Source organism: Glossina fuscipes, unplaced genomic scaffold (genome assembly GCF_014805625.2).
Source record: "Glossina fuscipes isolate IAEA_lab_2018 unplaced genomic scaffold, Yale_Gfus_2 27, whole genome shotgun sequence".
In the NCBI taxonomy this organism is placed as follows: Eukaryota; Metazoa; Arthropoda; class Insecta; order Diptera; family Glossinidae; genus Glossina; species Glossina fuscipes.
The window spans coordinates 1048545-1120633 of record NW_023998422.1 but is presented as its reverse complement, the minus strand read 5'-3'; the positions used below and the strand labels follow the sequence as shown (position 1 = coordinate 1120633).

Here is a 72089-nt window from a genome sequence, read left to right as displayed (position 1 = left end):
AACTTTGATTACGTATTCGAAATACACTGTGTATTTTTGTATTCGTTGTAATTGACAGAAAATATGCAACAAAAAATTATTAAATAATTATTATTGCATTATTCTGTATTTTGCGCAAACATTTATCGCATATCACAGACTTTTACTGAAGCTTATGAAAAAAAAAAAATAAAACAAATAAAAAAAAAGCCCATCATTTATGGGACATGCGCAGTTAAAATGAAGAGGTCATGGTAGATTCTAGTTTCCGTTCTTATGCATAAGTGGCATTCGTTGCCATTTGTACTGAGAGCGAAAGGTTTACTCTCCATTTCACGCAACAAAAATTTGCAAAACTATTTAGACATCTCAACTTTTAATACCTTGAGATTGCTTGGTATTAGTTGGTATTCAGAAAATTCGAAATCAGAAAAGTAATCTTCGCCCTTTAGGAAAATTCCGTTACCCAATCATATAAAACAAATATCTGAAAATTCAAATGTTATTCGCGAATTGATAGCACACGGCCGCGATGAACTTTTTCATAATAAGTTTTCAGATCATCCTTGGGAATACTCTTTCTCCATCCCATTAATAGAAAGAATAGAAAGAAAATATTTTTGTTGACTGTAGTCTTGTGCTGTATAATCATATTTGTATGGATGAGAATGAATTGTAAAAAAAAACCCTGCACTCTAATCAAAAACAGTATTTAAAAGCCATAGTACGAATCGTATCGTGCACCAATTTGTTGTAAATGAGAAAATAACAGGAAAGTCTTGCGAGTGTGTTATTCGCGAACCAGACACGGTATAACCCTATCTCTCAAAGTCAATTCCTTTGCTGAACGTATTAGTAAAAAGTGTTTGAGCTTATTTTTCGACAACAGTCCTGGAAAATATCTCTTAATGGAATGTCATCATTAATGAAGACATTTTTTACTTCTTCTTCTTCTTCTTCTTCTCAACCACTTAAATGTTAACAAGTAAGAAAATCATATTCCGTCTTGACCGAATCTCTTACACGCATCACCGTTTTCCTAAAAAAGGCAAAAAAAAGTGAAAGAACTAAATGTTCATGATTTACAATACGGCTTTGCTTTGAAACCAGAGGTGTTTTCAGTTTCTGTAGTGCTGTGGGCTTGTCTTTCTACCTATATGACCCATTTTCAAGGCCAACCTGCTTGTAAAAACTTTCAATGTTTCTCCCAAGTTTAACTTTCGCGGCCAGGAGGTTGTTTACAACAGACATTACAAAGACGGACAGACGGCCATGGTTAAATCGATTTAGAATTTGATGCTGATCAAGAATGTATATACTTTGTGGGGTCTCTGATGCCTCCTTCTGGGCTTTCAAACGTTTTGAGAAAATGAATATACCCGTACACCGTCTTCCTTCGGTGATGGGTATAAAAACAATGTCATAGATGAAAAACGTCTGGAGTTTTGGTTTTTAAATTTTATTGCCAGCAATTCACAAGCTGTGGAAAGTCTCTTTCCCCATCCGGGTATGTTCTGGCGCTTACTTAAGCGGTCACCAGCCGTGAAAATAAACTTTCCTGTAGAAAGTAAAATTAGTTTTGAACGCCTACGAAACGTTCAAAAAGTTAGCTATGGAAACACGGAGAGCATTACAATATTCGTTAAGCAAGAAATGCTAAAAAGTAGAAAGAAAGATTCCAGCGACAGTTTTAAGCACAGAAAGGGGGCAATACAGCCGACCCTGTATAATTGTTCCAAGTCCGTTAAGCTCTTTGTAAGGAAATCGCAATCGCAAAAGTTGCAAGGACCTAATTAAATGTTATTATGAGTAAAAGCAAGAGAGTTATCTTATTTAACAACATTTCATGAACGGGTGATATGTGTGAGTTTGTCCTTGTAGGGTTGAAGTCAAGAAGGGAAGGTATCTAAACGTATTCCTTTTTAAGATGCATACAGCGACGTGATATTCAGAAGCTTTGAATAAGTCCGAACCTTGTAGGGAAAAGAACCAAACGCGGTTTGTTGCTTAGGAAAGCGAAACTGCTGCTGAATCTTAACCGTTTGATTCCCAGACGGTATTGAAAAAACAGGGTCTGGATTTTCTCGATATAAAATGTGAACAGTGCGGTCGCGCTGCGATACATTCTTGGCAATTCTCTTAGGATATTCGCTACCAATGCATGGAATGAGAATGAAACTGAGTTGATTAAGCGGGAGGCATTACAGCGTGATTTCTCGGCAGGAAATGTTAGTATACCTGAAATAGGTTTTGGACTCAAAGGACCAGCCTGCAATGCGATGTTATCTCATTAGAGGGAATGGTAGAACTAACACTTTGAAGGAAATATTTCACTATCATTCTCTTCTGATGCAAATGCTTCTTTTCCCCATGACTTATTCGCATACCCGAAACCTATTAAATTTTTTTATTATCTAAATTTGTTTTATTTCTTACAAAGAAATGTTGTTTAGAATTTTTTTTAAGCATGATGAGTAAACAAACAAATCGCTCAATCTATTTAAATGCTTCAGATAAAGCAGCAGCAGATACAGCACTAGCATTGCATTCACCCTTTCTGTTTGTCTGCCTATTGCATATATAATACGCTTTTGCCTCTTGCTTTAATTTACTTTTTTGTGTTTGCATTTAGCGTTTGCCTAAACGTTTGCTAAAAGTTCTTTCTAGTCTGATTTCGATTTTTCCCAAATCAAATGTATGTCTTCTATGCAAGTGTGTGCATGCGTGCCAAAGACAGACAACAAGACAGACAGACAGGGAGAGAGAGAAAGAGAGAGAGTTGAAGCTCACAAAATTTCTCTAACAAAGCGAATTTTTACATGCAAAAGTAAACTGTAGAACAAAAGAAGAGAAAATATAAAAAGTTGAATGACATAAAACATTGACTGACCTTCAACTTTTAGAATAAACACACAGCCACATATACACACAAACATGCACATATGAAATGCACGCTTTATTGAATTGATATAAAGATTGCTAACTATTTTCGTTGCAAAGCAAATGAAACATGTGCCCACCGTAAAAACGAGCACACATACGCTGTTTTCTTTTTCGTTTTCTTTTTTTTTATTTTTATTTATTTTTCTACAATAAATGGATTTGTTGCACTCGAGATTTCCTCGAAAGATAGATTCACGTGTTATTCGTATCATGAAGGTTAGAAAAATTTTCATAAGCAAGCACTTCACACTTTATTAATATGAACGAGTAGGCAAACGGAGGAGGAAAGCTCCGGCCAATTTTGTTTGCAGCATGAAAAAAGCGGGGAATAAATCCTGAACACTCTGAAATTAAGTTGTGATGACTATATTAAAAAAACACCTTGAACTTGACGTTTCTCTCTTATCGAGACCGAGCGCATTAACTTTTTAATAATAAAACATAATTTTTCCATTATTTTTCAGAATATTAAAGGTGAGTAAACTATTTTAGTGTGGTCTGGCAAATAAAATTGCATTAATACTACACAAATTTACCGATGTTTTGCCTAAATATATATATATACCTATTTTAACGATAGGCGGTCATTTTGCAAGATGAAGGCAAGTAGCTGAACTTTGATACAATTATTCCTTGATCAATTAAGAATTCGGATCGTTAAAAATTGATTACGCTCTGACTATATGCACGGGCTCAATATTCGAAGAAACTGAAACAACCCTGGAGTCACGCTTATAACCTTCGATACCCTGGCACCGACTAGGCGAATGAAATTTCTACAAACAATATCCAACCGATAGATCTGATATGTCATCAATAGCTGCAAAGCGTTTCTTAAGAATTAAATTCTATTTATTAATTGCTTGCAAAAATTTTGATCACTTTTTCACTTGAAAAAGGCATTTATTGTGGAAAATTGCTGCAACATATATTAATCAAAATAGTTTCCATCATTTTCTTCGTTGGCAACATTCAGATATACTATGGAAAGAACTTATATTGGTTCGACCCACCGACACATTTTGGCACTTTTTCAACTTTGCGAACGCGCGTGCCAACCAAGCCAAGCTGCACCGATCTGAACAAATGGTAGTCAGGAGGAGCCTTGTCTGGTTAGTAGGCTGGGTGTGGCAGAACTTCCCGTTCGAACTGCAGCGGTGTATCCTAGACAACTCTTACAACAAGTGGCCGAAAAATGGCATTTTCATGTCGCCGTTTTTAAACCGTTGAACCCAAAAGCGACAAATAGGATATGATGAAGCTGCATCGCTATAAGCCTCTGAATGTATTTGGCAAGCTTCGGCAGCAGTTTTTTTCAAGTAAACAACAAGAGTAATGAATTTGGAAGTATTTTAAGCGCTCCGTGATTAGCGTCTGTGTACGCTGAATACTTCAATAATATTAAATGAAAAAGTTATTTTATGTAGAGGAATGTCAAAACCATCGAATTCAACCGTTATGTACACTGATGTTCCACATTTTTTTGTCATTTTTACATATAGAAATCGGTGATCAAAACTTTTGCAAACATCTAACTCAAGCCATTTGATGTGTTCATATACTGAGAAGAACGTAACGATCGTAAATTGGTATTGGCTTACGCAAAATGGTTTTAATCAGTCGGGAATTTTGATTATAATTATTTATAATTTGCAAAATATTTTAAATTATTACCTTTTCTATGATTGAAAGATAAGAGGACGTCCGGACTGACAAATGGAAATTTGAGAAATAAATAGAATGTATGTGAGGCATAATCTCAAAGTGACTAAGTAATTCAGCTGTAAATGTTTTTATAGCGTTATTTAAGTTTACTAGCTGCTTCTGTTTTTCCGTCCGGACAACGCAGGTAGACGAAAGAAGAACTTTTTATTCTCCTGGGTTTTTTTCCGAATGTAGAAATGAAGCTTTATTAAATAGATTGCTCAGAAACATTTATATGAGGTCATAAAAAAGGTCTTTACGGGATGGTGTTAACGCTTATATGTCGGGCAAGATTCGCCTGATTGTCTTAAAAGGGGACATATCAGCTTACACTTTTCGTGAAAATAGTTTTCTCATTTTTTGCTGGTGTAAAAATGGGAAATGGATGAAATATCTGAAAAAATACGCTATCTGATGCTTTTTCATTATAAAAAAGGTAAAACATATCGAAAAATTTGTGAGAATGCTGTGAGTAAACGAAGGACTCAGGAGTGGTTTGCTCGATTCCAATCCGGAAATTTCGGAAGGAAAACAGGCGCGAATGTTGTCAGGAATAGGCGAGGCACTAGACATCAACCACATGGCAGTTTGGAATCGTTTGAAAAGAACAGGCTAAAAAAGGCAGCTCGAAACCGCTAAGACTCTCTTTATGTGACCCAATAGATATGCTCTTTTAAGGTATTAAAAAGAATCGACTGTTTTTTTTATTTATCTCGAGAAATTTGTTCCAGTTTTTTAATCTGTCAAACTTTTCTCGTATTTTTCGGACTATAAGACGCAGAAAAATATATTTTAATGTTACTTTGGTAACAAAATTTTTATTTATTGTTAACATAACTCGTACTAGCAATATTCAATTGATTTTCACTCTCGGCATCATCACTCGTCTCGTTAATGTCACCATTCGTATTAGTTTCATATGAACTATTGTTGTCGTACCTCACGTACCTTAAAGTTAGAGACAATTTATTGAAAAAATGTTTTCATGTTACCTTTGGAGCATGAGGCGCACCTAAAATTTGAGTCCATTTTCCTATGTAAATCTATGAGTCCGGTACGGTAAATTTGTAATTAACTTTCCTTTTCGCTTAGTTTCAATAAGCGACTATAAGTTGCTACACTTTGTACCCCCATATGTAAACATTTGCAGCGAAAAGAATATTTGCAATCGTAGACAAGAGATTTCAACGACTACGCATCGTTCTGAGAGACTTATGTGTTTTCTCATCCAGCTTATGGAATGTTTTGAACAATTTAAACAAAGTTTGCAATCTACTCGTCCAAAATCCATCTACTAGTTCAAAGTGCTGCCCGGTGGGAAAGCGGCGCTTTCATGCAAACTTACTTAAACTAGTATTTGATAATCTGCGTAATCGTATAATTTTGGAAATAAAATGAATAAAATGAGAAAAGAGAGTCATAATCGTAGAAATTTCACTCTCACTTCTCTCACTTGATTTGTTATCATTTTACTTTCTTCTTCGTTGTTGTATCCAATGTGTGTGCAAAAGATACCGCGAATGAGATAATAATAAGAGCTTGTGATTGTTCATCATTGTAAAACGTGAACGAGTGAGTGAGTGAGTGATTGATTGAGTTAGTAAGTGAGTGTGTGAGTGAGTGAGTTAGTTTAATTGTCTGCAAACAGATATGATTTACGCTAATTTCATGTGAATTAATTAACATGCTTGGCATTGGATTTGATGCGATATTTAAAAATAGATAAAAGCAATAATTTTCTCATTGCTTCAAGTTAAATTAGATAATTTTTAACTTAATGCCAGACTGGGCTATTAATGAAAATCAAAGAGAGAGAGAGAGAGAGAGAGAGAAATGTAGCGAAAGAGAATAACAGTGTAATAACCACTATTACCAGCCATAAAGAGTACAATAAAAACTACATAAGCAATTTTATTTTTGTATTCAGTCTTTTGTTTAATTTTCATGGAGTCAACATACATATTTATGTATACGACGAGTGAGACTCTTGTATGCATTGTTGATGTTGACTATTTTCAAAGTTTGGAGACGAACGCACATACAATGCACATACAAATACATATGCACATACAAATGGATAGATAAAAGTACACAAGCAATACGATATGATAATAAGAAAAAAAAAAAAAAACAAAAAAAAAACAAAACACTCCGACCCGAACCTAACCCAATATACTCTTGTAATATAATGCATACATCTACACAAAATTATTGCATATGTATTTAAGTGTGTGTAAAAGACAAAATAAACATAAGTAAATGTGTCTGTAAAGATGTCTGCGCACATTTTATTCTCTTAGTGTTTTTGATTTTACATATTCTTATTTTTTATTTTTACTTTTTTTTTTTAAGTGGGAAGAATTTCGCATATCTCGAATAAATGTCCATCGGAATGGCGAATAGAGCTTATAATTTATTACCTCATATTTGAATTGATTGAAATGCCGGGGATAAGAACAGAAACGATTTAATGCAAGTGTATGTCTAGTCCACATAGATTCATGCTTTTGGGCGAGAGTTGTTTTTTGCTTTTTCTTTTATTTTTCTTTTTTCTTGTTCTAAGATTTATGAAGATGTGATAAGGTGACTTTGAATTTCGCTTCGACTCTGTTTGGGAAAACACTCTCACTTGTTTTCCTTTTTCATAAGCGTATAAGAATAAGCAACAATAATAAAAACATACGCGAATAATACATAAAAGCGAATACAAAAAAAAAAAAAAAAAAAAAAAAAAAAAAACAGTAGAATGCAATGATATAAAGAAAGAAAAGATACATTATTATAAATTATTGTGCATTGTTCTTGTTCGTCTGCAGTGTGTATCGTAGATAGACAGAAAGACAGCAAGAATAGAACGTAATGCAAGCAAAAAAGCAAAAGCAAAATTTCAAGTCGTTACTTTGCATTGTTGTTTGCATGTAATTGCATTTACAATTTTATGCGGATAACCACGGACTCTCTCTGCTGACGATAGTAGTGCGTCTTTATATAAACGCTTGGGTGAAAAAAGGAGTAGTAGAAAAGTAACAAACATGCATATATGCTACGCATGCTTCAAAATGACGCAAATCTGGTAAATGCATTCGGTTTGAAGGTGATGTCAAGAGCACAGAAGACCGAATGCATTTTTGACCGTCAGAGGTCAGATTCTCGAAATTTTCGCGTTCAGTAAATGTTACGCAATTACATTTGCTGAAAAATAACCCACGACCATGAAAAAATAAAACCACAATCTGGAAAGAACCAGATTACATTCTCAGAAATGTCAGTCAGTTTGATGAATATAAGCATTTCGCAGAAAAAAAGGAAAGGATTCTTGCAAACGTCCATTCTATGAGAAATTCTCAGAATCAAATTTGACATCAATTTTCTCTACTTAATTTGATATCTTCTTCTAAGAAGAAGAAGATTCCTAAAAGAGATAAATGGAAGACAAATTTTTCTGTGATCTTCTATCAAAAAGACTTCCGAAGAATCCCAATGGTCAGTTGCTTTTTTTGGGTAACAAAGCAGACGCTCTGAAAACCGACACAACATGCAGCAAGGACGCACGGATTTATTTGGTAGCTTTTACCGCTTTATAACGCAGAAGACCTGAACAACAAAACAAAGCCGCAGTGATTTATTTGGTTACCTTTTCTGGATAGTAAGAAGGCGTTCCGAAAACCGTATAACATGAAACAAAGTCGCAGGGATTTATTTGGTTGCTTTCTGCAGGATAATAAAAAGAAGAAGTTTTGCACACCAATACAAAGCGAAGCAAAGTCACATGGATCTATATTTCGTCTTTTTGCAAATTGACTCGAATTTTATCTGAACGAAATTAACTAAATAAAGAGAATTTTGTCTTAGGAAATCCATATCGAACAAAATTACCGCGAGTATCTATTATCAAAGTAATGTGACTCTTATCCTTAACCGAGGATCGTTTTATGTACTTCTACTAGTCTTCGTCCCGCTATTATGTGTGTGTAAGTGTGTGTAACAATATATGTATGTTATATTTACCACTTTTACGAATGCTAAGCATAAGAAAAAGGTCGACTTAAACTACCGCAAATCTTTATACCGCAAAACTGTCTATTGCAAGAAATACAACGAGAAAACAAAATATGCAATACAAATGGATATAATTTTTTGTCTGTATATGTTGAAGCTAAAAAAAAAATGTATATAAAAGGGAAGACAATAGAAATTAAGAATAGCCGCAAAATGAAGTGGAGAACAGAACAACTCACTCACTTGCAGCTTAGAACAATATTCATGCGTACATGTGTGTGTTAGCTTAAGACAGGGAAAGCCTCTTATTGGCACCCATTTTCTTTTAGGGAATTTTGTGAAAAACAATTAAAAAAAAAAAAAAGTGGCGACTGAAGGGACTCGTCTTATAACGGAAAAAATGTGGTTGGCATTAGAAAGTTCTCGGAATTGAAACTGATAATGTATATGAAAAAAAAACTCCTTTATTTTGTAAATCGTGAGAATAGCTTAATCAGTTTCTTAACCCTAAAGTGTTCTGAACGAAAGCTAACCTTAACCGTTTTGAGTTCCTTTAATCTGTAAGTAAATCAAGTCTTTTTTCTATGCTTCGAATCCAAAGTTAGTGAAAATGCTTTATAAATCAAACAAGGGATCTTTTCTTATATATATATATATATGAAAAACCTAGGCATGGATAATTAATGGCACGCTGACGTGCCTTGATACCTTATACAGAGAACTCTTAGAAACTCTCAAGGCCACGTTTTCTAAGACTTATCTATATACCAGATAACTGACTTTGGGGGGTTTTTGCTATGTGCCTTTATTTTTGCAATTATTGAAAAATTGCAAAAATTTTAATGCACCTTCCAAACTTATATTTTGGAGAAAGTAGGAAACTTTGATTTTAAATTCCATCCGGATTCTACCTGCATCCATTGCATAGTATGCGAAAATAAAGGAAGTAGGAAGAATAAATTGACTTTTCATTTGTATTTCAGTGACCTGGGCTCTTGTGTCAAAGCGAGGTTTGAAATCTCTGCTTAACGATTGTAAGTATGGTTAAGCGTGTGTTTCATTTTCTCAAATATGAAAAGACAAGCGTTGACACATAAAAACCTTACGCGTATATGAAAATGTTTTAAATAAAATGCTCAAATTCTCTAGCTTTCCATTATTTGTCGCCCATCCATTTTGCCTTGCACAATATATATATATATATATATATATATATGAAAGAAAGATGGATAGCTTACTTACCTATTTCTTGACCAGCTTCGTCAAAAATTTCTTTCTTGGCAAGATTGAGAGCTGGTTTTTCGCACAATACACTTTATTGTTGCAAAATTACGTATTTTGTAGTTCATATACTCTGCATAATGGTATGTATCTCAAATGCGTGTATACGTCTCTCTGTCGGTACATTACTAATTACTATGGAAATAGGGAATATTTGCTTCGATACTCTCGTATAAAAAAAAAACAAAAAAAAAAAAAAACTTTTTATTTTTTATTCTTTAATTAAAAATAATTTTTATTTAATTTTATTTTTATATTTATATGTACTGCACATTTCTTGTATTTCTTCACCAATTCTGTTCACAATTTTTGCTCATTTCACTTCATTCACACATTTAAAACCGTTTTGTATGTGTCCGTACGTGTGTGTAGACAAATGCATACATATAGAATCTTTTTCTATATATTTCTTTTTGCAGTCAACTTTGTATGCACATCCACGTTCGCGACTTTGCCATTATTATTATTATTATTGTTGTTGTTGTTGCTGCTGTTGTTGTTATTATTATTGCTGTAAATAGCTGCTATTTTTATGTTACATTAGCGAGGGCTAAACATGGACTTGACTTAATCTGCACACAATGCACCGTATATGTCAGAAGAAATACACTCGCTCCCAGCCCCACTAAAAAAAAAGTTCTGGACTATTCAAATTAAGTTTTGCATGCCGTATATAATATATTTTCCTTTACATTACAAGAAGATATTTTCACTTTTCTTGTTGTTATTGTTGCCGTTTTTCATTTTCACACTTCTTTAATTGCACGCATCGCTGGAATTGCTTTATTCTTACGCTTATGTCCCTCTCGTATAACTTCAATACCTTTGCAATGAAGAACTGTTTTTTTTTTCCTTTTTTTTCTTTTATATAGATAGAAAATATTTGAAAATTAAAAAAGAGAGAGAAAAAAGACAACCCACACGAACGCACAAAAATCTCAAACTAAATTCTAAGAGTTTAGCGGTGCAGTGTTGCCAAATTTATATATTTTCAATTTAAAAAATCCCTTGGATGAGCAAAGGAACATATCGATTTCGATAGATAGTTAGATGTGCTTGCGTTGCCACAGGTCCACGATAATATCAATTTAAGTTAAATATCCGTTACGATCCTTATTATTTGAAGGTTTTGAAGAAATTATAATATGATATGTATTTTAATTTTGGCTGCTTGCTAAAATATGCCCACTAAAATATGCATCAAATACAATTTGCTTCTGCAATCTGTCTAATTTGTATCTTAATGATATTATTCTCTGTATAATTGGAGAATTTATTAATTATTCTTTCTCTTATTAGTTTCGATTTTTTATAATATCTCTTCACAAACCTTCTTGTGCACTTTATCTGATGTACGGTGAGTACTAGCACTAGTTGATGCGACCACGGAGTCGTGTGATATCATTAAAAAATGCTTATTGCGCAATTGGCTTTGACATGTTCCGCCTCTAGTATGAGCGAGTGAATAAATACGTGCTTCTACGTCTACGTCTAGTCCCTTCTGACTAGAGAAACTTAAGGTTACCACTATGACGTGTTGTTAGGTCAAGTCATAAGCAATTTCCGATGCAGCTAGGCAGAATCTATATCCACTATAAGTTACCGAGGCAAACGTGCTACATGATAGATGAGGATTGAGTTACTCTTCTTTCATCTGTATTATATATTGCATGTTACCTTCAACTGTTTTTCTTCATCTCTGAATGGAGGCTCAAGAAGGGCATATTCCGCATGTAACGCTTTAGGAATTTAATTATGGCAATAGCGCTAAGGCGACAGTTGAAAAAATATGCGCCGTATACCGTGAAAGATTGATAACTCAGGCGGGCAGTTAGAAATTGGTTCGTTAAATTCCGTGCTGGAGCTAAGACCTTAAAAGATGGGACGTCTGTCTTTGACGACAACCTTTTAAAGGCAATGCTGACGTAAAATCCACGCCAATCAACAAGAGGTATAGCAAAAAAGTTGCATGCCTCACAATCTCAACTGTTAAATTAATATAGTTTTGCTATTCAATGAAAACAAAATAAATGTTTGATAAGAAAACGGAAGTTGCTTATGAGTCGACCTAATATATTGTAATAATTGCCTTTATGACTACCATTATAATAGGTTGATCTAGGTAGGTTGCTTTTATCTCATTTGTGGTTTTGGGAAGAGGTTTTCTAAGTACACGCCTAAATCAAATCCATAAAATTTATTAGAAATTTTGATTTTGAACGCCTATGAAGTTAAATGGAATGATTTATAACAATCCGATAGTTGCTGATTAAAACCTATGGCTGCTCCCAAGTAACACAGATCCGAAATTCATTTTCCAAATGTCGGTTTCCCTGTCAGCCACTGCCCGAAGTAGTTCTCTGTATTATGTAAAAAAGATTCCCCGTGAGAAACAACCAAAAACATTATAATCGGATGACGTCGACTATTGCATATCCTATACCACTTCGCCGAGTGCAGTTAATCGCTCGTTTTGATAATAATACATCCAAAATTACACATTATTTTCATGAAAGCTTAGATTTTCTCTCCATATAAGAGTTTGTGTTGCGTGATAGCGCTTATGTATGTTGTGGTCCAAGAAGTAGACCTATGTAATCCGAATTCGGTATCATTAATTTTTCGCTGAAACGCTACTATGAATTAATTTGCATCATAAAATATTAAAAATTTAAAAAAAAGCTTTTTTCGAAGAGCTTGCAACTCCTGCGGCATCTTATATGGAGTGGAGCCAAGAAATAGATGTGGTTCATCCAAATTTTTGTCACAAAACAATTAACAATTAGAGTTTTTTGGCATATAACGGTTTACATTTCATGAGTGTGCTTACATGTGATGGCATCTAAAACATGGATTTCTTTGTCGATTTTCTATTATGAGCCAATTTTCATCGTGAAGTAATGGAAAATCGAGTTTTTTACCATATAAAGCTTTAGTTTCCGCCGGTTCAAAATTTTCACTTCAATTTAGAATGCCGGAAAATTTTGAAAATTGAAATTTTTCCCCACATAAAGACTTTTCAGTATAGGCCGTTATGCGGGGAGTGGTCGAAAAAGTGGACCGATCCGAAACATTTTAATAGCGTTCGTCCTTGAGCTAACGTACGTCAAAATATCTCACAAATTGCGGCCATCAGCTTGAACACAAATTTACGTGGACCGCCACCGGACGAATAAACGAAAGGACAGACTTAAATCAGTTTAGTTTGTGATTCCGAATCGATCGGTATAATAAAAGGTGGGCCTAGAAGTGGATCTATCCGAACCATTTCCAATAGCGTTCGTCCCAAAATATCTCAAAATTTGCGGCCATCAGCTTGAACACAAATTTACATGGACCGAGATCAGGCGGACAAAGGGACGGACGGGCTTAAATCAGTTTAGTTTATGATTCTGAATCGATCGGTACAATAAAAGGTGTACGTATCTTAAGCTGTACTGAGCGTTACATGCGTCCGCAATAACTTAATATATCCTGTCCCAAAAGTGGTGGAGGTATAATTATTTTGTAGCATTTTTGTGTAGCCTACTGTTGTCTCAAAAACAGATACATGAAACTGAGAACTTTGGATATTTTGATCAGGTAGCATGAAATTGCAGAAGAAGGATTTTGAAAAGAAACTTTTGTCAGAATCTAACTTAAATGGAAATGGATGAGCCCGTTCGTTTCACCCATATGATCGTCATAATCACATTCATTATCACAGCGATATTGATGAAATTGATTCTAAGAGAAGTACAATTTATATATATATATATATATATACATATATATATATAGATAGATAAATTTTCGCAAAACATTAGCTAAAAAGATGGTGACTAAGTAGACGTCTTCTTAATTGGCATACGAGTCTGTGTCTGTTTATGCGTTTTCTCATCTTTGGAACCATTAAAATTTGACACGTATACATTTAGTTGTTAAAATGACTATGATGAATACCTCCTCATTTTTGGGAGAAATTACAAAGAGGTGGAAGGCGAAAGTTCGAAAGCGAGCTGATTAGGATAATCTACGATTTGTGACAGATCCAGGGCTTATCGCAATAAGCTCTTGTAAAGGTTTTTTTGGACCTCTATACTATTTAAAAAGAAAAGTTTACGTTTGTCTGTATTCAAAATGTGCCTGACGGTGAATGCAAGCTTTAGTTGACCATTGGCGGTTTGGAATTGGTTTTTAGATTCAAATCAGGTGTGAGTTTTTGGATTCCATCTTTCGCATACAAACCCCTCAAAATAAGAAAAGAGCGAATAGGGAGCAACTAATATTGCGCCAACTTAAGTCCAAAAACTTTGTTTCATTACGAGACGAATTTCTACAAACGATAACGAACATCAAAAATATATAATCATCATCAGCTTTGAATCATTATTTTTTCGAGGAATTTCCAATAGCAAATGGGCTATTCATAGATGCCGGCAAGAGCATGCAGTTCCGAAAGACAAGTGAACATATTTTACCAGATATACTCGTCATCCAGATCCTTGATATACGGTTTAAATTAATATTTACTTACTGTTGAGAAATTTAAAAATTTCTTGGACCGCTTTGGACGCCATAAAAGCTTTACAATTGTTAAAGGCAAGCAGATATTCATCTAAATTTTGATAGAATTTATATAAACGTAGATATGTTAATCGAGACTTAAGAGATGTAAACCAGTTTTGGTAGCCGTAGAATCATTTAAATATCTGCCGCGAACCACACATACAGTCATACTGTTTTGTATGGCCTTTAAATGTATTCTAAAGTGGAGCTACACTACAAAACCTTTCTTGAAATTTTAATGGTAGCCGTACGGTCTTTATAAACTTTCAGATTTTTGCAAAGCTTTATTTCTTTGCATATAGGCTTTTCTCATATCGAAATAAATGTAATATAATGTATTATATGATATTTGATTTAAGGAGCTACATTAAATTCTAAATTTTGAAAACCTTTTTTAACTTTACAGAATATAAACAGTTAAAACGTCCGTGACCGTTGGTTTCTTGCGTTTACGCTTACGCGATATAAATAAATTCACCACATTATTAAACACTTTCTCGAAGCGATATTCTGTAGAGCCTAAGGGTAGACATTTCACACTATTTGCTGAAGAATTCAAGCTTGATTGTGTTGTTTCTGCTGCGGACACATTCAGTGAAGCCCAATCGTTCTCTTGATTGTTAATCCCATTTTCTTTTTCTGTCACTTCACCCAGTGTTTGCATTTATCTCCATCTTATTATCAATTTTGAAGTCATTTACATCCGTTTTATTATTAACCGTATGGTCTTTTTCACACTGCGGTGATTGAAAGATTGCCGATTATTGAGTATCAATTTCTTTAAACTTCTCATCTTGTGATATATTAGCAGAATTAATGGTTGGCACCACTTCTGTTGGCGTACTATTCACTTTGTCTCCATTGAATGATTAAGTTGAGGTAAATTAGAACTTGCATTAAGCATTTGTATGCTCTCACAATCTAAATTAGTTTCGTTCTTATTTATTCGGGTTACTTTTAGTGTAGGGCACCTTTTCTGTTGAAATTTTGTTTTAAGACTACTACTGTTGCAGTGTTCGCTGACAGAGCCTTCAGATTTCGATGAATATTCCTCTTCGTCATCACTGTCTGAATCCAGTATCCGTCTTTCTGAGTTTACACATTTTCGGCGTTTATGACGCGCGACACCGATGGAAATTTGAGAATAATTATCTGGCATCTCATCTACTTTATCATTAATTTTGTTGCTCTGTTCACTTATATGTTCACTTGAAGTGAACATTTTACTTGATGTGTTCAATTGTTCGGGTGTTTTTTCTTTACTGCATCTAGGTGTGTAGCAACTACACTTTTCTTTTGCTTGTCAATTGAAGATTTACCACAATTTGCTGATTCTTGTGGTATCTTTTCTTTTGCTTTTCTACCTACATCGGTATCTTGTACGAGAACATTTCTTTGTATTTGCTTCCCCTCAATACAAATGGTGCATTCCAGTTTGCTGATACTCTGATCTACTTTGAGCCTTTCGTTTAACGGTGTTTTAAATTTTTACAGGCTGACGAAGTAACTTGAGAGGTTTTACTATAGATTTTTGTGCAATTTCTGAAGACCTACGCATAAGAATGTCGCAAGGTTTATGATTCAAAGACGCTTTGGTAATTTCCGCACCTTTTTTAGGTGATGATGAGGAAAAGATTTCCTTGCAATTAATCCGAATCTACTCCGAATCGCGGTCGGAAGGCTTAACAAAGTTTGTATATTCCACTTTTTCAAATAGACTCAATTTGCTTATTTGCTCCGTCTTTTGGTCTTTCAATTGCGGATGTCTATCGCACACATCGCGTAACACATCTATATTTTGTAAATCGTTTGAACTTTTACTCTGCCATCCGGTTTGGCATGGGCAATTATATATATATATATATATATATATATATATATATATATATATATTTGTTTATTTGACGTATTCAATAATAACGGAATGGTGTTCGTTGAAGTAAACAATCATAATTTCTTAATTTAATATGCCTTACATTTTTTTATTAAATCCGTTAATAAATAAAATAAAACGTATAAAGAAAATTGATTTTGTCTTTTGCTTAAGCCCTTAAAATAGAAAATTATTTTATAATATATAATATATTCGATGCGATTCATTTAAATTTCCAACAAAAAAAAATTTAATGCTAATGAGTAAGTCTATTAAGAATCTATCTTGTCATGTCTTTTAATTCTTGCAAAAACTTGGAACTTTGCTTGATACCGATGAAAATGTGAAAAAATTACCTAATAGAGAATAAGAGACTTGACGTTCCTTCCGTTCAGATATTCGAAGCATTCCATGCGCTGGAAAACATATCGTTACTTCAATGTACGCGTAGATATACGTCATGAGATAGATAAAATAGTGACTATTTAATTATGTAATGAAATTCAATCGTTATATATATACATAAAATACTTTTGACTAATGATACGTACACTATTGTTCACAAAAATATTCTCTATAATATAAAAAGGGAGCATTTTAGTGAAATTGCTTTAAAGAGCGATTTATAAGGCACTATTTCGACTTTATATGTTTAGAAAATGTCTCCTATCCTTCTCTTCATATTAGGACATTGACTTAGCTACGTATTTGAAAAAAAAATTTCGTTTAATATTGAAAAGACAACGTGGTAATGTATTCTAGGCGTTCTACACTTTCGCTACTGTGCACTTCCCGCTAATAACTTAAAAATAAAATTTATAAAAATTTCATTATTGTTTAAACATATTTGTGAGATTTAGCGTTAGTGATGACAGAAATTTTCACCATATTGGTAGGTTGATGGTAGTGCATGATGATCTCTTTGATAGTAAAGATTGTGATGTGACGACGAACGTCTAGCCGGCATGGGACGACAATAGGTATTATATGTTGGAGCATAATTATCGTCTTCGCTGCTAAACAATGTAGCCGTCGGTGGGGTTGGCGGTGATAGGCAATTGGCACATTGAGTTTCTACTTCTTCTTCGCCCACCTCTTTATCGGCTACTGTCCAACAAAGGGTAGATTGTTTGGTCGAATCTTCTGAGGAACGTCTGCGTTGAAAACATTTTGTCGAAGGTGACGCTAACGGGCTGACGGTACGTTCATAACTACCCTCATCGCCGCTATCAACACCTGTCCTCAGAAAGGAACGACGTTTTCGCCGACCGCGTTCATCTAACGATGAGTTGTGTTTAACGTGGTCCTTCAGGCAACTGCCTTGAATTGAGTGATGATGTTGGTGCGTCCTCTGCAATTCAGCTCCGTAATTGTCATAAGCGTAAAGTTCTCGCTGTTGTTGCTGCTTTTTGCGTTGTTTATGTTCATTTTCTAGACGCGCACGCCATTCTTGAGCTGATACTTTCTGATTGTAAAGGGATAAATGGGACTGCAGTTGAGTTTGTGAATTGTTATCGTACAAATCTTGATAAGAGCTTCGACGCCAACCTTCTTCATACCGTCGTTGGGTATGTTCGTCTTCTGTGGTTTGGCGACGTTGAGAACGTGACGAACTACTTTCGGAAGAGTCCTCCCCAGAAGTACCAATACCTAAATCCTTTTCATCTCCATAAAGTTTGTACGGAGTGCCGAGAAAATTCTTCGAGTCATACGGAACATTTATGCCTGAGGCCGATGTATACCGCATAAAGTACGAGTTATTAAAATCTTTCTCTGCCTTCAATTTTTGCTCTATACTGGTTAATTCTTCTTCGTTGGCCTTGCAATCGCGACCGGTCCAAGTTTGCCAAGAACCAGGGCCGAATAAGGATAAAAGCACCGGTAACAAAAATAAGCCATGTAAGGCTCCGAATAGAATAACCAAAAACACCATTTTGAAAAAGACGAGAAAGATGTAGCTTCGGGCCAATAGTAAAGCAATAATGCCTAAAATAGTTGAACTGGATCCTTGAACAATTGGTAAACCTAAGGAATGCAATGATTCCCGTACCCGCGCCCGGGGACTTTTTTTATTCGATGACATATATGTATAGCAAATGTGAGCAGTGAAATCCACGGAAAATCCAATGCACATAATTAAATTTATCATGGATATTGAATCCAAGTTAACATCCCATAAAGCCATATAACCGGCTACACCCAATTCAATCGATATCACCGAGAAAGCAACCCACAAAGAACACAATATATTCGGTATGAATATAAATGAAATAATCATCATTATCGCAGCGCCGATGACCATAGCTTGGAGCGAGGTAGGACGCACCAATTCAAATTGATCGAAAAAGACAAAATATGGATGAAATATGGTAGCATTTAACGGAGAGTTTTTACAAATTCGCCGTAAGTCACGCACCATTTCCTTTTCATGATTCGTGTCTGTAATGTTGACGGCTTGGATAAGAAATCGCGAAGCTACAATCTGAGTTTCATTCTCACTGAACTTTACATCCAATGAGAAAGGATTACCAGGAAACAGCCAATACTCCTTGACGGCATTGATAAATTCTTGTTCGCTGTTAAGAGTTATATTCAAATAATCGTTGTTTCTATCTACAAAAGATAAAAAAGAACGTATCCACGATTCAGTATATAAGGACGAAGTAACGTAAGACGTGTTCTCCAAATTTCTTGTTAACTCTTCAATTTGTCCTTGTACTTCAGGATCGGAATAGTTTATAGGTCCGGTTATTATAACCTATAATTAAGAAACTTAGGCTAATTTAAAAAAAAAAACTTTCTTAAATTATTCGTATACCTGCATTCGGTAAGGGAACTCGCGATAGAAGTCATCTTCACGATCGAAGAACTCCACGGAGTACGAATCTGAACGAGAAAGTTTCCTTCTCTCCAAACCCTCTTTGATTTGGGTGATACCAAAACAGGCGCCAACGAGGTAAGCAGCAAAGACTACGATTATAACAAATTTACACCATTTATTGTTAATTATCGCGGCCAGGTTGTCTCTGAAAAAAGCCATTAGCACATGATCCTTGTTATCTACTGGATTATCAGGATCCTCACGGTTAATTCCGCCCGCGATAAATTTCTTATAGAAATAGTTACGCTTTTCTATAAGTAAAACGTATAGAAATATAAGCAAAAGCAATAATAATAAGCGGCCCACCTTTAATAGCTACCGACAATGACTGAACTTTGCAACCAAAGAGAGCGTGACGATTTTGATACTCTCTATATCCGGATATAGCCATGCAGGCAGCAAAAAATGTTATATGCCAGAGAAAAGTGAAACAAACTGCAAACACTGAATATTTGCAAAAAATTTGCACTGAACGGAATGGACTGATGACACCAATCCAGAAAGATATCATATCCGTTAGAGAAGTGATGGTAATGGACACTGCAGCCTCAGACATCATCTGACCCATGCGTTCGTGAACCGACATCTTTGGAGAAGTGCGTCGCCAGGCAGCTAACATAACAAACGTATCATCGATTCCAATACCTTCGGTTAAAGTTATTATAAGCACTTCCAAGTCTATTACGAGAATTCAACCCACCTATCATTAAAAAAGGAGCCGCCAGATTTATTCCAATAAACTCAATACCCAAATACATTGCTAAACCAAAGGCAGCACATGTAGCCATAACTGCTGACACGTTTCCAAATAAACCCAACCAAGGTTTCGACTTTACCGGATCACCCATCATACAAGTGACCACACTGCGAATCGCATTATAAGTAGTTACAGCTCTCATAAGTCGTTATTAAAACTCACCTAAATAAGGCCATCAAGATGAAAGTGGAGCTAAAATATGGCACCACGGTTTTTGTGTTCTTTTCCAATTCGTGATCTAATGTCCGTGAAGCAAAATATGCCACTGAGATATGTTTAAATATTCCCGTCTGTTCCGCCAGACCCATTGCGTTCAAAAATGTTTCTTCCCATTCGGCACCTCTACAAACAGTTTTTAATCGAATTGGAACGTAGTTTGGAACACAATCCTTTCTTTAAATAAACATACCTTTCGTCTTGCCTTTTCGTGTCGGCTGTAACAAAGTAAACTAGTTGTATGGCTGGTACACTTAATATCGTATTGTCTTCGTTGAGTTTAGTTCCGCCGAAGAAGACGGGAAAAGCGTGAGCATCCCATGTCACTGGATTGAACATCAGAGGAAATGTTAAATTCAATTCACCAGATTCTATCTGCAAGAAAAAGTTGAAAAGTTCGCGTCGTCATCTTGTAAATTCGCAAAAGCCTCTTTCATAAATCGATATTTCATAAAATTTATGCTATGAGAGTGCAACTGTACCAATGATGTGCTAATATAGTATATATCTCCGTTATCAGGAAAAACGAACTACCGGAAAAATCGCAATCCTAATTTTCCTATAATAAAAAAAAAACGACTTCAATCATTTAAAACGATCAAGTCTAACTAAGATTTCCAAAATATAATAACAACGGGGGTAAAATACCGCAAAAAAAGTTAATAAAATCAAAAAAGCTAAATTGTTTACCGAGCGGTTACTGTAGTTTATGAGTAAATGAAAGAAAATGCAGGAAGCAGAGGTCTCAGTTTAAACAGTGCAGTAGGCCGAGGATTTAGCCCGTTTTCGATACTAACGAGCGTGCAAGAACTCCCAGTCAATTTCAAGCCGATGGCTTCATTTCGCGGCCAGGAGAATGTTGGATTCAGATAATTCAAAGACAAACTGATAGACAGACGGACATGCCTAAACTGATTTAGAATTTAATGCTTATCAAAGTTGGCTTCAGACAATACAAAGCCGGACAGACGGACAGACCGACATGATCAAACTGATTCAGAATTTAATGCTTATCAATCAGACAAAGGCAGAGAGACGGATAGACGAACATGCTCAAACCGATTCAGAATTTAATGCTTATCAAGAATGTGTATACCTTATGGGGCCTCCGAAGTTTCGTTTGGGTTGTTGCAAGCCTTTACACAAAATGGTAGATCCTCATTTTTCAATGATTGGTACAGAAATGAAATAAATTCACGTTTGGTTTTCAAGCAAAAAATTTCTAGAACACCGGAAGCAATCAAACCCGTGCCATTTCCAAAGAGGGATAACTAACATGTGATCACATGTGGTTCAACATTGCTTGTAAAATTCAAGCATAAAGAAATTTCATACTATTTGTGATCGAAAGCTACGGATGAAAAAAATTGTGGTTGTCTTTTGCATTTGTCTCAATTATTTCTATATCTCGGGCCTATTGTTAACAGATCGCTACTATTTTTTAAACTTTTACTCTTAATAAATAGATCAGGAAATGTTCCTGTCATGTATATGTGAGTGCTCGTAAAATGGTCAGATCGAAACCATTTTTAAATAGCAATCGTCCTTAGGCCAAAATATGTCAATATATTAAGTTTTGACGAAACCTCCAAGAATTACAAATGTTTTCCCTTACTTTAGTAACAAAATATCTAGGAACGATATTACTAAGCACTTACATCATCCATTATATAATCCAGATTTAAAATATCATTTTCAAAACATTCGTTCTCCCAACGAGCGCAGGCATCCTTATAAGTAAACCGTTCACCATCATAGAGTACAGTGGCGTTTTGTATGATATCATCTAGGCGACGTAATTCTTGAAAAATCTCCCGTCTGATCATGTTTTCGTTCCCATCCTTTGAAGTTACTATGACGCGCCCAAAACGACCTGCCACCAAAGTACAAAAGTTATTATTATTGTTTTCTTATTTTATACACTGTTTCGCAGTATTTCTTAAAGCGCATTTTAAACGCCGCACCTAAATAGATCTTAACGATACGTGCCATGATAAGTAAGGAAACGTATTTCAAGTTTCATCATTACCGCTTAAATTTGAACATAGCAGAACGAAAATCGTACGCTGATTGAAAATAAACATCAACACTAAGTAGGTGGTGTTGTACTAAACGGGAATGACTCAAAATTAATTTCTATCTCCTAAGGGGAGCAAGGCGATAGAAGTGCACAAATTTGCTTTTATTACTTACTAAGAATGAAAAATTATAGTGAAATTATTGTATATTGAAAGTGTCACATCTGTGAAGATGCTTACTTGTGTGAATATGTATTAGTTAATGCATGTACTTATATCAAGAGTAATTGTAAACCAGACAGTTCTGCGGTCATCTTTTTAAATTCCTAAAGAATATTCTATTGCTTGAAAAATTTCGATTTCAGTTGCAAATTGAATTAAAGAGCGCGGACAATCATTCACATCTTCATTTACAATATATAAGCATGGCATGACGCAATACACATACACACATAAACAGATACATACACACGCACACACATACACACGTGCACACACGCAACCACACATTAAAGACAATACGCTGCTGAATTTTCAGCAAAGTAGAAAATAAGAAAATATTGCCTATAAAGGGATGATGAAAAAAGCTTCGAGCCAATCTTAGAACTGGTGAAGTGAAAATTGAATCTAAGCACCTTGATGAGGTCAGATCGGCAAATGGTGTGATATCAGTCTTCAACAGGCGGTTCAGTATTTAAGCATCAAAAACTATAAACACCGAACACTGACTCTGTCTGTGCCACAGTATTACTTGAAGCTGGCTACATTTAAAGTTGTCTACGTTGCGAATAGGTTTAAAAAAAATCTATAGTACAGAAATGTTACAGATGTTTAGAGATGGGCCGCATTGCAAGAAATCGCAAAGGAGAAAAGCAAGAGAATATACTAAAAGCCCGTGCTGCGCTACATACAAGGAATAAGGTATGGCGCGTAACTACCCCTTTGCTGACACAAGCTGCCCTATAAATGCCTGTGGTGATATGATTAAAATCCGATCAAGAAGATGATGCAAGTAAGCCCCAAGCGCTGCTGGATAGCACAAGAGTTGCATACATAAAATGTTACCGAACCACACCCAGTGGGGGTAGATTCGAACTGGATGAAGGACAAGATCAGACAAGGCGGCAATCTGGCAATGTGCTGAACAACCTTCTGGCATGCTACTTATGTCGTCAGACAAAGAACTTGAGAATGAAATGCTATCGGACGTATGTATATAGGTGTTATTTTCCTCCCGGTACGAGCCAAACTGGTTTTGAAGCAATTAGCTATGCGTTGTCCACAGACGGGCGGAGCAAAACGCCAGTCCTCATCCCAGGCGATTTTAATGCCTGGGCGACAGTAAACAGTAACCTCCCTTGATCCAGTAGTGCTCTGGGAAGAGACCCAGCGCACGTTTGGTAGCGATGGTCGGGGATCGGTAGTAGATGTAACCTTTGACAATAAGTAAGTATGTTCCCTTAATGGCCCCAGATGAAAATCCAGTGGGCGTGGTGGGGTAGCTTTCTATACGACCTAGCTGGTAAGTGATCATTGGTTCTTGCGTGGTCAAAGTCGAAACTAGCCCTAAGGGTAGTATTAGTAATGTTAGAGAAGACGCAGAACACGTAGACTTCGTTCTAAACATCAAAAACTACAAATGGAAATTGGGAAAGTTCCTCTTCCAGACAACCTCGTCACAAATACACGGCATGGTCGAAGAAAGTGGAAAGCGAGAGAAAGAACTATGAAACGACAAGTATCAAGGCTTGTAGATAGTGCAAACAAGGCGATCCTCTCTATGAAGACATCTCCAAGCGACGTAGGTGACATAAGTGCAGGTGATTTTTAGAGGGTTAAAGTGTCGCAATGCTACCCATGCGTGACTTTCCATGCTTGTTCATCTCAAAAGAACAACACACACAATATAAAAAAAAATCAAGACGATTTTCTGGAAACGTGTCTTCACAGTAGATGCGATAAAAGAAGACAAAGAGAGTTGTGCAACAACGAGACTGGTCCTGAAAAATACCTTTAAGACAGTTAACTGGGAGCATATATTGATTGCATTGAACGGATTACAAACACGTTCGTGCCAAATGCGAATAGTTGGCATTTTTCAATCCTAGAGGACGCTATTATATCACACATCAGAGGGTACTAAAAATACATGGCTACAACAGGTTTTCCTCAAGTGTCTCTGCCCAGTCCCTTATTTTGGATTATTTTGTATGACACAGCTTTGCTTATGGGTACGTAGAGGTGTGCTGATGACATTGCGATAGGGATCATAGCTAAGAAGTTAATCTAATCAGAACAGAAGCGATTATGGTTGTAAAAGATTCGCTCTTAGAAAATAAAGTACAACTGTGCTCGGAGAAGACAGAGGTGGAACTAACTACAAGCAGGAAAAAACCTGAGCATATCGCTTAATATCCTGACAACCAGCCAAATATCTTGGCGTTATGATAGATGTACGAATGACGTTTCCACGTTCTTATATCGACAAAGCACACGAGAAAACGAGTCGGATGCTCGCTGCTTTAAGCGGGATATCAGATATTGTCAGGCAGGGCAAAAACGAAGACTTTTATAAACGAAGGTGATGCAACGATAATGATGTATGTGGGTGTGATGTGGATAAACGGTTTACGCGGGTGTACGTATTTAAAGAACATCAATTGAATGTTCCGATTGCATGCAGAACGAGTGTATAGTGGCTTCCGCACCGTCTCGTATGAGGCTGCGGAACGATGCCATCTGAAGTGGCTGATCAGGCAAGCGACAGACACATACGATGCTTGAAAGCAATACATAAAACGCGATTTTCAGGAGAGGAAAAAGAGACAAATGTATCAGACGAGCTTGCATATTTGCAGGTATGGCAAACAGCAGATGGGCCTAGAGATTGATTCCCACTGCAAAGGAACGTGTGGAAATACAACACGTCTAGGTTGACTCTTTTTCAACGAAAACTTAGAACGGACGCCGTTGTTTTCGGCAGCATTTGCATAAGGGGCTTGATGGCGAACCATATTGCCCAAAGTGTATGGAATGAAATGACACTGCAAGGCATGTAATGTTGTAGAGGCCAATGCGAGAAAGATGACAAGTCAAGCTACAAGAGAAAGATTGACGTAGCACAATTTAATGAGGACAACCATTCATGCATTACATAACAACGTAACAGACGATTTTGACTGAGGCGTAGACAATTTTCTCGGTGCAATACCAGTACCAGTAACCCGGGGGTTTTAGTGCAATGAAAGTTCTACATCGATTTTGGCTGTTAATGATTTCCCACACTCAAAAAAGCATACACATACAATCTCCCACTTATATAAAATGAAAATAAATTCACATGCTTTAATTTATAAGAACTTGTGTAGAAAGAAAATCGGCACAAGATTTTCATTTTTTTTTTTTTTTGTTTTTGGTATACTTGCTTGTTTAAAAGAAATTATTTGTAACTAACCAGGTCGTGTTATTCGTCCCACATTAAAGCGATGAGTATAGTTGATTTTGAAATACTGTTCGACTATCGCACGTTCAGCTTTACCCTCGCCATTGACAGGTGAAAATAAATATTCCGGATCGATTTGATACTTTAATTGTTGGTATCTGCAATAAAATATATTGTCTTATTAATTGGCGTAATTGAAGTAAAATTACAGCTTGTTTAACTTGCCCGGTCATGCATAACATTGATAGCAATATAGGAACAATTATAAAATATCCTGGATATTTCGCTATAAATATGCCCAGATGGTAAAATGTTTTATTTAAAATTTTATCCACGCAAGATATGCCACAAGCCATCTGAAATAAATAGAAAGAAAAAATGTAAACAACAACAAACTTCTTTTATTTATACATGTAGATATAACGGTTGATGAAAATATTGAGCGAATTTTTGTAAATATTTGATTAAAGCTTCGGGATGACAGTAATTTCTTCCATTTCCTTTTACAATATGTGGAGATGAAAATAGAGCATATCCGACAAGGAAATAATTAAGAATTTCGGTGGATCTACATTTCTATAATGATCCATTGATGAATTCTTACCCGGAATGATGCTAATGATTGCATCAATAATTCATTCAATTTTTACATTGTATCCTCCCGAGTTTTGCGTTGAATCAAGAGAGAGATCAAAGTCTCCTAAGCATGTTTATAAAGCATTAAAGCAATTGACAAACAACGCATGCGCCATGGCTTTTTAAATTTTACAGATGCGCCAAGATTTATAAGCTTTGTCCTTGGAAAAATGTAGAGTTTAATCATAATAGTATACTCGCTCACACAAAATGAGTTCATTTTCCTTACTTTGGAAGGAATATTGTATTTTGGTGTGACAGAAACATTTATACCCTTGCTCTTGAGAGAAATGACAAGGAAAAGAAACCAAAAGGATAAATTTTGATAATCTATAATATCGTTTGCGGGTGCGGCTATAGTAGATGTGGAAAGGTCTGTCACAGTGCCAAGCCAATTATTCTTTGACTGATTTGACCCGTTTTCAATACTAAGCTATCTGGAAGGTCATGCAATATCTTTGGCGAATTGACGCCGGGTAGGCTTGCCTAAGACAGATAGACAGCCGGACTGATATGCTTCAATTGATTTGATGTTGATCAAGAATATACATATACCTAGGCATTTTGAGGTCTCTAAAGCTTTTTCTAGATGTTGTAAGCGTTTCGACAACTGAACCTTCCCAACAAGAAGCGATTTATTCCTTTGTTTCCTTTTCTTAAAGTCGATAAAAAGAAAAAATGTTCAGCTCTCTTAGCAAAGCGAACGTTTTTGTGTTTGAGCTCCCTGATTCCCAACAACAAATCAAAAATGCAGTACTGACATGACTAAAAATTAATTAAAAAACCGTTTAAGCGAAAAATCGATGGTAGAATTTCAAGTTATGCCTTATTGGCTTGTAATGCCATATTTTCTGGAATGGACGCGTAGACGTGGTCTGTAAGAAGAAATCTAAACCACGTCTTGTAAAACTGCATGTCAATCGGATGATTTGCTTTTAAAGGTATTGGCAATATTATCCTCGCTACTGTCAAAATAACGGGAAAATTCAAATTTCTTGCCTTAGTGGCTTTTTAATATAGCAAATTACTTTTATAACTCGGCGTTGGATTGGAAAATGTTAAGGTAACACTTCTTCATGGACAACAATGATCTGTCAATGGTCATTTGGAAAGCAATCACACAAACATCGATGATGCCCTTCGACGCCTTGCTTGGATACTAACAAAACATTTAGGAAAGCAAATTTTCAGAAAATAGTTGACTATTCACATTGTCTGAAAAAGCTATCTTCCAAGATGGATGGTAGCACTCGTTGTGAGCCTTGTCACAAGATTGGCTGCTGTGCTGGCACATCTTCAAAGAATGCTCTAAGAAAAAAGTTTGGCGTCATAAAGCCAGTGCAGAAAGTGAAACGTGTTTGAAGCAAATCCGTATTGACAAATATTGACTTATGTGTTTTGCATTCGACGGCTGGTAAGTTAATTTGATTGCCGCTAAAAAGTAGAGAAAGTTATTTACTTAAACTGATGATTTCAAGGTTAGTGTCAAGTGTTTTTTTTCTTTTACATCATATGTATAATAAAACGTAGACTTTATTTTTCAAAGAATGTAATTTCAATTTAATTATAATCAATTTTTCTGAAGCGAAACTAATTATTGCCCGCAGAGCGACAAAAATTTTCTAAAAATCATTTTTGTGATGAAACACTTGTACAAATAGTTTCATTTAAGTAAAATTACACTGACAATAAAATCCAAATAAAACCTTTTACAGCATTTATTGAAAGCGCTTTAAAAATAGGTCAATTGTGCTCTTCAATCTATAGCGTTTGTATCACTTATTCAATTTAGCAAATTGTTAAGCATTTCAAGTATGTTAACGGATTACTTGATCTTTAACCTTTACAGCAGCTTTACGATTTTTATATATATGCACATATATGAAACCAAGACCTTGCAATCGCCGCTATTAAATATACCATCAAGTGACGCTTACTTAGTTGTTAGTTAGTTGCTACTGTTTAAAAACATAAAAACATTTATATAAATAATAATAAGTTATAAAATATTCTGTACGTGAAACGATAATCAATAATAGAAATCGGCGTAATTTGTTACTCTTAGCCATTGAACCATGAATTTAACATTAATCTTAAAAATCATCATATGCGTGTATGCAAATGTGCTTAACATGAACGCAATATTTTATTTAATTTATATAATAATTCATATGTTGCACAGGTGCAGAAAGTTATGCAGAAATTTTACATTTAAAAAATTGTATTACAACTATGTAAAATGAAAAAACAAATATTAAAAAAAAAAAAAAAAAAAAAAAGTGAAAACTTTTGTAGTTGGGCACGGTTGCCCTTCAATGCCCACTAAAACTGCGCCTGCTATAAGAATTTAATAAAAGTTAATTTAAAAAAAAAAAAAAATTCTTATTGAGGAGAGGATTCAAAACGTGAATCAACATTGTTTAAAGTGAGTACAGTGAACATCTTTTGTTAAGGAATTTTTAATTTTTCATTTATCATATTTGGTCATAAAATATAAAAATTTATGCCTATCGTCAAAATTTTAGGCAGTAACATCATTAGCTAGCTTAGGCTTATTTTCATCATAAATATACTTGCTCTTGTTTTTGTTGTCATTTTTACTAGAACATTAAACATCGGGCAAGGCTGACAATTAAATACTCTACACCTACTCCATAAGCACAATTATGCGCTCGTTTTAATAATAATGCACCCAAAATTACACATTATTTTCATTCAAAAGTATGCTTGTCATGAAAGCCCCCATCTTGGATGCTTAAAACATCATATGACGTTATCCAAATTTAGCAAACTTAATGTCCTTTCCAAAAATGTTATTATAGAAAACTGGAAATTATTCCGTATAAAGGCTTGCTTTTCGTGATAACCCTTATAAATGTTAGCGTCTAAAAAATAGACCTATGTAATCCAAATTCCCTACTCTCAAACTATTTCTCTACTTTGCATCAATTTTCATCAGAAAACTTTATAAATTAAATCATTTTCTGAAAAGATCTTACTACCCACGATAAATATCACATAGAGTGGGGTCCAAGAATTAAACCCTTGTAGTTCAAATTTAGTCCACTTCATTTGAATATCAAATTACTACTATGAACATATTCTCAACATAAAACGTTAACAATGAAGCCTTGTTGCTTTAAACGGGTTTACATTTAAAATAGACCTACCTAGTTTAAGTTCGATAAGGTTCATTTTCTTGTCAATTTACTATTGTGAACCAATTTTCGCTATGAAATATTGAAAATGAGATCTTCTTACCATATATAGATTCAGTTTTCGTCTGACCGGTTAAATGAAAGGAGGTTCAAGAAATTGCCCAGCCGATTAAAAGTTCTTACATCAATTTACAATGCCGAAACACTACTACTGAGCCATTTTTACCGAAAAATTTTAAAAATTGCAATTTTTCCCCATATAACGACCCGAACCGTTTTCAAAAGCGTTCGTCCTAGAGCTAAAGTACGTCAAAATATATATATATATATATATAAAATTGCAACCTGCAGTTTGAACACAAATTTACATAGGCAAATATCAAACGAACGGACGTTCAACTATTTAGAAAATGAGTCTGAATCGATTAGTATAATAAGAAAGGGATCTATTTTAAGCATTTCTGGGTGTTACATACGTCCGAAATAACTTAATGTGCCACACAAGCGTTATAGGGCATAAAAAATGTATTTTCGATTCGACTTCGTCTGCTCAATCAAGTTAAAAAGTGTACTTGCGCTTGTTAGTGAATAGTGTTATTTTAAAAATCGTGTAAAAAAAGACCGTGCAACAAAGGATTTGGGTGTATATGTAATTCAGATAAAACAATTTTGTAAATTTATGAAATGCGAATTGCCCAACGCCTTTCAGCAATCGATACCCACATGTAGTTTATTATAAATATTTATAAAAAAAACTTGATTTGAAATAACAACAAATGTAAAGCAAACTGGTTATATGCTATGATACGAAAAATGTTTTATGCTCGTTAATAAATGTTTCTATTTTTTTCGTCTGAATAATCGATCGGTTCACAGAGATGATCTTGCAATGGCGATATTTAAACAATTACATTAAATGCTATTGGATCATGCCCACCTTTAAATTCAATTTGCCCTTAAACTTTCATTGGTATCGAGATTTCGAGAGTTTTCCATCAAATGGAAAATGGAAAAATTGAGCGTCACATATGAATGAAACGAGTTTGAATTGTTTTAATTTTATGACGAGTAAATGTATTTTGGATTCTTAATACAGGCCATTCACTTTTTAAGTTACAGTAATTCTCTATATAAACTAAGGTTACAGTGTTTCGCTATAAAAACTAGCTTGATTTCTAAATTCTCATCTTTGTATAGCATAGAGTACCGTTGCTTCTTTCTTATCAGCATTTTCATCTAGGAAATGCCTTTTATGTAAAACGAAGGTAAATGCAAGATAGTTACTCGTAGCAGAAATCCGTTCTAATGGGCTTAAAATGAAATTAAAAAATATACGAATTAGTTGCAAGAAAAAAATTAAAAATCTTTACTATTATCCGCCATTTTATCCATTACAGTTATCTAAGGAACAACCACCACCTGTGTGCAACACCACGTACAACTTGGGAATGATCCATTTTTTACTACATCGATCGATTTTGATTGATTTCCTGTATTTTTGATTTAGGCCCGCCTGTCCGTTTAATTTTGTGTTTAACCTGCAAGACATAAGTTTCGGGACATTGTGCATGGAAATTGATACACTTTTGCGTCCAGCCATAAGGACGAATAGCATTTAACATAAATTAGATCGAACCATTTTCAAGTTCCCTTACAATGCGAAAAAAATTGAAATTTAATACCTCACACTACTTGCGGTATAGGGGATTCTAAGTTTGCGCATACGTGCGTAACATACAGAAGGGCATAAGGTAGGAAGAGGGTTCTGAACTTGTCTGTACATCTAATGTGTGCTCATATGTTTTTAGGTTCAACCTGTAGATCGCAATTTTTGATATAATTTGATGAAATATGCACACTGGCGTGCTTTGATCCAAGGACGAGTGCTACTAAAAATCCTTTCATTGTGTAAGCAAATATCCTAGACATAACAGTTGGAAAAAATTATATATATATATATTATATATATTCTACGAAAAATTAGGCAGTTAATTACATAAAATAATATTTTTAATCCTAGCGAAGGGGACTAAGAAAAGAAGTTAGCGGCAATACTCGTTGAAGACTTTATTTATTCTTCGAAAGGGATCTGAAATTAGTTCGCCAGTGCGGTAGCTTCAAAAGAACAAACTACCTTAATACCCGGCTAGGAATATTATTAGATTCTTGCATGTTTAGAAGTGGTGATTTTGAGCCCAATGACAAAGAACGACCTGGAGGATGAAAAAAGTTCGAAGACAATGAATTGAAAGACTTATTGGATGAAAACTCAGTACAAATTTTTAAAGAACTTTCGAATAGTTCAGCAGCTAATGAAGCAACTGTTTCTAGACGTTTACATGCGATGAGAGAGATCCAAGAAAAAGATAAACGACTACCTCGCAAATTGATTGAAAGCGATTCGAACCGTTTCAACATGGCGGTTTCATTTTGGCTAAGCAGACAAAAAAGAAACAGAATTCTCTTGTTATTCCTGGCGATGAAAAGTGGTTGCTCTACGACAATCCCAAGAGCAAAAACTCATGGGAATCATCCCCATCGACACCGAAACGCAATGTTCATGGTCACGAGCTTCTACTGTGCATGTGGTGGCGTCAGCAAGACGCAGTGTATTATGAGCTGCTGCTAAAACCGAATGAAAGTGTTACTGTAGATGTTTATCGGCGTCAATTCAACAAACGATGTGCTGTTGCAAAGAAGACCAGTAGTAGCCACACGAAATGACTGAAAATGAGATCTGAGCCAAATTTGCAAAAGAATTTGGAAGTGATCTATACTTTCTAAAGGACACGCCTATACGACAACAAATTTTTATTTCGAAAATAAAAAATACCAGCCACGTCCTCTCCATAGTATAGAACTAGAAAATTTACGTCTTTGGTTTTTCTTTCGTGTTTTTTAAGGTGATAGTGCCCTCGCCTCTCTCCATAGTATAGAACTTGAAAATTTACGTCTTCGGTTTTTTTTTTGTCTCTTTTAGGACCGAATATAATTTTCTTACTTCTTAATATTTTATTTTATTTATTTGAGTTGTCATTTACACAACAACGCGTCTCAATTAGAGTATAAATGCGTTGTGCGCGAACAAATGCTACGCAGATTAATATTATCCCTATTACAGTATAAAGTATGATGCACATACAGAAATGCGGAAATATAGAAAATGTTGACTAAAGCGTGACAATGAAAAACAATAGAGCACCAGTTAACTTAGCCTTTCATTGTAATACCACGTCGGCAAGCGTTTAAACCCGCCCAGACTGGGAGTAGTTTGTAAATTCGATGAATGGTGCGTGCCATTGCTTGGTGACATATATAAAAAAACGTCTTTGAGACAATAGACTACAGTGCCTCACTTCTACAATCCTTACGCCTCCATTGCTGGTGGCGAACCTCAGTTTTTCATAAAGGCATCGACTCCATCTTGTGTAAATAATTTTATATATTGTAGTAGTACTCTCGGCTGGAGTACATTGTCAAAAGCTGCACCCAGGAATCGAAGAATGTACGCCGAGATGTAGTCTCTTGTTTTTAATCCATTTTCGTATCGAATCACGTTATTGGCAGCCACTTTCAGTGTCCGGATCGCGGCTGCCTTACAATTGGCAAATAGTTCACACCCATAAAAAAGTCCAGAAAGGAGAAAGCGTTCGGCTAACAAATACCTCAAGTCTAGTGGTGTGCTGCTGTGAGTTACCTATACGCTGCGTAGTTTGATGTATGCGTTTGCAGCAACATTACTGCCACGATTTTTCTATATTAACACTTTGGTATAGTTGTACATGGCACACACGCATGCTCACATTTTGGTTGACCAGTTAAGTGGCCACAACACTAATCCTTCGGAAATACATCTTTTAGTGATTTGGCATGTAACGTAATGTGGCATTAAAATCTACTCTGCCTGTCTAAATGTAGGACTTCAAACTTTACTGTTTTTAGGGACACGGTTAGGTGCCACTTTAGCAGGATTGGAGTCGGCAAGGGAGGGCCGCATGTGTTACTATCTATCTTCGAGGCTATCTTCGAGGAATACGGGGGGTCTCAAATTATTTTATCCCACGGACACTCTATAGACGGTTGCAATGAAGTGAAGTACACGTGCTTTATTCTCATAAGAGCAAGCGGATGGATGAAGCCTACTTAGCGAACGGCCTGATCTTACGCCCCGAACCGCTCTTTACGGTCTCCATCGATCCATGATTTAGATGAGACACTCTGAAGTTGGGTCTGACGGCCCTTAAGCCAGTTTCCTCCGAACAAAGAAAACTATTTCATTTTATTTATTGTTATTTTTTTTTTTTTTTGACAATAAAAACGTATTACATATAATAGGTGCCTATATTGAATAAAAGGGATACCTTCTGAAAAAAAAAAAAATCCTATAGTTGTCGGTTGGCCGATTGCATTATGAATATCGCTACTGCAGAGTTGCTCAACTGTTTCAGTCAATCTATACAAACCAGCCACACTTTCACCCCTTTCAATCATTCCCGAAACATTTTTCCAATGATTGTTGAAAGCAGGCTATAAGCCCCTGAAACTTACTTCGAATCTTCTTAATTCTACTAATACTGCTACTAATACTGTTGCAGGCGATTCCAATGTGTACGCCATCGAAAGGATTTTCAGTCTCTTCCAATTATACCAAAAGTCGTTCTATGGACTAACATTGCCAGCACGCTCCGATAATTCTTTAATCTCAACATTTGATTTAAAGTTATTAAGCAGCTAATATCTCCTCCTTTAATCTTTCATAATCAGCACGCGGATAATCGGACAGTTTTTGAGTAGCTGGTAGCGAATTTGGAAACTCAATATCATGTAAGGCTTATATAAAAATATTTAATGCAGCCGATATTTGATGAGTTAACCTTGAAAATTTTTCCAATGAAACTCTTTGCCTATGCCGTTGCTAATTCTGTGACGCGTGTGTAACAATTGCTCGAGATTCTGCCGGCACTGAGTCAACATTATTATCTTCTATTAGTTATGATTTTGCATTAATTTAAAATTTTTTTTTTTTTTTTTTTTTTTGCGTTGACATATATACGCGCAATGCAAATTTGTTTTAATTTTAAAAACAATAGTTATAGTAAAGAATGTGTTGGTATTTAATATACCATCAAAAAAAAAAAAAATGAATAATAATTTTTAAAATTTATTAAGTTAAAACAAAAGCAAACCATTTTATTTCAAAATTATGACGCGATTTTACAAATTATTTGTAAAATTTAAGACACGATTTTATATTGTTTAGCTTTTTCACCCTTCTCCAAAGCAAAAACTCTCTTTCTCTTTTTCTCTCTTCATTATTTTTCTCGCCTCCCTATATTCTGCAGGGTTGTATTTATAACCAATGTTACAACAGAAAGTCAAATGTTACACGCCTCCTCCATATCACAACCTGCGATCTGCCGGCTAAGTATAAGCGAATAAGCTTCATCACGGTTCACGAGAAAAATTGAACATCCTTTCAAACTTAGCGTAAGGAGTATCACAATCAACTGAATCAATCGCCTTTGAAAAGAAATAGGCTAAGAAATTGTATGTTTCCAACATCATTGCTGGACCTAATGTCATCCGTAATCTTGGTTAAAGCGGCAACACTGCTATGCTTAGCTCCGCAGCCAGGTTGACATGAATCAAATAAATCGCACTCTAAGAGTGAATTGAATTTGATTATGAATTTGTTTGCACAGTAATTCATTAAGGTAAGCAAGAATCATTATAGGCCGGTAATTATTGGTTTTTTCCGATACCAGCAATATTTTTATACGATTCCGGCTTCTAGGAAAACAACTCGTCCTAATTATTGTATTGTAATATGTCTGCGATGTACAGCGATGGCAGCAACTTGGGCCACAAAATTTTAATAAATTGGTTTAGATTACAAACATTTAATTTCACACAAAGAAAAGTCTGAACCTTTTCTTGAGTACCATAGCCAGTGTTGAAGATATATGGAAAATTGAAACTGAACAAATGAACGAGTACGAAATGTCTGAGGAGTGTCAAAATACACAGTAAACTATCAGAAAGACATAAGTTAGAAAAAGAAACGCTTTACGAGCAAACACTTCATATGAGAAAAGTTGCTACAATGGTTAGCTACAGCTGACGGACTATCGGTCGCCCAACATATAGTAAATCGATTAAGAATTATAAGCGAATATCTTATGTACGCTGCTAAAATGTTCAAAGAACTTCGAGAAAAGTATGGAATTTAGAGCAGGATAGTATGGAAAAAAAATCTGAAAAGGGCACTGTTTAACTGCGGTTCAACAGGCCATAAAAAAGAAGAACGCAAATCAGAAAACAAAACCAATTGTGGATTTGTGATCGAAGAGATATTGATGCAATCAACAGCCTGAAAAAAGCGTTAGTATATATACTCGTATAATGTCGAATATATTCAGATTGCAACTGGTGTACTTCGGGGCGCTTGTCATATGGAGAGAATAAATAGAAATACAATGGTAATTATGGCCAAACTGTCATCGTCTGAGTAATTGAAATGGTATAAATTTGTTGGACAAACTCAAAAGGCAATAAAGTCCACTTTAAATGTTTCAACAAAGTTTTCATCGTTTCAAATATTATTCGGAACACGTATGAAAATCAATATTAGCCATGGATGGTTGGAATATTTGCTCTTTAGTCTCCAGAAGTCATAATATTCGTATAAGCGATGCTACGGCAAACATTGTTAAAAAGGAAGAACTTAGGACGTTGGAGAATTAATGGCCATAAAAAGGACACAGTTTCTCACAGCGAAAGTTGGCTGAAAAGGTATTCAAGTCCATATCGAGTTGTCATAATAAAACGTATGATGTTCAAAAAGTCATAGACTTTCAATGCTCACGTAATGCTGCCACCAGATTTGATTATATGAAGTCATGGAAATCTTCTAAGGCTGAGGAAGAAGATATATTGTCATCTCTGGGACAGATAACGAGCAGAACGACTGATTGTGAAGTCTTGGTGCTTAGAAGAACAGTAGATAGCAGAGAGCTGTTAGCGAATAGTTAAACAAACGAAGTAACATTGCAGAGAAATGCAAAGTAGAAGTCAAGTTGTAAAGCCGTACAGTCGTTAAATCTTTTCACCTATTTTTATCAAGTCTTTACACTTTGTTCACCTTGAACTTAAGTTACATTCGTACAAAATCTTCAATTACAATTATAAACATACGATTATTCGTTACGTATACAAAAGATTTTTTAACAATTAATTATTTGATTGCGGGCGAGTTAAGGCTGACTTTTAAACTTAACCTGAGGCCGTCATTCAAAAATATGTACGCAAATTTTCAACTTTCTGATCTTGAGCATTTCAACAATAGCAATAACGAACAGTTTGACGTACAGACGGCTAAATGGGCACAAAATGTGATCAAGTTGGACGAACAGAAGGACATGGCTAAATCGACATAAAATGTGATCAATTTTGACGAACAGACGGACATGGCTAAATCGGCACAAAATGTGATGAAGAGTGCGTATACTTTACGAGTTGTTTGCGAACAATTCCTATATGTGGTCAACGGAAGAACATATCTACAACGTTACCATCCTTGTCTGGCGGATTACTTCATTTCAAACTCCCCGCATAGATAATCTTTCTACAAATTTTCCAAAGTATAATTTTAATTAGCGTTCGCCTACGATACCCATTCTCATGCTACGATAATGTCGTTGATAATTGCGTAAACAGGCAGTCACACTATTACAAATATTTAAAGTAATTCTATATATATATACATATATATATATATATATATGCCTTGTAGAGTCTCTTTAAAGTCCCGCTAAACGTACGAGATTAAAATATAGGTTATTTAGTTCACTTCCATAGAGATCATTCATTCTCTATTTAAAAAAGTTATTAAAAAGCAGGTAATAAATTGTGATTAGTTAACTGAAGTAGCTTGTATCTCGGATTGATAGCAAGCTTTCTTATTTTACGGGGTAATAAAATAGCAAATGGGAAAAATTAACTAAAGAAATTGCTAAGCGCATTAGCATATGGTAAAGCACTGTTTAGCATGTGTACGCTTGAAAGCACATGAATTGTTAAAAATCGTTTATGTTCTGCAAGTGAAAGGGTTTTAAACTTGTCCCGTGCCAATCTTTGCCGCCAAACTATTAAGTAACAATTAAATAATGAGTAAGCAGTTTACTGTTAAAACTGTTAAATATAACGCACAAGTATTTGATGTAAAGAGTGAATGAGTAACAGCGAGATGCACAGAGAGCGAAAGGGCGAGAGAGCAAACAAGAAGAGATCGAAACCAGTTCAATGAAAACTTTGCAAGGAAACGAAGCTAAACTTAGATATAATAAAAAGTTTAAGATATCATAAATTGCTATCTTTACATTGCACTTAGTTCATATTAAGTTAAGTCTTTTATAACCAAACGAAATAACATAATATAACGGCTTACAGTTCAGTGAGTATGTTGGTATTATGAACCATATGTTGCTCAGAGTTCATCTTTCTTAATAGTAATTTCATAAAATTTCACTGATTACAAAAGACAAATACAAGTTAAAGGGTTTTTATGTAACTACGTAATAACGTCCTTGACCCTCTTCAGTTAAATAAGACGTTAAATTAAATATTTGTTACCATCAATTCCTATATACACCGAATATATATATGTATATATATATATATAAACAGACATATATATGTACATGTGTGTTTGTATGAGAGTTTATGAAAAAATATAAATCTGTGCATACAAATATATATATATATAAAATATATACTTATGTTGTTCGTATAATACATCGAAGCAACGCGTTTAGCTTTAAATGCCCATGAACATTAACCATTTGCTACATAACTCCGCTCTCTTTCTGTTTACAATGAAAATAAAAATTAAAAAAAATGTGAGTAAAAAAAAGAAGGCTCAAAATTTCTGTATAAATATTACATATATATGTAGACGCACACATATGCAATGCAATAATGGTATAGGAAAAAAAAAACTTTCACTTTTTAAGTTATTTACACAAACAAGTAGTTTTTGCTTCATTTTCGGCCAATTACTCACTGAAATACTTTTCGGTTAATAAATATGTATATGTTTCAACTTTGTTTTGTTGTTGTTGTTTTTTTCTTTACTCCTTTCGAATTCTTCCTATTTAAAAATTTTTGTAATAATTTTTCAAAAGAAGGGGCGATTCTATACATCTACTACCACACAAGAGCTATTGACTTGCGGTTAAAAAAAAAATCAATTTTTTTCATTTCTCAATATTATTACTGTTAAGTTTACATTAGTTGAAAATGTGAGAACAATTTTTGTTTTTTTGTTTTAACGAATTTATTATAAATTATTCCAATTTAGTTGACATTGTGGTCATCCTTTTAGCGGGAGTTGTGCCAAATCATGATTTTAATATTAAACAGCTATTATCACCTTGACTATATGTGACACATGCACACATCTAAGCACATATTTGAGTTATATTTGCCGTTGAATATGAATCACTCTGTTCGTTAGTTAGTTAGTTTTTTTCTTTTTTTTTTCTTTGCTTTTTCGGTAATTTGTTCAATAAAGCTTTGGCAATAAGTCAAGAAAAAAAAACAAAATAGTACAATATACTTTCAAGTTCGTTGCTTAAGTCTTTCAGTTTTAGTTGGCTTTGAAGAGCATTTATTTATTTACTAAAGATTATCAATTTTTTTTTTTTTTTTTTTTTTTTAGGCAAACCGATCACTTTACCGCGACTTCTGAGTACTTACCACATGGGCTTAGCGATCTTTCGTAATAAAACTGGCTGTGGTAATGGTATACATTTTGATTAATCGAATATTGCGGCTTTGCTTATATTATAAGCTTGTAAAACTATTATAAGACTTGAGAATGTTGATAGGCACTACAATTACCTACAAATATCGACAAAAAGTAAAAATATCGTAATGATAATCATGTTCGCAAACATGCGATGACGATTTTCATGGAATGTCCGCTTTCGATACACTTCTTGAAATGAGTGTCCCTACGTCTTAAGTTATGTTTAAAGAGCTCATTAGAGCAATAATGCCAGTTCCGAGAATATAAGTCTCAAGTCTCTGTCAGACACTTGCGATATACTAGAATCGGTAAAGAAATCCATAGTTGCATCCAAAACAAACAATCTTATAACAGTTTCTTTAATAGAACAACGGTTTAGAGCGTTATTATCAAATGTTTTGGAACACCTAGAGGAATTAATGATCGCTAGATTTCATTTGTTAAAGGCTACGCAGAGACAAGTAAGAAAAAAAAAAAAAAACTACTGGCATTTTTTTGTACACGATCAAGTTGTGTAGGTCCAGTAAGAATGCGAAAGTCACGATTGCCCATAAAATTTTATTAAGTCGTACGTTGTGGCAGGTGTCTCGAACGTGCGAATTTGGTATGGCACGAACCACTGCCATGGTTAACGTCAACATTTTCTTTATTAGATTGAAAACGAAAAAGTGATCATCAAATATCAAAAAGATGCTATAGTAATTTATTCTGCCAATGCAATGTAGTGCCCTTCGTAAATTTGTGGGGCATAGTTTGTGCCTAAAAGTTCAATTTTTTTTTTTTTTTTTTCAGGAAAAGTTCTAATGTACGCTACCATAACCGATTCCTTCGCTTAGCTGTACAGCTGTACAGAAAAAGTGAGCGTATATGCAATAATAACTGCCTGTAGTACTACGCAAGCAGGCAACACTCGGAGCATCTTGAGATAAGCCCATCTTTTGTTACATCAACCGATTCAGAATCACTTTCCGAATCGTTCTTCTAACCGGCTTGCATTTTCCTCTGAAACTTTTTATAACATTTGACACTTTGTCGGTTCGAATCGCTTTAGCTTTTCGACCAGGAACCGGCAAACAAAAAACTGTATTAAGCGAAGTAGTGTAGAGTATTTTTTCTTTCTAAGCGTTTTTATCTCTTCCTAATTTATGTTTATATTATGTTTTTGGTTTGTGTGTCATTTTTCACTAATAGTCTTCCGACGAAGCGTAGTAAAGTAACACTATTACGGGTAATAAACATTTGATGACTGTCATCTGAAACATCGGGAATGTTCAGCCAAACTGAAAAAGCTTATAAAGCACAAGCGAGAAAACATTTATTATCGAAGAGGCACTACATTTTTTAATGACCTATAACATTTCTAATGCTACGTTTACTCATCCGATTTGATTTACTTTAATTTCAACGCTTTGCAATCATGAAAAGGGAAAATTAAAACTCTATTGTAGACCTAATTAATGCAGTTTCATAAATATCCTAAGCAAGCACCATCCTCAGTGTAACTAAGAAAACTTGTGTTTTATAATAGTTTACCTTTATCTCGCTACATTAATGAACGGCTGAATTCATTCGTTGAAACGTGTGCACATTGCTTTGAGGCTTAACGTAAACGAACTGAGCATATATTTCTGTACGCATACGTGGACACATATATACGCATATAAATATATATATATATAGTTATAGTAAATACATTGCTGACCTGATTTTAAATGTATTTTTGTTGCTATCTATTTAATAAAGTTTTGGAAGTTGTTAGACTGCAGTAGTTTTTTTACTGAATTAATTAAAGCAACTTTGAGTGAAACTACCTTTTAATTTTAGTTTTTGGTTAAAGAAAGCAACACGGCTTACATATGCCTTTAAAGCGTACTCTTCCTGTTCGCCCGCTTTTTTTTTTTTTTTATTACGTGTGCATATGCCCGGAATGGCCAAAAATGATATTTTCTCTACTTAAAATGCGGCTCCGTGTGATAGTTTGTGCGGTAAGTATGTTGCGTTTTGACAGGAAAAAGTTTTGCACCTGTGTGCGGTCACAAATGAACTGATCTCCACCCATCCTTGAACTATTCGCAGTTCATTTTAAACATAAATTCATTTTCAAATAGTTAAGCATTGATTGTTGATTGTGCGAAACCTCCATGCGAACGATTAATATGTTGAACGGCATGGCTAACGTCCTCGATGGTAAAAAAAAAAAAAACTATAATAAATAAAGCAATAATCATTACTGAATTTATTGTACAAAGGTCGCTTTAATATACTAAACTCAACCAACCTCTGGTAGTTAAAATAGCTCTCAAGTTTTCCAATCCAAACTTTAAAGCGAAAGATTAAAAATGGAAGCGTAAACCGAACAAGTTATTTCGCAGAAAAAAAAAAAACAGTAAACATACGACACTTTGAGGATTTGTTGAACATTATCTAATGCTTAGATTTCAAGGTTTTCTAATTTTCAACATTCACCACTAACGCGTGTAGGTATTTTTGTTTGGCCCCTCAAGGCCACAATTTCCAGAAAATATTAATTCAACATATTTAGCAAATTTTCAATAGCACGATTTAAAATATCAGCTGAAAATTGGAGAACCCGCTGTTTGCAGCCAAGAAACAAAGAACCAAGATCAACCTATGATAGTTATTATCCTGAAACTTTTTAAAAAACATCCCCTGAGGACTTTTAAACAAATTTAATACCGTTCACAGGGGTTAAAACCCTTTACCAAACCACTGAAGGATGACGGACATACTCAATTTGGCAAAACCTTTGCAGCGTCCAGAAGGAAACTTCGGAGACTCCGCAAGATATATGCATTTTTGTCCTGTACACGTGCATGTCCGTCTGTCCGGCTTTTCTAAACATTTTCCTGGCCCCAAAAACGGAGCGACCGGTTTCAAGTTTGGCAGAAACATTGGTTGTTTTTGCACGCATGCCAACATTGTAAATGGGGTAAATCGGTGGAAGAACACGCCCACAATACCACGTGGACTGAAAACATCTCTGTTGTCAAAAAGGACAACATTGGTACTTCGCTCATTACTTATAAACTACAACTGATAAATTAATAAAAATTTAAAGGTATATTCGATGCTATGGTGTCTGTACGAAAATCGGACGCTTCTTCCCAACATCACAGTGTATCAAGTTTTCATTCTTTTGTCAAAAGTTTTATAACGTTCAAAAGCAAGCTTCAACAACCATACAGAGTATATACATTCTTAACTAGTGGGAGTGCGCTTCAGCATATTGGTTCATTCATTTGTCCATCTGTCTGTCTGCCTGCCTAACCTTGTAAAATCTATGGTAAACATTCTTTAGTTCGCAAAAATGAAAATATCGGCTTCAAGTTTGTAAAGCAATTGGAAATCGACTTAGACCGGTCAAAAACTGAGACCACGTTTGCCAATACCCAATATAAAAGATACAAATTTCCAAATAGAAAAGTCAGCAAAAATATGGAAACTTCATTTTCTCCTTTCTCTTTAGCCTTTTTTAAGAGATGCTAAGTATTAAAGCTTCGGACAGGGCCGAATGTGAATTCCTTACTTGTTATATATTACTTTGAAAAGGTTGGGTTTTTTTTCTTGCTTATTATATAATGTTAGATATGATGAAGGTTTTCGTGAATGCGACTCATCATCTTTTACACTTTAGAACGAATTAAAAATATACAACGAAACATGAATAAAAATAGAAAAAAAGCATTTCTGTATTTAAAAATAAAATTACGCCATTTTTTTCTTTTTTTATTCTTAATGAACAACCAACCACTCAACGATGCTTGTGAAAAAGAAGTGGGGCGAGAGAGACGAAATCTCAGAATTGAACCAGGTCACGCTGACTAAATTGTCCAGCTTCTTAACAGCTTCGCTATGCGAGGGCAAGTCAAGTCAAAATAAATGGTTTGAAAAACATTAGGAATATGTGAAGGATTTTACATAGCAAGGAGCGCTAAATAAATGAAATAGACATTTACCTTGTCTAAGAAAGACAAGTTGTGCAAGCTGTAACCAAAAAAAAATTCTTTGAATATGGCAGTCCATCTATCACCTAAGATCGACATGATACTGTGGAGCCATGAAAAGTGCTATTGACAAAATTTATTCCTCCGTGGGATGCTTTATGACAAGATATATGATTTTATTAATGAAAAGTGATAATAGTTTCCAATAAACACTATTCAAAGATATATAATATTATTATTATAATTTTTACACTAATAAAATAAATTCTTGGATTAAAAAGAAAAAAAAAAAATTGAACACTAACAACACAGGCTAACGATTCTATTTGAGAAAGTCACACTGAATATTAAGCGGAACGGATTTAATCAAGTACTACATTGTACGGATATTGCGTTCCGTAACTGGTTTCAGGATATCCATAGAATTATTACAAATGTCATACTTCGAGTAGAAGAAGACTTCTGTAAGGTCGCTGGGTCCAGTTGCAATTATATGGCTAAAGCGAATGCTCGAAAATCTTTTGATCTTGCATTTTTCAATGCTTCTCAACACTTGAGGATTAATAGAAAAGTAGTGTTAATGATAGTATTGTATGTAGATTACCTTTCATAATTGTCTCTCTAACTTTTCTTCGAAGATATTTTATCTTCTTAATGAAAAAGAATAATAGTTTCGAACAAACACTACTCAAAGATGTTTAACCTGCTTATCAAGTTGAGAAAAAATGTTTTATTTTTTATAAACTTTTCAACATTATAACAAGGACAGTAATTGTAATTAAAAAATAAAAAAATAAAAACTTTATTTTGTTTATATTATTAGTTGTAGTTGTAATCAAAAATCGAAAAAATTTAATTGTAATCCGAATGTATAGTACATAACACCAGCAACTCAGTTTGCAAATTGAAAAGTAAACCCCCAAATAAAAATATTCACTGCGATCGTCAAAAATTATTTACTTTGCATGCTTTAAAGATGTCATTTATGAAACATCATAAAGTAAATAGCCCACTATTACATAAAAGAGACTTGGTCTTTTAGAGATAGAGTCAACATTTTAACCATTTGAAAGTCATGGCATGTCATACATGGATAGATATTACGAAAATGCTTATAGTTAATCGTACTGTTACAAATGTACCAAAAAAAAAAAAATAAGAAACAGACAGAAAGACACTCTCATTATATAATTAATGAAACACAAACATATGCATAAAATTTTGTTTTAGTTTTACAGTCTAAAACTAATCAAAATGTTATTAAAGTATTAAAGAAAAATTTATAAACCAGTTAACAATTCATAGAAAACTTATGGATATTCGTACGTATAAAGCTGCATGTAATTAAATGCCTATGTAAACATATATATACGTATGTATATATATATATGCATTGACACAGATTACATAGATACGATAGTATAAGAAATAAATAATAAATGATAATAATAGCAAATAATAATAATATAAATACAATAATAATCGTACATTCGCATCGTTATGCATAATCAAATTTATTATATGATTGTTGTTGCTATTATTATTATTATTATTATTATTATTGTTATCATAGATGGATATAAGACGCACGCATATACACACCTTGAGGCATACAAATCAAAATTTATAATCCACAAACGACGAACAATTCCAAATATATTGCAGTTTAATAATTAAACTATAGAATATGTTGCTTTGCTCTTAATTTTTAATTTATGCAAATTTCTTTCCTTTTATTTTTTTTTGTATTCAATTCAATTATTTACGTCTTTGGGAGAAGCACAAGAAATTTCAATTCATTTTTTATTACACATACACATATATATATATATATATATATAGATATATCACATGTATATTAATTGCTTATACACAACTCTCATTATCTCATCAAATAAATTAGACCTATTTTTTTTTTCTCTGCCTTTTCTTCACTTTCCATGCAATTAACTAATTTTTTTTTTTGTATAGTTTCTTAAAGCATTTTTCCAATCAAACTACCGTACGCTTAAACGAATTCGAGACAACTGATGGTACAAAATTTCTCTTTTAAACAGTGTGCATGCAGAAATTAGCTAGTGACGAGAGAGAGAGAGAGTGAGAGAGAGTAGGAGAGAGAAATTAGGTGAAAGTCAAACAAGTACGAGTGATCACTTCTCTCTTGTTCTCTCAAATCAACAGTTTATGCTATATCCCTTATACATATCTCGTATATCACACACACTATATGTAATCTTTCATATGCGAGTAAACTATTATCGTTTTTACGATAAAATTGCATTTATTTGGCATAGATTTTATTATTTACCGTATAAATTGCATTATTACTACTATCTTTTCTTTTTTTTTTGTAAATTTTTTTTTTATTTCGCTTTAAATCTCTTTTAGTGGCACTTGCACACAAAGAGATTTCATCATGTCAGTAAGTAGTTCCTTTATTGGTTTACGTGTTGATAATAGCCATTTACATGCATACAAATATTTGTACGGCATTTCTGAAAGGCCATCGCTCATAGATGTGTATTCATATCGAGAAGCGCCTTTTATTTCCTCCATAATTGTATTTGTTAAAGCATTTTATTTGCATTTTTTTCATTTTTGTTTTATTGTTATTGCTTGCGGTTGTTATTGATTGGTATTGATATTGATGTTAAGAGACAGATTCATCTCTTTCTTTAACCAACTTCTTTGTTCGAATAGTTCATTAGCATGGCACTGATTTTTTTTTATATTAATTTCACATATAGTGCTTGATATGTTGCTTAGAGCCAATAAATTTATTCCGGCAACTTGCGAAACTCATTAACCGGCTGACAAATCAAAAAAAAAAAAAAAAAAGAAGTAAAAAGATTTCATATATCAAAACGAAAGAAAGTAGGCTTTAAGTCATAAACACACACGCACACACACACACTTACGCAAACAAAAACAGTAAGAAAATAACAATGCGTAGAAAGGTGCACTTGCATCCGCACATTTGCTGTTTTAAACCATATGTCTATATACACAGATATATACTTCGTGGTATACTATGCTGTTTACCGTATGCTTTGTGTTATCATCTACGCCGAACGACAACGCCGAGTATTATGACAATGTATTGGAAATATATACTGATCGGTAGTAAAAATAAATTTTATATGCTCACGATCGCTTATGCTCTTGAAATTTCCACAATTTTCTTTGCAATTGTATCTCTCTCCCGCTCTCTTTTTAAAATACCAGAAATTCATGGAAAATTGCTACGTTAATGATCATGAAAATTTATGTTATCTGCATTCACATGTCTGTACCTGTTAGTAATTGTATTTTCATCGTTTACAAAATAACAACAAATAATAATAATTATGAGATCTTTCTTTCTGTTTTAGGCAATTCACAGTTGAACCTCGTCTAATAGAAAGAACTAGAACTGACTAGTTAAACGTCTTTCTCATTTATTTAGTAACTTTATATAGCGTTTCTCTCTCTCTCTCTTTCTCTCTCGTTCTCTCTCTCTTTTTTAATCTTTAAATTATTAGTTTTGGTAAAAAGGGAGGCTACGCTCGCCTTGAATGTGAACGATCTCAATAAGTCCAAAAGTGGTTTTGTTAATTGCAGGCGTATCAGTAAACCGACCGCGTCTATTTTAACTTCGAGTCTTTATATGGCCAAGTGTGAAGCAAATTTCTGCATCGGCGGCCTTCACTATAACCTGTAAATTATTTACGATAATACTTACGAATTTTTGCTATTATACTCGCCAGAAAATACTACATTTTGTGCCCTCGAATTACTTCGGATGCCTGTCTTGTTGAAACCAGTTGAACAAGTCATAAAAAATCTGTTAACATCGATCTATAATGCTCTCCATTCACTTTAATGATATCTCTTTAGTTATCTTTAAAGAAGTGAGGACCGGTGAAGTCAACAGGCCAAAAGCTGTACCTCATTTTACGGCTTGTAAAGGTCTTTGGTGGATAATAAAAACGAGCTTTATTTGAGAAAAGAGTTTTCGTAGCAAAGTACGAAGACTATTATGTCTATAGAAAATATAGACAATTCTAGTTAGACCTATAGGTGTCTATAATAAAATTATAAATCTAATTGAATTCGGACAGGGCTACTTTTCACGATATCAGCGACTTGAAAAGACCGGGTATTCTTATAGAATAAGTGTTGAACGTGATATGAAAATGTAAACAGAAATTCTAATAAATTACACTTGAGAAGAACTTTGAACGATTGTTCCTTAAGAAGAATGTGTCAAAGCACTCCAGATTTTCTTTATTGATATGTGAAGTATTAGGTTTGGGATATCGTGACAACAAAGATCTAATGAAAATTGCGTGATAAATACGAGAAAGCAAGAAAAATTATCGATGTAAGAGGATCCTGCTCGAGTTGCCATTGTATGAACGTCAAATGCCAAAATTTTCATTCAATCGGAATCATTTATAAGCAAGGCTTAGAATCCATAAATGTGATAAAAATAAAAAAAAGTAGGAAAGGAAAGAATACAAGATCTGCTTCATCGTATTTTTATAATCAATAAATGCCGTTATTTCGGACTATAATATGCATCTTTTTATATAGAAAAATGGACTCAAATTTTGGGTGCGTCTTATGGTCCGTAGGTAACACTGAAAGATATTTTTTTAAAAATCATCTCTAAATTTGAGATACGTAAGATATGGCAGCAATAGTTCAGATGAAAGTACTACGAATAATGGCATTGACTAGATGGGCGATAGTAAGGAGAATGGAGATGAAACGACTGTTGCTAGTGATGTTAATAATAAGTAAAAATTTTGATCCGAAAGTAAGATAAAAATGTACTGTTTTAAATATCAGCTTATAAATTTGACGTGCATCTTACCATATCCAGTGCGTCTTGCAGTCCGAAAAACGTGTTATTTATTTTAAATTGATATTCGCTTTCTGCGTAAATATAGGGAACTGTTCCGCTTCTCCGAAAGCTATTATAATATATACGTTTAGGTTTAGGTTTTTCTATGCATGTTTAGGTTTTTTCTATGTACCTTTTTGACCCATCAGACGTACCTTAGTTAATTAGAGAAATATTCCACATTTTTTCAACTTTTGCGTGCACAGCGAATAAGGGAAACTTTGAAACACGCTAGGTCAATACATTTCCCATAACCATTAGGAAGAGTAAATTTATATTTTGGGACAATTGGGAATATAATTTTCTTCCAGCAATGATATATAATTTTCAAAACTTTTTAAAAATTCCCTTAAAATTGTCGTAACACATACAACTACCTACAATTGTACTGTTTCGAGCATTTGCTTTTTTATATTGGAGTTACAGATAGAATATTAAACCTTATATACCTCTTGGGTAAAAAAAAAAAAAAAAAAAAAAAAAAAAAAATCAAAATGTACATACGAAACTGAAAAAAGAAAATGCTCGCTTTTATTTGTTAAGCGGAAATATCAATAAAAATGATTTGGAATAAGTTTTATCAGGCAATTTGCGTGTACTATGTACCAATCCGAGATATGTATATTGTGTATGAGCACATACGAGTATGGCAAATTCTTTCTTAAAACGGCCACTTTTTACACTACCCACCCTCAAACGGTATATTCATTTTATCATTCTATATGTAAGTATCTGTTTAGCGTGGGCCGATTGTCTTTTCAATTAATTTTGTTCTTTCCCATCAGCCTGTCCTGCAACTACATAGATCGCATTTGAAACCCTAATCTAGCTCGATCTGCATATAAGCAGGTAGAAAAAAAAAGAAACAAACAAAAGAGTTGAGGCATTTATAGAGTGTACCTAGATAGTAATATATTTAATTTTTCTCTTACATATATAAAAAGAATACATTTTTCTCCCCCCTCGCACTAAAGAGCATTAACACCTCACCAGGAGAGGTCAAATATGCTTCCATTACGGTATTTCTCTTTCTCCCCCTCTCTCTCTCTCTCTCTCTCTCTCTTTTAGTTCGGCAAGTTTTGCGAGTAATCTAAAAGAATGGTATATACGTTACATTCGCCCTAAGGTGAATATAGCTCTTCCCCAATAAAATTTCTAGGCTAAGCCTATAATATATATAAATGAATTCTTAGTCAATTTAGAAAAGAATTTCCCATATTTATGTAAGCAAATAAATGTATTTGTTTATTATGCGAATTGACGTAGTAGTAATTGAACGAAAACGAAAAACCATACTTATAAGCGAACAGATACATCTCTATGCGGGTGTACATGCAGTGATCTTTTCATTTTCTTTTATCTCCTACTTCGGTAATGTTTTTATCACACACTGCGCATGAAATATTTATTACTTGACGTACGTACTATATCACGCATAGATTCTTGCACGCAATCATTATCATGGTCTGCTTCTGTTTTCTTTGTCTTGTTTTTCTTTCTTTTTTTTTTTTCAATAATATGTTGCCTGTTGTTTTTTCTTCTTGCCAAGCATATAGGATTTCATTGCAATTATCTTTAGGTAAATTTTTGATAGACATACAATAAATAAATAATGTTATCCTAATGCATTGTCAATGTAGCTCAGAAAGTCCTTTGTCTTCTTCCCTAAATTTGTTGCTGGATTTAAACCCGGAAATTCTTGTTCTTAGCTATCATCATTTCAGCAGATCTCTCGGAAACTGCGTCTTATTACCTAAAATATTAAAACAAACAAGCCAGTGACAAGCCAAAGCAGAGATCAACAGAAGTAATCACATCGCTCACACAGTGTGGCGGCTAAGCACATTTTTTGCGAGCCTTATATACAAACTTAAACTGGTACCTACGTAAATTTCATTCCTTTCAAATCGATACAAATTGTCATAAGGGAACTATGGGAGCAATTATCTTGTTATTATATTCTTGATTAGCGTAAGCTGAAAATTTGATTGACATGACCTCTAAAAAGGTGATGAGAACAATTTTTTTACTCTGTATGTGCGTATTTGATTCTGTAGCACATTCTTTATCTTAGTTAACGCTTGCTCTCCTCAACTACGTTACTTCAAATGTTCGGAGGTATGTTATATTTTATGCGCATCTAATTACCGGGAAGCATTATAAGCTTATTTATGATGATAATGTGCAAGAGATGACTGCAATCGTGTTTAGTTATAGAGTAGGTGCCTTATATGTACGTAGCTCATTATGTCGTTAATGCCTTTTATATTTATTTTGATAAATTTATTTAAGCGAATTCAAGTAAGACTGTAATTGAATCTTTTACAACAACAAATCTTATCCTAAAAAAAAAATTAAATTTTAATATTCTATAATATTGAACTGATGTGGCGGTTTTTCCATTATTGTACAGTTACCGCAGGATCACATACAAAAGAGAGATAAAGATCTTTACCGTTGTATTCCTTGCAGTCTGTGGGTAATGGGCAAAAGGCTTAATTGTATTTTAGTTGCATTGTTACTATTGTTATATTGTTACATTGCACTGTTGGTCTATGGTCTTTGACCTATTTTCGACCTTCTTCTACCTTGTTACTTCCTCTAAATACTCAAGTTCGGTCAAGATTTGCGAACCCTTACTACGAATTCCAAGTTCATGTGAGTAGTTTCAACCGGCTTATCCACATCTCTGAGTCTAACAAACACATGTACAGGACGTCTAAGAGACTCATAGACCTGCCATTGCTCAAGCTCTCTCATTATTGCTAAGAGCATTTTGTCTTTTTAAAAGCTTTAAAATTTGTTTCCAAATGTGGGACCTATGTGCGCCACGCTGCTAAGTCATTTTAATTCCATTAACTTTCTAATTTCATTCACTGCGCTATACTTTGGAAACCGTTGTGCTTATAACTTAATTGCATTTCCAACATTGTTAAAACATTGACCGGCCATCCTGGCTGGAATGGTCTTTGCAGAATAACCTGCAGGCACATAAGCTGACGGAGTTGTGTGCTTAGATCCATTTCGAATTTGATATAAATGAAAAAATACCTAGACTTCATAGCCAAATTTCGTTCCAGCATTTTTATACCACCATCAACAAAGTACGGAGGATATATATGCACTTTGTCAAAACGTTTGCAACGTCCAGAGGGCAGCATCAGAGACCCCACAAAGTGTATACATTATTAGCATCGAATTCTAAATCGATTTGAGTATGTCCATCTGCCCGTTTGCCTGTCTACCCAACTGCGTAGTGTTGGTGGTAGCAAAAATGAAGACATCACCTACGAATTTGCAAACGAACTTGAAAATAACTTAAATTTTTCCAAGGACACGCTTATGTGACACTTGCTCTTATTTTGAAAATAGGAAAAAATCCATATTATGGAGTATGAACACTCAGTTCTTTTACTTTTTGGGGATTCTTCAGGATAACAATGATGGGTATAAAAGATTCGATCTCGACCGACTATAATTTGCTTAGTAGTTTTTCTTACTATATAGGCACATTAGTTCAAAGTCTGCGAATCTGCGTTTCACATTGGTATTTGTCCAGTTGTCCAATTTTTGGATTTTTTATAAAAACCTTTTATATGATAAAAGACCTTGAACGAAACGAAATGACTTTTGCAGTACGCATTAATCGAATAATTAAAGTGTTATTTGATTTTACACAAAATAACATGCAGTATATGTTGTATTTAAATATAGGAAGTACTTCACTAAAGTTTTTTAACAATCTATTTTAAAAAAAATGTATATGTTTAAACATAAATAATAAAAGAGAAAAAAAAAAAAAAGGAAAAATTTTGTATATTGTCAACCTCTGTAATAAGACAAAGAATCTCAAAGTCATTATCTTCTCTCGTAAAATGTTCCTACAACTGTACACATACACATATAGATCGCAAGCTAAAGAATAATATTAAAATTTTTGTGCGACACATTGAGAGAAAGAGGCACTTATGCGAACATATATATGTATCTAGGAACTAAATTTTGCTGACATGTTATAATTTAAAGTTCAACTAACTAACCAACTAACATTCACACTCTGATGCTATAAAGATTAAATCTAATTAAATAAATTTGTTATTTTCTTAAGCTACAAGTTTATTGAAACGATTAGTTTACAAATCTGGAATTAAAATATGAAAAAATATATAAATATTTTGTGTTCTTTTTTTTTTTTTTTTTTTTTTTGTTGTTGTTTGATATATCAGCCTAATTGCGGCATCGTTTATTATTATGAAAAGCACACAAAAACCGCTAAAGGAAGTCGTAAAAATCCATTAGAACATTCCTTTATATCTATCTCACACTCATAAAATAATTTAAATATAAACAAAAACATTTAATAAATTTGTTTTCTTATAACATATACTACTTACTATACTATTATGCATTGGTAAATCGGGAAATATTTCCAAGTTTATAAAATCATGCATTAATAGATTGATGTAATTAATTGAATCAAAAATCTAAATTTTAGATGCACTACATTAGTTCCTAGCCGGGCTCTCAAAGAAGAGAAGAGCATTTCTTGAAATCATTAGCAGTTTTCAGAACGCTTTTGGCTTTTCAAGGATTATATTAATAGATATAAATCAAGACATCGTTGGAAATATATTCCACTATTACCGCTGGCAAGTTTTACATATATTTAATGGCATTTCCATTACATATATCCTGAATAAGAAATATATTCATTATATTGTGGCTTCTTCGTATTCATTTTTTACTGTTTTTATACCCATCATTGAAGGACGGGGGGTAAATACATTTGGTCAAAACGTTTGCAACGCCCAGTATATATTAGTTTGGGGAAAAAGAAATCCATTATTTTTTCGGTAGATGGCTGCATTGATAGATTTCTCGTAAAGTATCGATCAAACAATTTCCGATACTGTACATCTACATACTGTACATTTCGCAGTAAAAAAAATTCTTTTGCTGTTTTTTGTTTGGTGCATTCAGTTGTGAGTTACAGCGTGTTAAAAATGGAAGTGAACAAAGAGAAAATTCGGTACATTTTACAGTTTTTCTTTGACAAAGGCGAAAATGCAAGCCAGGCGGCTAAAATTGTGAATGGTGTTTATAGTTCCGATACTGTAACAGCCAATTATGTGCAATTTTAGTTTCGTAGATTCCTTTCAGGAATTTTTGATGTTAAAGATGCACCTCGCACAGGTAGGCCAGTCGTCGCAAATGTCGATAAAATCGGAGAAATGATCGAAGTTGACCGGCATGTTAGCAGTCGTAACATCGCCCAGGAGCTAAAAATCGACCATAAAACAGTTTTAAACCATTTACACAAAGCTGGATTCAAAAAGAAGCTCGATGTTTGGGTGCCACACCAATTAACAGAAAAAAACATGATGGATCGAATTTCTATCTGCGAAGCCTTGGCCAAACGGAATGAGATAGACCCATTTCTTAAACGGATGGTGACTGGAGATGAGAAATGGATCGCATACGATAACCCTGTGCGAAAACGATCATGGTCAAAGAGCGGTGAAGCACCTCAAACGGTCAGGAAGGTTTTGCTATGCATTTGGTGGGACTGGAAGGGGATTATTTATTATGAGTTGCTTCCAAATGGCGAAACGCTAACTTCTGATCTCTACTGTCAACAACTGGACCGTTTGAAGATAGCGATTGACCAGAAACGGCCAGAATTGGCCAACAGGAGAGGTGTCGTGTTCCACCAGGACAACTCTAGGCCACACACATCTACAGTGACTCGCCAGAAACTTCGGGAGCTTGGTTGGGAAGTTTTAATGCATCCGCCATACAGTCCGGACTTGGCACCAAGCGATTATCATCTTTTTCTTGCATTGCAAAATTTCTTTAATGATAAAAAATTGGAATCTAGGGAGGATTGTGAAAATCGACTACTAGAGTTTTTTGCAAATAGAGACCAGGACTTCTATGAGAGAGGCATTTTGAAGTTACCTTTAAAATGGCAACAAATCATACAACAAAACGGTGCATATTTGACCCAAATCGGACAATCCGAAGCATGTTAAATAAAGTCCTGAAGTTCATATAAAAATAATGGATTTCTTTTTCCCCAAGCTAATATATTCAGGATGAGCATCAAATTTTGTGTCTGTGCAATGTCTGTTGTAAACATTCTCCTGGCCTGGACTTCATATTTGGCAGAAACATTGGACATCCTTGCACGCGGGTTGGTATTGAAAGTCGATCAAATCGGTCAAGGGACACGCCCACAATTTGAACGCTTATTCTATAGGCAATGTTGTAGGAGCTGTACAAAAGTGGAAAGAATTGAGCACATCTACCCAATACTATAGTGTATCAAAATTTAATTTTTCTTAAATAACCATATAAGGCGCGGAAACAAGTTTCGAGAACCCCACTAAATATACGAACTTTTTAGCAGTTTCAAATTTGAAATGCTCCTAAACCTGTCTGTCTGTTTGTCTGTCTGTTTGCGCAGTTGTGTAATGTTTGTTGTAAAAGTTGTCCTATTAGCGAAAACGAAGATGTCGCCTACAAATTTGCAAAAGAATTTGAAAGTGACTTAAACTTTCCCAAGGAGATGCCTACAACGCCCACAAGCCTAATCGGCAAAAACTTTTATTTTGAAAGCAAAAAAAAGATCAGCCACATCCGCTTCATACGAAAAAACGAATAATAAAATTGTAGTTTTTTTTACATATTTTTTCTTTTTTAGGATAACGGTGATGGGTACAAAAGTTTTGCTTTGATCGATTTTCTTAGCTCTCAAAATCATTAAACTGAAAGAAATGCCGCCTGAATGAAAGAAGGCAAAGAATCTCGATTAACAACTCAATGGATGTGGGTTCAATTCTCAAGTGCGACGGAGTTTTCAATAAAACCGATAGCCTTAGATGGTAGTGCTTTAAGATTTTAGTTTTAGAATTTACTTCTCTGGCTCAGAATTGATAATAATAATAAAGTCGAAGAATTTTTTTCCAAAAATATATCAATTGAAATCTTTATAAATATCAGATCAAAAATTTTCTAAACATATTGAAAAATAAGTTTTTGCTTTTGCCCATGAGAGGGATTTCTGAAAAGAACTTTTGAATATGTTATAAGAAACTTCTTTAATGTGGATTTCACCACAAAGATTATTCGTCAGCAAAACTATATTTAAGAAGTCGCAGACTACGATATGACCCGAAGGAAAAGCGGACAACTATGGACTCGTTTAATAGAGAAGGGCATGATTTTCATGATTCTCGTTATATTTGTTAGATTAAAAGGTTTCACCCCTGATCTTCATCACTGGCAGCCCGATATTTGCAACATAATAACGTCATTTCACTGTCTTGAAATTTGGTTTTGATAATGTAAACTAGCGATGTTTGTGAATGCAACCCACGGATAAGAAATAGAAAAATAATTCCATTTCCTAACTTTTGGGCCGTCTGCGACCAAAGCCATAAATATAGCAAACGAAACAATAACTGCAAAGAGTTCAGTATATACTTTTTAGTAGGTATAAACATTTCAACAGTCAATCCTGTTTTTTTTATATAACTTTCCTTGCGATCTGATCAAACCTGACGAAGAAAAGCTACGTAATGTAAAGCAAAAGTTTTCTCGTTCATATCTTTCTTTCTTTGTTTAATATTTTACATTCTTTCACACCATCATATACAGTTTTCCTTTAAAAATATGTAAATATGGAAAGGATTCGCTTGTTTAAATGATTGTAAAATTTATTTGTAAAGTAAGTCAATGTATGCTCCACATACTGCAGATAAACGCCGAGTTTTTTAGTCACCTTAACGGTTTAGTTAAACAGATATGTTTTAAAAATGACGAGGTATAGTGCATTGCTCGATCATAAGCTAAACTCTTTGGTTGTTCAGTGCATATATAGCTAGTGTACCCGGAAGCGCTCATTTGTTCCTCATCGCAGAGGTCGCTTCCCAATCTAACTCGATAAAGAATTTCCATTTTTTGTTGTTAATGCTCGTTATCGAGCAACCATTAACGAGGATTGGATGGCTGGTTGCGTATGAGTGTTTACTCGATATCGAATACGAATTGTCATATTTGAACTCTAAAGGATGATAATTATCGGGCTTCATGTTCAAATGGAAAATAAAGTAAAATATCGTTACATGATTGATCAAATTAATGGACATGAAAAGATTATTTAATATAATAACAAGGAAATTAATGTAAGTAAAAGCGAAGACATATAGGCTAAGAAGTGAGACTAAAGAAATCAATATTAATAGATACGACCAAAGAGAAAAAAATTCATGTGAAACCGCATTAAATTTTTGATTGATTAATGAAATAAAGAATGAGGGGGAAGGAATTGAAAAGAAGACGCATGAAGATAGACTCCACTTGTTAAACAAAACAATAAAATTGCATTTTGTTTTGAAATCGCCTTTGTCTTTCATTCGGCATAAACTGTGGAGCGAAACAAGGAGATCCCTTTGGGTGAACGCAGATGTGGCAAAGCCCTCATCTTTTTGTGGTGCTCCCTATAAACTTTGACTGTTGCTTTCATGGCTCTCAGCTTCGAGCGTTGCGCAACTTAACGGCAAACAAGGGTTTAAGGTTCCCTATCTATAACCTGGCGACGGGTTTTTCTCTTCTATGGAGGTCATCAAACGCGTGATGGTCAACGATATTTAATACTGAGGCGCAGTTGGGTGTGTTGTGTGTGGCGGCAACCTTGGAAGCACTATTTCGTTGAGAAAAGATGGCCTTCTGGGAGGTGTGGAGAGTCCGAAGGCAAGGGTGACTACGTCCGCATACAGTAAGAGAGCAGCCAAACCCATATAGCTAGGCATAAGTTCTATAATTAGAACGATAAGTCATGAAGTTATTGGATGCTCCTAGTACGAAGATGCACTACCCTTCTGACTATCGAGGTGAATGTCTTCTTACCTGACTGCTGGATACGGCCTTTCGAGAAGTATCGGTACCGCGAAGTTTCGTGGGGAATTATTCGAGAGGTGTTTAGAAAGGCCCCGACGCATACCAAAAGCCGAAAAAATGGCTCACATACATTCTCATTCTTTATTTCGGTACTTCATATCATCTTATATTAGAATAGAGCCGATAGCCTGTGTTGCTAGTGCTCAATGAATTTTTTTTAGTCTAAGAATTCACTTCATTAGTCTAAAATTAAAATAATAGTAATAATAATAATATATTAAAATACGGTACTGTGTTCAGAAAAACAAATCATTGCGTCTTCTCTTTCATGCACTTAGTAATGCGACCATCTGGCATCATTGCATCAACAGCTGTTGAATCAGATTATTCCGTCCGCTGTTTGAAAAAATGCAAGTAAATAAATCAAAAGGCAGTAATGTTAAGTAAAAAGAATAATAAATGAAAGTGCTGCTCTTAATTAGTTTGCGTTGCGTAAAACATTGCCATTGTGGATAACAGTGAAAATGGATTTATCTGAATTTGTTTTAGGCGGCTTAGCTTCAACTGGCGCTACTTTCTTCACAAATCCTATTGAGGTTATAAAACATGTAATTTGCTTCGCATATTTTTGTTGTACTAAATTTCAGTCGATTAGGTTATTAAAACTCGCATACAATTACAAGGCGAGTTAGCTGCTCGTGGCACGTATGTGGAGCCCTACAAAGGACTTTTCCAGGCATTCGTTACCGTTGCGAAAAATGACGGTTGGGCGGGTTTGCAAAAAGGTCTTGTACCAGCCCTATATTTTCAGTTCATAATCAACTCTTTTCGGTAAGTACGGAACATTAATACATAAAACGCCGTTATGTAGGATCATGGGATGAAATTGAAATTTTAGTTTAAGCATTTATCAAATGGCTTTAAACGAACGCTGGATGCATACAAAAAATGGTGATATTTCATTCGGATTGGGTTTACTTTGGGGTGCAGCTGGCGGTGCTCTTGGTTCCTATCTCTCTAGTCCATTTTTCATGGTGAGAAGACATAACAGACGCAAACTAACAGTAACATTGTCATGCAAAACTTTATAAAGCAAGTGAAATCAGCAAGTTATAATCTTTATAGCACGTTAAACTTTTTTTTTTATTTACATAGCACTTCCATCGACTAGTCATTCCATTATAAACTAATTTAATGTTACTATATATTTACAGTTTGATTGAATTCTTGTTAACGCATTAAACTTTAAATCTTTGCTTTATTATTTACTTTTACAACTTGCTCAAGCTCTTATCACGGCACTGATGACAATATAAGAGGGAGAGAGAAGAAATGTTCTTTTAATATTCCATAAAATATTGAACTAATTGTCTGAAGCTATACAAACTAAATATAATCAATGTTTTTCTTTAACAAATGTAAAATTAAACGTTATTGTTTCACCCGCTAACTAAAGGAAACTTCAGAGACTATAATACGTATGCTTTTTTGATCACTACCGAATTGTAAATCGATCTAGAAATGTCTGTCCACCGATGTGTCGGCCGAGATTCGTTGAAAATACGGGCCAAGTCCTGATGTTTGTTTTAAACAACAAAAAATTAATCGATTTGCTTACTATACCTAAGTTGCGACGGATACATCCGATCACTGAATAAGTCTCCGATCTAATTTGCCGTTTTTTTTTTTTGCAAATTCGCACTTTTAATACAATCCAATATTCACTATTGCTTCTTTGTGTTTTCAAGGTGATCGGTGAATATACATAGTTAACTTTTCTCTTTGTAGCCGCTTTGAAAGACTTTCGCCGATTAGCGTCCCCTCTGCTGATATCGGATTTGAATCTTATGGCGTAGCGATCATTCAATGTCTCATTCATTGTCACATATCGCATGCAAAATCCTTTTCGTTAACGATATTTTCTTTATCAAAAGCCAACGCTTAATCAACAAACAAAGTTCAGAGGTTAGCATTGCTTCGAAAATAACAAAATGTATTATCACTAAAACTACTGTGATCACTGACTGAAAGAGACACGAAAACATATTAACTTGACTCCGAGCGGCAGAAACTCTATTTAATGCAGTTCGTTTAAATGTTAAGCAAGGAAAGTGAGGAAGGGTAAAGTCAGTAACAGAATATTAACTAGATATAATGATATTAACGTCCATAAGTCTTTTAGAAAGCTACATATAATCTTCGTAACTAGTATTTGTGCATTTCTTCTTATTTTTAAAACGAAAAGATGGTAGAAGCACAGGTTTATTCATTTTGCGTTCCCGAAGTGAAACGCAAATAACACACACTTCCGATTGAGATTTTTTGTTCAATCTTTTGTTTGGATTTTACCACTATTTGTGGTAAACAAAATCATTCAAATGCCTTCCACGCGACATCCCGCAGCAAGCAATTTTCGACGAGTTGTCTGCACGGCAATAGCTCCGGCACAAGTTGGTGTATGTTTGTTTTCAGAACGTTGGGACTGTGAGAAATGAGAAATCGGACGATGTTTGTGAACAATTCCCATTACCAAAACGTGATATTATACGTTCGAGAAATTTCTGGGGCCAACCCACCCAAAAGAGGTGGGTTTTGTGGCTTGTGGCGCCGTCCTGTTGAAACCACATATCTTCGGAATCCATATTTTCAATTTCAGGCCAAAATAATTGAATTTGGGTCATACCCTTCTCATTTTCCAAAATGTGCGGACCTATCACATCTCTAGACCAAATACCACACTATACATTGACTTATTGGGAATGCAACGATTTTTCGACAGTTACCTATAGATTTTCAATGCAGCTTTGTTTTATACGGCAGATATCGTAACATGGAAAAAACAAATAGACATAGAGACCAACAGGGCACCAAATATTTAGTTCGACAGCAGTAAAAACAACTGTAACATCTATTGCAATCCAGGAAATAATTCCAACAAGAAAAAAAAAAAAAATTCAAGTTCAGCCACTGGCATAGCAGTCATCTGATCTTAAACTCAAGTCAACTTTAAAAATTTTTTTTTTTAATTTTTTCAACCTGGAAGAACTAGGCGCCATTGTCCCGAACGCTCACTGTGTAAAAATCTATATAACGATTTTTTTACTTGCACATCTGACTATCCGTATTCACAAAGACAAGACAATCCCGTTTACTTCAAATTAAAAATCCAAGAAAATTTATTTCATTCCATCGTGTCTCGTGATAATAATTACATTTAAAATAAATGGTGTAAATAACATAAAAGGAAAATGCCAATTGAAAAAGGAAAAAATTTTAAAACTGAAAAATCTCGACATATCAAAAGAAAAAACACCGGTTAATGGAATCTAACAACAAACCACGCAAGGAAAAGCAATTGAAATTGCAAAATAACAGTACAACAACATTGTATAAATTAATAAGAAGCAGAATTGAGTCTAATAACAATATCAACGATAATAACAAGTACAACAGTAAACAAAACAAAAAGGCAACACCGATAGCAATATCTCAGCAGCAAGGGTACAATGAGCAACAGCCACCATCATTTTAACAACAGTAACAACACAAAAACAGGATTCGTGAACGAATATATATAACAAAAATAGCGACAAAAGTGAAATATTCAATGGGATAGATGAATTACAAGTACTTCGCTGGTCGATGAGCAATTATAGTCGATCTTATTATTACTCATTATGTGGTACTTTGATCTCAAGCTAGAGCTTTACGCGCTATTGCCATTTACTACCCACAACGCTGACATATATTTTCGTCCCTATGCCGTTATATTTTACTTTGATCGTGTATTCAGCGCCTTGATACGTTATTTGAATAATGGAAAGTTGCCATCAAAATTGCGAACTGCGTAAAAGTAATGAAGACTCCTCTTTGTCTTCCTGGTTTTGTGACACATACGCAAACCAAATGTGCAGGACTTAAGGTCAAGCAATGCCATTGCATTTTTTTCTCCCAACCATAGACGAGTAAATATTGGCATGTGAAAACTGATGAAGCAAACCCAGTAAGAGTTTGATAGGACATGGAAAATGATTTTAACGACATGATAAACAAATGCTAAATATCTTGAGCACCCTCACCTCAAAACATGTTTGCTAAAAAACTTAACCACTGCTTATACTTCCAAGAGGTTGCATTTGTCGTTGTACATTCCTGATTTAAATTCTCCATCGCCTTCGATACTATCAGCGATGCCCGGGAAAAATACGGGCGACATTCCTATTTTTGCTCCTGCTGAGGATATAATGAATATCGATGTGTTTCCAATGGGCTCGATCGACGCTGATGAAATTCCTCCTGACAATAAAGATGAGAGTTTGATAAGTGAATATTGATAATACAAATGCTGGTTACACTTAGGAAAATGTGTCCAATAACATCGACCTTTGATCAAAGTTGAAATTAAACTTACACGTCGAGGCTTTAGCAAGTAAAGTTAAGTCGCTCTTAGAATTTTCGAAACGACGGTCGAAGGGATTTAACGATTCGTTTACAACTGAGCGTCTGTATTTTTCCCCTATTCGACCTATTCTTATTAATATTCATTTGTAATGTGAGCGCCCTCTCACAAATGCCATGCGGATCTACTTGAATCCGTCCTATACGACTTCTTAGCTTTCGCCTTGCATAATACTGGACTTAACTATAACCATATGAGCATTCATCAATCTGTCCGCCCTTGGGAAAAGATGGGTGTAGCTAGGCCTGATAATTATGATCAAATGAATACGGGGGAAGATTTATTCTTTATCTACTTTTACTTGAACTGCTGTTGTGTCGTACAAATCATCAGCTTCATAATCCTATATGCTTGCTTTGTAAGATCTTTAATGAGAATTATCGCAATTACGATCAAGCTGTTGATTTTATTAAGAAGATACAAATCTCTCTTCTAAAAACATAGTTGACCTGACATGTCTGATTTATTGTTTTGTATGCATATACGTACGTAGGTGCACGAGCTTAATAGTAAATGCCAGAGCGAGTATTGTAGGTATGTGGATAAATTAGTCAGGCTTCGTGTGCATTATATTATGTAGTATTATCTTTACATATTTAGGGGAGTGTCAGCTATAGGCATCCGTGCAAGTATATATGAAAATGTGGGCGCGAATATATATGTATATATGTAGGTATCTTTGTCTACCTTTCTTGTTCCAATGTTTCCAATATTTTCTTTTTTGGGTAGCTCCACCAGATGTCTTGTAAATATATTTATATGTATATGTTTCTTTTCATGTAGTCTTCAGAATGTATAATTATTGCATTGGTTGGAATGTATATATATATATATATATATATATTCAATAAATAATCAAATTTAACCGTACTTTTCTGACCACTACAGGCTCTTAATGCTACTTCTTGTAGACAGAGTAAAAACTTTTGCTTGGACCATTAAAAAATTTGATCCACGAATGATCCCAATGGACAAAATGAACAGCCTCTTTAAAATCAATTAATGAATTAATTAAAATCATTGAAATATATATATTTATTCGCTATTATTGATTTTGTCAGCTGTATTTCTGCTTTCGCAATACTAAACTAAAAAAAACAACATAATTACATAATTACATTCAATTAAATTTTTGTTGTTAATTGTTTACAAAACGACGATGTACATGAGTCGATTCGGTAATCCTTTCCATGTATTTTTTCAGGTTAAAACTCAATTACAATCACAGGCAGCTAAAGAAATCGCTGTCGGTTATCAACATCATCATACCGGAATGATGCCCGCCTTAAAGCAAATTTATAAAAAAGGCGGTTTATTTGGCCTTTGGCGTGGCGCGTTGGCAACAATTCCCAGAGCGTCATTGGGCTCGGGTGCACAAATTGCCACATTTGGCAAAACAAAGGAATTTTTAATAGAATATAATCTAGTTACTCAACCAATTTTGAATTCGTTTACTGCCGGCCTATTTGCCGGATCTGTTATGTCTCTAGCCATAACTCCGCCTGATGTTATAACTACTCGATTATACAATCAAGGTTTAGATGAGCACGGTCGTGGCCTATACTATAAAGGTTATTTCGATTGTGTAGTAAAAATTTTGCGTTCCGAAGGTATTTACGGCATGTACAAAGGATTTTGGGCAAATTACTTACGGATTGCTCCCCACTCGACATTGGTTTTATTATTTTTCGATGAATTGCTGCGCCTACGTGATGCTTACTTTGTAAAGTCCAAAATATAAATTTTTTTTTAATCTGCTAAAAGTCGGAAGTTAAAAACAAATTTTTCTTATATGTATTTTATTGTAAAAATACGTACATAGTACAAAATTAATGTTTTAGTTGTTAATAAATTCCTTTAAAAAAAAAAACTTAATTTATATCCTGAGAGTGCCTTTGCCACAAATAAACAATACTAACGAACAAAAAACCGCTTCCTGAACATGATGCAATGCTCCAAATAAAAACTTTTATCAAATTCTCAAATTCTTTTTCTTACACCAGTAGAGTGTGTGCACCTCATTTTCAAATATGTTCGCGAACTGAACTTCTGAGATTACTAGATGAAAAAAAAAATTAACTTAAATTAATTTAGAGAGAATTTTTAAAAAGGTTTACAATAATTAATTTACAAAAATTTTTGCAATAAACTCATCCTTTTTACGGAAAATGCATTGTTGTTCATCATCTTCCTCGTTATCATTAACAAAATCCAAGGTACTGCAAATCTCTAAGTCGCCGGCCGCATGAGTGCCCATAGATCAGTATAAAGGCTTGCTAAAAATAAAACTAAAGAAAAAGATTGAAGCCGCCATCTAGAAGAAGCTAACGAAGAAATTCTTAACCAGTTTGCATAAATCACATACTAACATCACACATATCTACGAATTCCTTCGAAAATTAACTTCTATGGAGTCTACATCAAAATCAAGCAATTTAGCAGAATGTTCAGACCATTTACATTAAGGTTAGTAGAAGGCATTAAAAGACCGCCCGGTCTACTGCCGGCGATAACAAGTCCAGCGAATCACCAAAGAACGATAAATGTTGAAATGTGAAAACAATCCTCTTTTGCAGGGTAGTGTGCAATCGGGTATCAAATAGTTTTTTTATATACAATCTAGCTTAGACTCAATAACCCAACCCAAGTTAAACTGATTCGGGGAATACAACGACTCTCTATGTTTCTATACTCCATCTTTTTCTTTTTTTCAACAAACTTTACTAATTTGTGTTGTACCACGGCGCAGTGTTCTTGGTTGTGCTAATGTAGTGCTCTAGTAACAAAACGGGATCCAGATACTGATCCTAAATAAAAACCTAAAAGAATTGCCTATTTTCCATCATTGTCAGCAAACAGGATTCCTTTATTGGACAAACAATGTTTCGCGATTACATCTAAAGGCAGTTTCAGGCGAAATCCTGGTGATAATTTAACGCCCAGTTCCGTTGAAGCTTATGCTTAATCTCAGCGAAACTAAATGTTAAACTCGGTGAGAGAGAAGGGAGAAGATGTCTATAAATTTACTAAACCCAACGCTGAGGGACACTCTCCTACCCGTAAAATAGTCTCCTGTTTTGGTGACTACTGCCTACGGCTTACTGTACATAATGTTGCTTCGTAGAAATGCATGATCGTTACATCCCAAGTCCTATGATTACCAACGACTTTGACACGCAAAAGAAAGGTGTAACAGCGATTCTTCGAGTGGTACCTCTCGTACCTACTGCGCGAACTGCATCATTCGGTTTTAGAGAAAGACTTCCCTTCATTTAAAAATGTTTCGAAAATTAACCGTTGAGGCGTGGTTCTGAGAAAAATTATTTTTTCGATTGAGAAGATCTTCTTATCTGAGATCCAAAAACGGAATACTTCTCTTCGTAGGTGAATGTAGCTAATTTAAAAACTACTACGATTTAAAAAGAATATTGAAATTGAATTCTTCTTAGGGTTATGTGCAACGTGCAAATTTTCTACGCCATGTATTACTTTGTAAAGCATGTTGTGATCTGAAGTCTGTAGAATTTTAATGAGGCCGATGCATTCGGTTCTGAAAATTCAACAATAAAGTTTTGCTGACAAAACGATTAAAGTATGAAGCATTAATAGTAGCAATTCCCAAGAGATCTCTCCTTGAGTGTTACTAGAATCAGCTTTGGAAAACTGATCTTGATATGTTCTGCTATTGAATAAAAAAATATACAAAAAAACTTTAGCCTTAGAATTTATTTTCTGCTTACAGCAATTTGGAGAAAGCTTTAACAGAAGTCTACACCAAAAAGTTTCTGTTGATATCATATTATTTTATTTATATCAAAGATTGAGAGGGTAACCCTGGCTTATTAATATAAAGCTGATACTAAAAAGCTTTGTTGTCATTCTGGCTAGTGCGGTTCATTAGTAAAGATTTAAGTGTGATGTATATTAGTTGGTTGCAGCGATAAATTTATGCAAAATATTTAATAACATTTTTGTTAAATACTAACTCGATTTCTTGAAGTAAACGTGTTATAAACTGAATAATAAAGAAATTAGTATCAATATCCGTCTAACCCAAAGAAACAATACGAGATTGAACGAAGTTGGATGGCATTGAATGAATGGTATTGAATGTCGTTATGTGAAATGTTATTCAAAACCGGTTAGTACTGGAATTTATAGTCAGTAGAGTCAGTGGAATTCTCAATGGCACTGTGAGTACAATTACCCGTAAATGCAAGAAAAAACACGCTTTAGTTCCATTTACTCAAATTAAGAAATAATACATAGGAACGGATAAAAATTCATAAAGTGAAGCACAAAAGAAAAACTTGGAAACCTAATCCCTTTATGTGCTGTTAGATCATGCCTAATTAATTCTCTCTTAAGTTTACGATGTTCAAAAATCCCTGAAATAATAATCTGGGCAACAAATTGTCTAAACAAAATGCTAATATAAGAGAAAAAGGTATATTTAATCGTATGGAGTTACCAGCCAAGTGTCTCAATGAACATTTACCTATTTTTGATTTTTTGAAGTGAATATTAATATTTAAGTGCGACCATCTTCAAGTGGCACTTAAGAGTAAACCTAAAAATTATAACGTCAGTAGTGCGATATTCAGACAGACATTGAAAATTATTACTGACTTACCGTTACAAATCATTTAATCTACAAGATTGTTGAGAATAGGACGACATTTTTCCAGCCGCTGTACTTTATTTGAAGGGATCAAACCTTTTAATTGCATGAAGATACCTGCCTCTCCTAAATAGGTACAGGTCATCGAAAGAAACAATTTGGCCCCATACCACAAATAGTGAAACACGTATAGTGTTAAGACTCCAACACGACTAGGGTTGGTAAGTCTATTCTATGTCTAGGCAAGTGTCTTTATAATTTTTGCGAATCATTTGGTCGATATAAACCATGCTTAAGCTTTCAACTATCTCCTCTTGATAATTAAGTGGAGTAGCTTTGCTTAATTGTTGAGCTTTGGATTAAAGTTAGCTTCGTAGTTATCATCTAATTAGAGGGATCCCTTGGTAGTAGAAATCATTTTGGAATTTGACGAATTTCTTCTCTTAGCAACAGGGAAAATCTAAAGTAATGAATGTTTTGACCTTTCAGCTGCAATCAGATTAAAACCTCTATTCTTGAACTTTTGCAAATAAAGAAAAAGTCTGCACTTAATAAAAGTTTTATCGCTAACCCGACCATAAATCGATCCGCTTTTGAATCATTAGGAGTTCACATAGAACAACGTCTGAGATATTTGAAGGAGGGTGTAAACAGTCGCCTCTCTTTCGTGACATGTTTCAAATAGTTTATATAAACCATTCAAAGTTACCATTGGCACAGAAACTGTATTGTCTTCGTAACAACACAAAATAACGGCGCAATCGTTACCTTACTTCGATTATAGCCTCCCTTGAGAAGAGGGGGAAAAAAAAAGGATTGATATATTCTCAGAACACAAACAAGCATGAATGATTGCCTATCATCCTTAAAATTGTTAAAAATATTCATGGACAGTTGGGATCCTATCCTTATCCATTCAATGTCTATGAAAATGCCAGACAATACTTCCGCGCTGTAGCAACAACCATTGAAATTCCCAAATGGGCGGAAATGAATGAATTTCTGGTGAGGGGAGCGGAAGCAGCCGAAAAGATGGTTAGTACCAAGTCCTCAAAAGCACAGTTTTGGCTTGCGCTAATACCACCAGAATTAGGTGAAAATTATGCATTGAAACAGACATATCTATAAATGTTCCTAATGCCCCGTACATAAATGCCCGTATGAGAGGAAGTATTACACGCGGCTTCTATCTGTAAAACTCGCTCAATAATCCCTTGTGAGGGCACAGGCTCTCAAAGCAAGTGCAGCTCTTCTTTGAATCCCATGAATTGAAGCCAAAAATCGTTTCTCAAGTGGCAGTAAATCGTGCTAACGAGCAATAGGACCGATGGACCCAAACACACAAACATTCTTTATTTGAATAGTTGTATAACGTTAAAATTATTTCAATGCCTTCGTCAATCTCGTTAAAGTTTACCACAGAACAGGCACGTAATCAAATTCGGAAATTTGCCAATGCCGATCATCCCATCGTTATCGTGTTGTTTGTTTTTCCTGCATCTTCTTGTCTTTTGTCATTAATACTTCTTCATCAGCCAACAAGTTTTGAAGTCAAGTCACCAATAATACAAACATTGTAAAAATCGTCCTTCTGAACGTCAAACTTGTCGTAAACAGCATCGGAGTGAGCTCCTCCAAACCAACATGAGAAGCCTAAGAAGTAAATTGAGTTAAAGGCAGTCGACGTTCGTACAGCGGCTTTTATTGATTCTTAATTGCACCAACAGCTAATCAAGAAGGTTCGAGAACAAGGTGGAGTGAACTTGATCAAACTATTCGTCCACACCAGCATGAGAAGCTTAAAAAGTGGCTTGACTTGTTATATATATGAATATATTAAGGATTAAGAACTTTGTCTTGTTAAGATAACGCGGGTAGCCCCAACGCAAGAAAAAAATGTAATTGCCAGTCTAGTTAGCGCTACTCATTTGTCAAGGTTTTACTTTTTTTTACTATGATGATATTGCTTATTAATCGGCTGCAATGATAAAATTATAACAAATATTTAATAACCCTTTGGTTAAATATTAAATTGATTTCTTGAAATAAACGTGTTATAAGGTGAATAGTAAACGATTTAAAAATAAAAACTAGCGATGGCTATATATAAGTTTACTGTCTTTATTATTTGTTTAGATATACGTATATACACTTTATAATTTATTTGGAATTTATCGATTTGCACATATTGTCTTTTTTGTTTTTACAATCACGGTTTTTGAGCAAATTGTAAATATAAAACTAAAGATAAAACAAAACTTGTTACATTGTTTCTCGTTAATAGGGTTATTTCTACATCTATGTGAATGTACATGAAAAAATACTGTTATTTGCGTAAAAAAATTAAGACGACTCCTTTTAAAGCTGTACTGCGGATCATCGAGTTTATGTGTGGCACTAGAAAATCTTACAAAAATATTTTTATATCCTTATGTGTTTGTATTTGTCTTTTTTATTATCTCTGTCATTCAAATTTTCTCTTATGCTTATTTAACATTTTCTTATTCAAGTAAATAAGAGGCAGCCAACGCAAAGTTCGCTAACATCGCGTATAGAATTGCGAACGTGACGCGATTAAACGTTTTTGATTTTTGGTGCTGGCCGCGCTTTCATTATTCTGTGAGACCTGTGTTGGTGGTGCTTGTGCTGATTTTTGCGTATCCATGACAACATTTGAATTAGTTAAGTTATCCGTAGTGACGCGGGACTTTTTCTGTTCATGAATCCTTTCAGACAAACGCATTCGGTCGTTATTGGAGCGATTCGAGGACGTATTCATTTGTTGAGAAATTTTTTTTATACAACTGCTACGGTTACGAACACCACCTTAAACAAAGAAAAAAAGTTTATTATTGTACATCTTGAAAATTAACCAAATTCGAGGTGAAAAATATGTTCTCTCTCTCTCTCTCTCTCTCCAACTTCTACTATAAATGAAAATTTTAAATTTTTTGATTCAATTTGTAACCGACAGTTACTCGACCTATATTTTTGTCTTTCGCCTGCCCATTGCAAGCTCTGCACTGCCTGTTTTTACACACAGTTTTAATCTAATATTTAAATTCCTGCATGGGACAACTTTGAATTTGGATTGATGTGGTACAAATATTTAACAAGGCCATCATACTACAAGAATAGGCACGGTAGCCATGGGAGTTTAACTAATATGTACCCAATCAATCTATTTATGATTCATCACCTTTACATTTCTTATTGTGGCTGCAGAGCATATTCTAATAACACTTACTTGTTTGTATCTCTGGTTTGGCAGCGGAAACTTTCTTGGCCTCACTTGACTTAGTAGGTGAAAACGGCCGTCTTACTGCTGCTACTTTTTCTTCCACTTCACGTTTCGGTGAAAGAGTTAAATTAAAATTACGTCGTACTCCAAAAAACTTTACACTAGTTTGCCCCGTTTCCAACTTTTCTTTTTTTCTCGTGCTCTTGGGAGCAGTGCAAATTATTGGAGGAGACACATTCTGCTTTTCAGCTATATAACTTTTAAACGATTCCTCTTTCGGCAGCCTTACACGTTTTGGTGAGCTTTTGCCGTCCAGCCGTTGCTGAGGGATTCCCATTTTATCAATATTTTCCAAAGAATCCGAATGTGGTTTGTGATATTTTAGTTTAGGTTCGACTTCTGTAAATTTTTTACGTCCAAATACTGGAGTTTGGTTAACACGGTAAGTGTGTTTAATTTCTGTACTAGCGTTTCCAGGAGACGCAAAATTTACTGAAGGCAAACCTTTAAAACGTTCAAACATTTTTATGGATTGTGGTGGGGATTTACAAATTTCTTCCTTCATTTTGAACACCGATCGCATTGTTGTTTGGGAATTTGAGAAATTTCTGCGATTTGCTTCATCAATATTATCAATGCGTGCTTTACATAAATTTAAACGAACACGTATATCGTCTAAAGCATTTCTGTAGGATCTATCATTAAGCGCACTTTTAGCAGGGGTGTTGTCGCTTCGCGGACGCACAGTCTCAATCGAGTTCTCTGCCGGTTGTTCTAATATTGTATTTTCACCCTTAACTTCATCCACTTGATCAGCGTTTGAAATCTGATCTATTTCTTGGTAAGTAAGACTGGTTTCACAGCTTGAGTCTAAATCGGAGTAATTATTCAAATTTTCTACATTATTCAAATGTAAATCGCCATCTTGACTGAAGTTAATTAGAAAACCTTTCTCTACATAATTCGCTTTGCCATTACTTTCTACGCCAAGTTTAATTTCTTCCACATCTGTTAAGCCAGCATTTTGTGCTTGAAGAAAACGTTGCCTTCTTTTAGCACGCATGCTATTATGGATACGTTCGCCGGTGGGTGAAAAATCTTTACCTAAGTGAGGTGATTTCGGGATATCATCGGGCAAGTTTAGAGCACAACATTTGACTTCTGTATCGTTAATGGCTTCTGTGACAATCGTTGGCAAAGATTGTGGTGTGAACGGTAAACTTTCAACTTCATCCAAATTTTCTCGGCTGAGATTGGATTTTGGTGTTAGAAGATCCACTGGTGTTGAACTAATACTAAAACCTTTATAATTCTCGATATCGTACAATAATTCTTCTGGCATTAATTGTTTCGAGATCACAGAGGATTTCAGACTATCCAGCCAAAGCTCGAGTACATCAAATGAAGGCCTAGAAAAATATTCATTTTTAAACATTTAAACTTTTAACAATACGTTAAGAATGAATTATTTTCCACCTCAATGGAAATGCGCAGAAATAATTATGGTACCTAAGCCTATTAAGCCAGAAACTGTTGTAAGCTCGCATAGACCAACCAGTTTACTTTTCTTGGCTTGGTTTTTCTAAGATGTTTTAAGTAAATGTATCTATGAAGATTATTCCCAGTTCTAGAGCCTTTGCTCTAAGTAACCTTTGTTACTTATTTCTGAGCACTAGTTCGGCTTGACCAGAACACATGGCACCATTGGGCAACGTCATCATATTGTGTTGTACGTGACAGAGGCCATTGAAAGTAAAAATTATTATGACGATATATTCCTAAATTGAGAGAAGGTCTTCGATAAAGTCTTACATAATTGGATTCTTTTCAAACTTAAATGTCTTCCAACCAGGCATTTGCTGCTTAAATCCTATTTGCAAAGCAGACAATTATCCAATACATAGCAAGTTGAAGGTGGACGCTCTAAGTAAGCGTCCTAAATACAATACTTCATACAATTTTCACTTCAGATTTTCCGATTGCTGACAACACTAATGACACAGCAATTCTATTTTTCTTTCAATTCTAGCAATCCCATGAAATCCCATGATTCCGGACAAATGCAATATGAGAATATATGCCAAAAAGTCTACGCTAAATAAGAGCCTTTGACCTTTACCTTCCCTATTGGCATCCATGTAAAATACCTTGGCCTACATATAGACCGAAGATTAACACTGAAAAGTCGTATAAAATTTCAACGTAAGCAGCTTGACTTATAAAACAAGGAGATTCTATTGGCTAATTCGTCCAGAATCTCAACTAAAAAATAAATGCATTTTCTACATAAATGGCCTCCAACTTGATTGAAACTGCGGCATAAAACTGTAGGGAACAGACAGTAACTTTAAAATTGAAATTTTCCTAAAATATCAATGTAAGGCTCTGTGTCTTATTGATAGTGTTTCTTGGTCTGTTAGCGACAAAAGTACTCATTATTCAACCCATTTCTACAAAATATCGCGTCTGAGTGCGTTATTACGTAAATCCCTTCGCAATATTTCTTATGGATAAATCCATTGAAATATTTATTTAAATGTCATGTTCGTACCGTTATTTTATTTACAATGAGGAATTAATTCCTGTAATTATAAACACCACCAAAGAATGAGGATAAACTCATCATAATCTTTGCAAAATCCAAAGGGTGTTAGAGACCCTATATGCAACATGATATTCTGAATTGATTAAGCCATCGAGGAGACTATCGAATGTTGTTCCACCTGCCTGTCCGTCTATGTAACGTCTATTGTATACATCCTCCTGGCCGC

General features: G+C 34.5%; 4 protein-coding genes across 6 annotated transcripts in view; 1 reads left to right on the top strand and 3 right to left on the bottom strand.

The window, feature by feature from the left end:
• LOC119635993 (ecdysone receptor) overlaps positions 1-10109 on the bottom strand; it is a 62183-nt gene extending 52074 nt beyond the window's left edge. The window contains exon 1 of one of the 2 annotated variants that reach the window (XM_038031058.1): positions 9868-10109. The gene's annotated coding sequence lies outside the window, so the exon portion shown is untranslated. The remainder of the gene's footprint in view (positions 1-9867) is intronic. The other variant, XM_038031059.1, reaches the window with a different exon arrangement.
• A 6453-nt stretch (positions 10110-16562) lies between these two features.
• Positions 16563-44978, bottom strand: LOC119635855 (patched domain-containing protein 3). Its single transcript, XM_038030868.1, has 10 exons — positions 44811-44978; positions 25867-25997; positions 25654-25799; positions 21840-22054; positions 20375-20556; positions 20128-20307; positions 19909-20072; positions 19515-19853; positions 19146-19459; positions 16563-19085 (listed from the first exon to the last, which is right to left on the bottom strand). Exons 2-10 carry the CDS (start codon positions 25995-25997, stop codon positions 17190-17192), a joined length of 3567 nt encoding a protein of 1188 aa, XP_037886796.1. The 5' UTR covers positions 44811-44978; the 3' UTR covers positions 16563-17189.
• Positions 44979-57375: 12397 nt separating this feature from the next.
• On the top strand, positions 57376-63257 carry LOC119636028 (solute carrier family 25 member 35-like). Its single transcript, XM_038031099.1, has 4 exons — positions 57376-57593; positions 57653-57828; positions 57896-58031; positions 62661-63257. Exons 1-4 carry the CDS (start codon positions 57522-57524, stop codon positions 63195-63197), a joined length of 921 nt encoding a protein of 306 aa, XP_037887027.1. The 5' UTR covers positions 57376-57521; the 3' UTR covers positions 63198-63257.
• Positions 63258-68323: 5066 nt separating this feature from the next.
• LOC119635770 (LIM domain kinase 1) overlaps positions 68324-72089 on the bottom strand; it is a 7602-nt gene continuing 3836 nt past the window's right edge. For both annotated transcript variants that reach the window (XM_038030772.1, XM_038030773.1), the window contains 2 exons: positions 69325-70727; positions 68324-68903 (listed from right to left, as the gene is read on the bottom strand). In XM_038030772.1, coding sequence (XP_037886700.1) covers positions 68617-68903; positions 69325-70727 — 1690 coding nt within the window. In that variant the 3' untranslated portion in view covers positions 68324-68616. The remainder of the gene's footprint in view (positions 68904-69324; positions 70728-72089) is intronic.

Excerpts from the sequence above, each read along its gene's own strand:
- LOC119635855 (XM_038030868.1), bottom strand. The coding sequence starts at position 25,997 with ATGGCTTGTGGCATATCTTGCGTGGATAAAATTTTAAATAAAACATTT. Across the intron at positions 22,055-25,653 it reads GGGACGAATAACACGACCTG|GTCGTTTTGGGCGCGTCATA; the intron begins GTTAGTTACAAA and ends CTTTGGTGGCAG. Across the intron at positions 19,854-19,908 it reads GGCTCCTTTTTTAATGATAG|GTATTGGAATCGATGATACG; the intron begins GTGGGTTGAATT and ends CTTTAACCGAAG.
- LOC119636028 (XM_038031099.1), top strand. The coding sequence starts at position 57,522 with ATGGATTTATCTGAATTTGTTTTAGGCGGCTTAGCTTCAACTGGCGCT. Across the intron at positions 57,594-57,652 it reads TCTTCACAAATCCTATTGAG|GTTATTAAAACTCGCATACA; the intron begins GTTATAAAACAT and ends TCAGTCGATTAG. Across the intron at positions 57,829-57,895 it reads TTCATAATCAACTCTTTTCG|TTTAAGCATTTATCAAATGG; the intron begins GTAAGTACGGAA and ends TTGAAATTTTAG.